Source organism: Lithobates pipiens, unplaced genomic scaffold (assembly GCF_037356315.1).
Source record: "Lithobates pipiens isolate NorthernLeopardFrog02 unplaced genomic scaffold, aLitPip1_a1.2 Scaffold_16, whole genome shotgun sequence".
In the NCBI taxonomy this organism is placed as follows: domain Eukaryota; kingdom Metazoa; phylum Chordata; class Amphibia; order Anura; family Ranidae; genus Lithobates; species Lithobates pipiens.
This window is the reverse complement of record NW_027507748.1, coordinates 153,120,015-153,192,103: the sequence shown is the minus strand read 5'-3', so window position 1 is coordinate 153,192,103 and position 72,089 is coordinate 153,120,015. Positions and strand designations below refer to the sequence as shown.

The 72,089-nt window shown below is 43.3% G+C and overlaps 1 protein-coding gene across 1 annotated transcript; it reads right to left on the bottom strand.

Annotated features, from left to right (window-relative positions):
* Positions 1-39,058: 39,058 nt before the first annotated feature.
* LOC143982169 (uncharacterized) lies at positions 39,059-45,696 on the bottom strand. Its single transcript, XM_077480651.1, has 2 exons — positions 45,191-45,696; positions 39,059-41,344 (listed from the first exon to the last, which is right to left on the bottom strand). Exon 2 carries the CDS (start codon positions 41,007-41,009, stop codon positions 39,483-39,485), a length of 1,527 nt encoding a protein of 508 aa, XP_077336777.1. The 5' UTR covers positions 41,010-41,344; positions 45,191-45,696; the 3' UTR covers positions 39,059-39,482.
* Positions 45,697-72,089: the final 26,393 nt, after the last annotated feature.

Below are 72,089 nucleotides of genomic sequence, written 5' to 3'. Positions count from 1 at the left end.
CACACCCAACACTATATAAGGCCGCCAGCGCGGCGGCCTAGTGTAGTGTGTTGGCGTCTGAAGCAGTTAGTGGGTGTTCTGTGTACCTTCAACACAGTACACACCGATCGTTATCGGCCCATTTTCGATCTTGCTCTTCTGTAGTGGTTGTTGTCTGTGTGCCCTGACCGCAGTATACACCGCTATATTCACCTCACCTATATAGCTAGTGATCTATCTTTTATAATAGAGCTTGCAGTCAGTAGTGTTAGGAGCTTGTGCGTGCTGTCTGCGTGCTCTGTACCCAGTACACACTGCTATATCCACCTACATAGCTCTTCTCTATTTGAGCCCACTTGCCATCTGCAGGAGTTATTGGAAGTTGTGTGTGCCTCCAGCACAGCACAGTATACATCTGTATATACCCCTTTATCTCTGGTGTTCTATAATAAAGGCATCTGCAGGAGTTAGTGGGTTTTTTGTGCCTCCAGCACAATATACACCTGTATCTACCCTTTATTGCTGTTCTCTAATAGAGGCATCTGCAGGGCTTAGTGGGTGTTGTGTGACTCAATTACAGTATACCCCTTTATCTCTGGTGTTCTATAATAAAGGCATCTGCAGGAGTTAGTGGGTGTTGTGTGACTCCAGCACAATATACACCTGTATCTACCGTTTATTGCTGTTCTCTAATAGAGCCATCTGCAGGGCTTAGTGGGTGTTGTGTGACTCCATTACACTGCTGTTTTACCCAACTCCCTTCAGGCCATTACCATGTCTGGAAGGCCAGCAAGGGGAGGCAGACAGGCGCGAGCCGATAAAAGAGGGCAAGCAGGCTCTGTGTCTAGAGACAACAGTGCTGGTCGTGGACGCGATTGGGACACGCTTGTCCTTCTTTTCGGCAGCTGGACATGTTGAACCGCAACATGCCAACGACTTGGTAGAGTGGATGACCAAGCCCTCTTCATCCTCCTCATCCTCTCTCACCCAGTCTCAGGGTACTAGCAAAGCAGCTGCCAGCGCATCGTCTTCCCTCCTCTCAATGTCATCATCAGTGACTCCTTCCCTAGACCCACCACGTCCTCCTGAGGAGTCTCCTGAACTCTTTGAGCACAGTGTTGGGTACATGCTCCAGGAGGATGCCCAGTGTTTTGTTGGCTCTGATGATGACACTCAGCTAGAGGAAGACAGTAGCGTGAGCGCAGAGAGAGGGGATGCTCAAGAAGGACAGCAATCTGGCAGTCATGTTCCACAAGCTGCAGCATACTGCCAGGTTTGCTACAGCGATGAAGAGGGAGGGGATGATGAGGGCACTGACTCCACATGGGTGCCTGGTAGGAGAGAGGAGGAGGAGGAGGCACATGTCCAACGAGGCAGGATGCCCTCCGGGGGCCAGCTTAGGGGCAGCACACCGACTGAATCATACCGCAGAGCTCCGCCTGTGCAGGGCACTGCTTCTGCGCGTTATTCTAAAAGTTCTTTGGTGTGGGCCTTTTTTGAGACGAGTGCATCAGATCGCACCGCTGCTATTTGCAACATATGTATCAAGCGTGTCTCACGTGGCCAAAACATCAGCTGCTTGGGCACCACATGCTTAGACAGACATATGTTGACCTGCCATGCAGCTCGTTGGCAAGCGTACCTCAAAGACCCACACCAAAGAACAAAGCGGACCTCTCCTTGCTCCTCATCAGCTGGCATCTCCAACCCCACTATACCTTCAGTCCTCTCTGAAACCTGCTCTGAGAGGAATGAAGGTGTAGAATTAGGTGTGTCACAGCCAAGTGCTTCCGGGAACTCTGCTAGCGGTACACCCACGTCCGATTATAGCAGGCAAATGTCCCTGCCCCAGCTGCTGGACCGGCGAAAGAAGTTCACTCCTAGCCATCCACATGCCCAGTGATTGAATGCTAGCTTGGCTAAATTGCTAGCACTTCAACTGCTGCCTTTTCAGTTGGTAGACTCGGCCCCCTTCTGTGAGTTTGTACAATGTGCGGTTCCTCAGTGGCAGGTCCCCAAACGCCACTTTTTCTCACGGAAGGCGATTCCGGCTCTCTACCGGCATGTGGAAGGCAATGTCCTTGCCTCGCTGGACAGGGCGGTCAGCGGTAAGGTGCATATTACCGCTGACTCATGGTCCAGCAGGCATGGACAGGGACGTTACCTGTCTTTCACGGCCCATTGGGTCACTCTTCTGGCAGCTGGGAAGGATGCAGGACAAGGTGCAGTAGTGTTGGAGGTTGTTTCGCCACCACGCCTCCAAAATGCTACTATTGGTTGTGACACACCTCTCTCCTCCACCCCCTCCTCTTCTTCTTCCTCCATGGCCTCTTCCAGTGCTCTGTCCTCAGAACCAGCGGTGCTCCGTAGGCGTTCCAGGGGCTACGCAAGTACGCAGGCAAAACGATGCCATGCCGTGCTTGCACTGGTTTGTTTGGGGGACAGGAGCCCCACTGGGGTGGATGTTTTGTCAGCTCTGCAGGGGCAGGCCGAGAGGTGGTTGACACCATGCCAGCTTAAGCCAGGAATGGTGGTTTGTGACAATGGCACCAACCTCCTCTCCGCCCTCCGACAGGGACAACTGACCCATGTGCCCTGTGTAGCTCACGTCCTTAACCTGGTGGTGCAGCGGTTCTTGGGCAGGTACCCCGGCTTACAGGATGTACTGAAGCAGGCCAGGAAAGTCTGTGTGCATTTCCGTCGATCATTTAATGCCTCTGCTCGGCTGGCTGAGCTCCAAAAGGAGTTGAACCTGCCCAAGAACCGCCTTATATGTGACATGCCCACCAGGTGGAACTCAACGTTGGCCATGCTGCAGCGGCTGCACACACAGCAGAGGGCCATCAATGAGTACCTGTGCCACTACGGCACCAGGACAGGGTCAGGGGAGCTCGGTTTTTTCTCACCACGCCAGTTGGGCATGATCAGGGATGCATGCACTGTCCTGTCACCGTTTGAGGAGGCCACAAGGATGGTGAGCAGTAACAGTGCATGCATCAGTGACACTGTACCTCTTGTCCACCTCTTGGAGCATACGCTGCGTGGAATAATGGACAGGGCACTTGAGGCAGAACAGAGGCAGGAAGAGGAGGACTTCCTTGCCTCTCAAGGCCCCCTTTATCCAGACAGTGTTCCTGCTGTGCCACCCATCACACAGGAAGAGGATGAGAAGGAGGAAGAGGAGGAGGAGGATGATTGTGTCAGCATGGAGGTGGAGGCTGGCACTCAGCATCAGCAGCAGCAGCAGCAGTCTTGTAGGGATGATTTACAGTCCCAAGAAACACGTAGACTTGTACGTAGCTGGGAGGCGGTAGCTGCGGATCATGTTGCCCTTAGTGACCCAGAGGACTCCGGACCGAATGCCTCAGCTAACCTACGCTGCATGGCCTCCCTGATCCTGCAAAGCCTGCAGAAGGATCCTCTTATTCTTCGGATCAAGGAGAGGGACCATTACTGGTTGGCCATTCTCCTTGATCCACGGTAAAAGGGTAAGGTTGCCGACCTTATCTTGCCATCGCAGAGGGAGCAGAGGATGAGACATCTCCGGGAGGCATTGCAGAAAGGTCTGTGCAACGCGTTCCCAGAGACTGGGAGGTTACGAACTCCTGGTCCTGGACAACGTGTTGCTGAGGCATCGGTCAAAAGGAGCGGTGGAGAAGGTGGCCGTCTGACTGATGCTTTCAGACAATTTTTTAGTCCGCAGCCCCAAGGTATGATCGGTTCCAGCAACTATCGCCAGCGTCTGATTTACATGGTGCAGGAATACCTAGGGGCAAGGTCAGACTTGGACACCTTTCCCATCGAAAATCCTCTGGCTTACTGGGTCTTGAGGATGGATCACTGGCCAGAGCTTGCACAGTATGCAATTGAGCTACTGGCCTGTCCTGCATCCAGCGTTCTTTCGGAACGCACCTTCAGTGCTGCTAGTGGCTTTGTTACTGATCACAGGGTGTGCCTGTCCACCGAATCAGTTGATCGACTGACCTTCATCAAGATGAAGCAGTCTTGGATCACCCACAGCTACCAAGCACCTGAAGCTGATGTAACCGAATAATTTTTTTTGAAATACCACATCCCTTCAAGACTGCCTATGCTGATGCTGAGTGACTGTCCTGTTATGTTGATTGTCTATCCTCTTCCTCCTCCGCTGATATGTTGGAAGAACATTTCTGGTTCTGGGTGATGCCATCAGCCCAATTTTTCTGCCCCTGTTTAACAGGGGCATTTAAGTACAATTTTTGATGCAATGCTTTGCAGCAGGGCTAATTCCTGCAATAAAACTAGAGTATATGGGAGAGGTTGCAGTGTCGTGGCACCAGCACCAGTGCCTAAGGCCCAATTTTTCTGCCCCTGTTTAACAGGGGCGTTTAAGTACAATTTGTGATGCAATGCTTTGCAGCAGGGCTAATTCCTGCAATAAAACTAGAGTATATGGGAGAGGTTGCAGTGTCGTGGCACCAGCACCAGTGCCTAAGGCCCAATTTTTCTGCCCCTGTTTAACAGGGGCGTTTAAGTACAATTTTTGATGCAATGCTTTGAAGCAGGGCTAATTCCTGCAATAAAACAAGAGTATATGGGAGAGGTTGCAGTGTCATGGCACCAGCACCAGTGCCTAAGGCCCAATTTTTCTGCACCTGTTTAACAGGGGCGTTTAAGTACAATTTTTGATGCAATGCTTTGCAGCAGGGCTAATTCCTGCAATAAAACTAGAGTATATGGGAGAGGTTGCAGTGTCGTGGCACCAGCACCAGTGCCTAAGGCCCAATTTTTCTGCCCCTGTTTAACAGGGGCGTTTAAGTACAATTTTTGATGCAATGCTTTGCAGCAGGGCTAATTCCTGCAATAAAACTAGAGTATATGGGAGAGGTTGCAGTGTCGTGGCACCAGCACCAGTGCCTAAGGCCCAATTTTTCTGCCCCTGTTTAACAGGGGCGTTTAAGTACAATTTTTGATGCAATGCTTTGCAGCAGGGCTAATTCCTGCAATAAAACTAGAGTATATGGGAGAGGTTGCAGTGTCGTGGCACCAGCACCAGTGCCTAAGGCCCAATTTTTCTGCCCCTGTTTAACAGGGGCGTTTAAGTACAATTTTTGATGCAATGCTTTGCAGCAGGGCTAATTCCTGCAATAAAACTAGAGTATATGGGAGAGGTTGCAGTGTCGTGGCACCAGTGCCTAAGGCCCAATTTTTCTGCCCCTGTTTAACAGGGACATGTAATTACAATTCTTGATATAATATTTCACAGGAGGGCCCGTTCCTGTGCCCACCCAGACTAACTGTGAGGACTTATAGTGTTGTGGCACCAGCACCACAACCACCAAAGGTCAATTTTTCTACCACTATTCAACAATGACATGTAATTACAATTCTTGATATAATCGTTCACAGCAGGGCGCTCCAGCGCCCACCAAGAGTCACTTTGAGGGCTTACAATGTTGTGGCAAAACCAACACCTTGTTCCGCCATTTCTGCAGAGCATATAGGGCAGGCCCCTACTTTCAAACATCCAACTTACAAACATCTCCTACTTGCAAACGGAAGGAGACAACAGCAAGTGAGATGAAAAAAGATGGATGGCAAAACAAATTATACAGGGGTGATAACCCTTCCCTATGTTTTCCAAAAATCTTAAAAATAGTTTTTTTGACTGGAGCTACACTTTAAAAACGTACCAGTTGAAAATTACAAACAGATTCAACTTAACACAACAAACCTACACAGTCCCTGTCTTGTTTGCACCGCCTGTATACTGCTGTTCTGAGTATATAAGGCCTGGGGGCCACACACATTTCCTTTTTTTTTAATATGGGTACAGGGTTCCCCTTGATATGCGTACAAGACCCAAAGGGGCTGGTAATGGGCAGGGAGGGCTACCCATGCCATTTTTCTCAATGGTTTTCAACCATATTGCAGGAACCAGATATAACATTAAAACCGCAAGCAGTTTTCAATGATGTTATTTCTGTTTAATGTCATTTTGTGCAGGGACTGTTCTAAACACGGGAAACACGTGGCACTTCACAGGCATACTACAGACACCCCCCAGGCACCATATTTAAAGGAATATTTCACTTTTTTTTTCACTTTAATCATCATTAAAATCAGTGCTCCCGCCAAAACGGCCATTTTTAAAAACATTTTAGGCATTGACCCATGTCCCCTGGAGCAGGAGCCAGGTCCCCAAAACCCTTTTGAGGACAGTATCTTGCATATTAGCCGTTAAAATTAGCACTTTTAATTTCGAACGTTCGAGTCCCATAGACGTCAATTGGGTTCTAAAGTTCGTTCGAATTTGGGGTCCGTTCGAAAGTTCTGGTGCGAACCGAACCGGGGGTGTTCGGCTCATCCCTATTCAGGATGGCAAAAAAAAGCACACACAGACCCCCCTCCCCCCACACACACACACACACACACACACACACACTGCAGAATAATGAAATCTGCACAAACGTGGACTCTCCACAACAATGTCTCCGGGTAACATGTAGCTGTATAGAAAAGTCTCTATAAGACTCTATAACATCAAGACTAAAGCTGAAAATAAAAATTTCACTAAAGCAGTACTGGACAGAACTAGTTGCAATTATCTCCGTAGACAGTATCCCTTACAGTGATGTCCAGTGTAGGTCAGGTGAACAGCTGGAGGGATCCAAGACCCAAGGATAAAGCGTCACCCCACTAAAATTGGAGTACTCTGGTAGCAATCAGAGAGGGACTTCCTCTTGTAAAAATATGACTTATGCCCTGTATACACGGTCGGACATTCCGACGACAAAATCCGTCTGATTTTTTCTAACGGATTTTGGCCCAAACTTGTCTTGCATACACAGGGTCGCACAAAATTATTGGAAAATCTGCTCGCTCAGAACGAGGTGACGTACAACACATATGTTGAGGCTATAAAGAGACCAGTAGCCAATAGCTTTCGTCTCATAATTTATTCTGAGCATGTGTGTCACTTTGTCTACATACGATCTGAATTTAAACGATCGGATTTTGTTGTCGGAAAATTTTAGATCCAGCTCTCAAACTTTGTGTGTCGGAAATTCCGATGAAAAAAGTCAGATGGAGCCCACACACGATCGGATTTTCCGCCAACACGATCTGATCGCACATTTTCCTTCGGAAAGTCCGACTGTGTGTACAGGGCATAAGTGGGGATTGATCTGCATGTGAGTGACTGAGAAAGACCTGGAGCTCCTGCTTGATACTCCTGCACTGCTATCCTGATTAACCGGCAGCACCATTAGCTTACCTGCAGCTGCAGCTCTAATAATCAGTATTTTATGAAGTCTCCTTCTCCGGTGTCACTGTTTTCTGGGCTCCGTATTAGGGCACTGCCAGGGGCTACCTTTTGCCATCCTTTGGGACACCTTTTGGATATGACCAGGTGCAACAAGGATGACCCAGGCCAGCCTAGACCATAAAGTCCAGGCTCAAGATGGTAAGGATTTCTCTTTCCCCGTAGTGAAGCAGCAGTGGGACAAACAAAAGGAGCAAAAGAAAGTGTCTGTGAGGTTTGAGCACCTTACTCAATCCCCTGCAAAGGACACTGAAAGTGCTGAGAATGCTTAAAAGACTGAGAACAAATAGAAAGGGGATCCTATCACAGAGATATATGCACTCACAGAGATATAGGTCTCCCCCAGTACCTGATTGAGACCATCGTTATCAAAGCTCTGCACTCTTGGATAAAATAGAGGAGATAGTGAGGACTTACAACACTTGCATATTCCTGGGGGCTCCCCTGAACCCACACTGTCTGATGTGTTGTCTGCAGTTATCTCTCCCTTTTATGTCATGATATAAAAAAAATAAGATACTAATACAAATACAAATAACTACTGTACTGGAAGGCAAGGTTGGAAATTTAAAAGAAGCCATAGCACCTCTCCAATTGGATGTAGCTTGCTTAAAGAGGAAGTAAACCCTGATGGGTTTACTTCCTCTTTGATTCCCTGCAAAGGTAAAGCATAATGGACTACTATGCATCGCATAGTAGCCCATTATGTGTCGCTTACTTGACACAGGAGCCAGCGAAGTCACCGCTGTCCCCTTGTGTACGGAGCCTCCATCTTCTCGGTGGGTCTCGCTGCTCCAGCACTGTCATTCAACGAAGCTGCGATGACGTCACTCCTGCGCATGCGCACGGGAGCCGCCACTCACTTAGTGCCCCTGTGCGCATGTGCGTGCGCCACAGACAGTGGTGCCTGTGTTCTGGCAAATATCTCCTAAACCATGTAGGTTTAGACACTGCGCCTGCGTAAAACTCCGCCCGCGTCACCCTCCCCTGACGTTCTTTCTAGAATATTTCCCGCCCCTTCTCCTTCGGCGCAGTGGTAGATAACATGACGGAGACACAGCAGATGCTTAATATCAGTAAACAGGAGGAAAGCCTGTGCAAGAAACGTCTCACAACCGGAGGAGATTTAAGGTGTCAAATTTGTCCTTTGGTGAGATGGTGGAGATGGTGGACATCTTGAAGAGAGCCGACTATAATGGGGAGTATGGACCGTACCTAAACCCAAATGTGAGAAAGACCAAGATCATGACTAAAGTTGTGAAGAGTCGGCAGCGGAATTTTGGGGTGCGATGATCAAAAGAGCAATTGAGAAAACGCTGGTCAGACCTCAAATTAAGGGAGCAGGATCAGTACAGAAGGATCAAGAAAGGGCTTCTAAAAAGTAAGTAGTTTTCGAGTGTTCTGATTATTATTAATACTTGCATGCTGCTCCATGTGCTTTTCTTTACTTTTGTACAGTTTAAAATGGCTACTTAGTTTGTGGGCAGAGTAATTGGTCGTAAGAAACATTGTTCGTTTGACAACTAAATACGATGTTTTGGGCAGATAAAGGGTTAACTACATTTGGTCTAGCAAGGGAGGGGGGGGGGGGTGCATAGGGAAGGAAAGAATCTGAGCTAGCTGCACACCCCTTTATCGAATTTGAAAGATCAAGTAAATTCCCTGTTTTTTTAGCAGCAATGAGAAACAAAATAGCTTATAAAAATTCCTTAATTTTATTATCCAAGACACAGGTTAAACATCTTTGAGTGCAAAATATGTTTAAAATAAGAGCTCTGGTGTACAAAAGGTGGAACAGTTTCAGGTAGAACAGTTTCAGGTAGAAGAAAGTACATACATGATTTGAAATTACTTTTAGGAAAAGATTACATTATATTGAAATACATTTCCATAACATTTAATTCATATGACCATGTGATATACACAATACCTTAATGCATTTAAACCTTGGAAAAAATGTATTGCGGTCTTCTTCAGGGATTTTTTTTATCACATTTCTGCAAGTATATCAAAAAGGACAAGTTTAACATTACATTGTATTAAGTTGTATTGGTTGCTTTCCCTTTATCACAACCTGTAATATTTACCCTTTCCACCGACAAATCTTTTTCCGCTCAAGCCAGAGACTTTCCTTAAAAGCCAAAAAACTCTTTCCTGCAGATAATTCCCAGGGCTCACCACCAACAATGCCCACACCCCATTGGGAGGGGGGATAAAACAACCCGTCCACGGACTTGCAAGAGGTGACGGTATAGTTGGGCCCCCCCACACACGGTAGAGGGGACACCCTTTGTGGAAAAACAGCCGCACCTAAAAGTAATTATTAAAGAGCTATTAATTTATTTAAAATTATACATCCATTACATACGGGGATTAGGGAGAGGGCAGACTAGAGAGATTATTTTATGTATATATAAATATTATGAGTATTAATATAATTTTTTATTTTGTATTTAATTTATATCCACTTTCATTTATAATTGGAGATGATATATATAATCCATTATATTATTTATGTATATACTTAGATACAACTGATTATGTATCAAATTAATACTTTTATTGGGATTAAAGAAACACTTTCTTATCAAATTGTAATTAATAATTAATATTGATGAATAAATGAAAAAATAAATGTGAGAATATTGAATTAAAATGAGATGAAATAAAATAAAATAACAATAAAAATGATGATCAAGATAGTGAAAATGAAATTCATAAAATAGTAATAAAAAAGTATGCATGTGCTGTAAATGACGAACACTTAATGAGTGAATAATAAAAGCTGTAGTAAACCCGCTAATGTTTTTTTGCCACCTGCAAAGGAAAAGGCATAATGAGTTAGTATGCACCGCATACTAGCTCATTATGAAATACTTACCTTAGAACGAGGCCCCGACATCTGTCCCGATCCACGCCGAGGGAGCTGACATGCTCCCTCAGCGTTTCTTCCGGGTATCGCGGCTCCAGCGCTGTGAGTGGCCGGAGCATGCGTGTGGGAGATTTAATTCCGGCCGGTCGGCCACTGCCGGATTTTCAGCCGAGAATCCCCTTGTGCGCATGTGCCACTGCAGTCAGCGGCACATACCGAGGGGAATATCTCCTAAACCGTACAGGTTTAGGAGATTTTTTTTACCTACAGGTAAGCCTTATTATAGGCTTTCCTGTAGGTAAAAGTAAAAAAAAAAGAGTATACAACCACTTTAATATGTGCTCTTGGGGAACACTACACTGAGTGAGTAAATAATAAATATGTGCTCATAGGAAACAATAACAATGAATGATTTGATGTTTATGTCACAAATGTAGCAATAGTGCTATTTTTCAAAAGTATCTACCTTAAACTAAAAATCTAAATATGGACTTTTATATCTACCATTTAAATGACCTCTTATTGTGGCCTGCTGTGCAATAGACATGGGCGCCGTCAATAAATTTGTTTCCTTCTGTTCCGGTTCGTATTAATATTAATTCGTACATCGTATTTCGTGTCCGAAATTCCGTTTAGTTTCGTACGAAATACGAATTGTCGTTAGGTTCCTTAACTTGTATGAACGTTCGTTACGATGAATTTAAAGGCAAAAATATACCTCAATATAATGACAGTCGATGCTGATGGAAGTTTGTTTTTTATCCAAAATACGAAATTCCGTTGAAGATTTTGCTATCCGAAATACAACTTTTTTTCGTTAGATGAGAAAGAGAGAAGCGGATTGTCTGCCATGCACCACTGGTCCAGTTTTCGCCTGCTCCTCCTGGGGCTGCTTATTATGAGGCGCTCCCACCATCCCTGTGCTATGCTGACTTCCTCCTGGGGCTGCTTATTATGAGGGGCTCCCACCATCCCTGTGCTATGCTGACTTCCTCCTAGGGCTGCTTATTATGAGGGGCTCCCACCATCCCTGTGCTATGCTGACTTCCTCCTGGGGCTTCTTATTATGAGGGGCTCCCACCATCCCTGTGCTATGCTGACTTCCTCCTGGGGCTTCTTCTTATGAGGGGCTCCCACCATCCCTGTGCTATGCTGACTTCCTCCTGGGGCTGTACCCCTGCTGTGCATATTATGAGGGGCTCCCACCATCCCTGTGCTGTGCTGACTTCCTCCTGGGGCTTCTTATTATGAGGGGCTCCCACCATCCCTGTGCTGAGTCGTCATTGTCAATGCAACGGCAACTGATCCGAAATTTGTAAACAAAAGTTCGTATTGCGTACTTGCAAATGGCGAATGAAAATTCGTATTGCGGATCCTCCCGAACGTACGAATTGTGGAAAATTCGTACGAATTTCAGATTCGTACGAAATGAGGCGCACATGTCTACTGTGCAAGCAAATGCAGCCCAGAGAGAAAATACACGGCCTCTGTGGTAGTATCAGAGTGTCAGTCAATCTAGATTGCAACAAGACTGTTTAATAATAAGTAGTAAATCAGAAAAGAAGAATAAAGAAAGCCTCTGCTTTAGTGTCCTGTCTTACCCTTCCTTCCTGCATGTGTGCAACAATCAGCACACGCCGAGGATCAGCTGATCCATCCCGGTGAGTGCTCAAATTTATATACTTACTTTCAATTGTATGCAGGTACCAAACTAGACGTTACTCCGCCCACTGGTAATCCCATGGGGGGGCCATCTGAGCCACCGGACGCGGCTCTCCTGTCACTCCCTTGGCGTTCTGGAAGACACTAGGTGCCGTCGCCTCAGCCGCAAGATGCATGATGTGTTAGAGGGGATTTCCCCGCACATGCGCATCACGAGCCCCACATAAAAACGGAGTAGAGACACTACAATTTGTGCAATGTGTCTAAGGCCGCGTACACACGGGCGGACTGTTCGCCCAACTTTGTCCGCTGAACAGTGTTTCAGCGGACAGTCCGCTCGTGTGTGGGCTTTCAGCGGACAGTTTCAGCGGACAGTCTGACGAACAAAGTTTTTCGGAATTTCCGTAAAACTGTCCGCTGAAACTTGGTTTGAGCGGACAGTCCGCTCGTGTGTAGGCTTGTTCGTCAAACTAAGTTCCGCGCATACTCAGAAAGAATTTACAGGGCGGAAGCGCTCGGTCTTGTAAAACTAGTGTTCGTCTTGAAGCTAGCATATTCGTCATGCTGCTAATTTTGTGTTTTTTTTTAATATAGCCCGTCCTTTTCTTCTTCGTAATGCAAGAAAAGTGAAGTAGCTTTGCTGCTTATATTCACACAGAGTTATACTACCTGTTTTTATTCATCCTCATCCTATGATTAATCTTCCAATTATAGCAAAAATATATTCCCAATTTATATAAAAAAAATAAAAAAATAAAAAAAAAACACAACCCAAAAAAAAAAAAATATATATATAAAAAATATATATATATATATATATATATATATATATATATATATATATATATATATATTTATTTATTTATTTAATTTATTTAATTTATTTCAGAAAAAAAAAAATCTATTCCTATATATTTTTGCAACTACTATTGTTTTTTTTTTTGTTTTTTTTTGGGTGGGGGGTTTGAAACAAGATGGACTTGCATTTTTTTGGGCCAAGCAGGACTATGCAAGTAGAGATAGATAGATAGATAGATAGATAGATAGATAGATAGATAGATAGATAGATAGATAGATAGATAGATAGATAGATAGATAGATACCCAAACCATCATTTTAGCCTACACATGATTGCATGTTCAAAATCAGCAGAGCTTCCCCTCATTTCAAATGTTAAGCCTCAAATTTACAGCGAATGCACTTCCAAGTGCACTTGCAGTGCTTTAAAAATTGCACTTGAAGTTAGCATATTTACATGAACATGTGTTTTGTAAATAACCCCCAGAGTCTTTTGACATGTATCTGCCTACTCACAAATAAACTTTGTTTTTTTTAACCCAAAATTATACAAAAATATTGATAAAAAAAAAAAAAAAGAAAAGAAAACATACAAGATTTTTTTGAAATCAAAAATTTTTATTTTTCTTCAGAACCAAAATAAATCATGAGGGAGGCAACACTGGAGACAATTTTGACGTTTGTGAAGCCTTTTGTCCCCCAGGCACACATCAAGTGAGTGGACACCAAAATTAAGAATCTGCGTAGCATGTACATAGGGAGCACAACCAGGTCCTAGAATCCCAAAGACCAGGAACAGCAGCAGATGAGATCTATGTCCCCAGACTGTGGTACTACAACAGCCTGCGTCTTCTTTCAGAGCAGACTGAAGCCAGGCAGTCACTTGTGACTCTTCCGTCTAGCCTTCCCTCCACGCTTCGCTGGAGGCTGTGCCTCTGGTGGTGGAGTTGTGGTAGGAGGAGGAGGAGGAGGAGGAGGAGCAGTAGGGTCTGTTTTGTAGAGCTTCGTGGTGGGTGTGAGCTCACCCTTCAGACCCAGTTGTATGGCATCAAAGAAGATTGCCTCACACATGTTTCTTTGGGGTTTGTCCATTTCTTGGAGCTTGCTAGCCAGATAAGTGGCATAGGCCTCCTGCGGATTGGGGGGTTTGGACAAAATCTGGGTGGCTCGCTGTATCAGCACCAAGGACTCCTCCTCTGTACGGCCCATCCTCCTGGGCCTTTTGCTGGCTAGGCGGAGGGGAGGGACCTGGCTCTCAGTCCTACTCCTGCTGGGCCCAGCTAGCTCCTGCGTGTGGCTGGTCCCGGCCTCCTCCTCCATACCACTGGTCCCGGCCTCCTCCTGGGTGAGCTCATCCTGTGTAAAAAAACAAAGCAATCAATAACTAAAATATGTCTATATTTAGAAATCATCAATCACTAACAATTTTACAGTTCTCACTTGCAAATACATTTGTCTTGAAATACAAAAGGCTATCATTTTGACACCATCATTTTTCCATCAGTTCATTAAGATTTGAGCCACATTTGTGTAAACTACTGTATCCTTCTATCTAATTTAATTTGTGATGAAATCCTAGATTTGGAAGCAATTCAAACATTGAACTTGACATCATTAATATTTGAGCAATCCAAACGTTAGAAACTAAAATATACCTGGCTCCAGCTGGGCGCATCAACTTCGTCCAGCAAGGAAGGGTCTGGATCTTCCAGGGATGGCTCACCTGAGGCGGAGGGAAGGGTGGAGGGACGGGTAGACGGAAGAGTCGAAAGTGACGGCCTGGCTTCTGACGTGTCATCCAGAAAACGCAGCCTGTCATAATACCACAGCTTAGGTACATAGACCTGACCTGCTGCTGATCCTGATGTTTGGGACTCTAGGATCTTTCTTTGCTCCCGCCTATACGCGCTACGCAGGTTCTGAATTTTGGCGTTCACAAAGACAGTGTCGGCCTGGGGGACTCAGGTTTTCACAAACGCCAAAACTGTCTCCAGTGTCTTCTTCCGGGCAGCACGGATTGGGTATTGGGGGTGTTTTGTATCCCACAGATTGCTGTGGGACTCCACTAGATCTATAAAGGTGGAGAGGAAGGCCTCCTCTTTAAAGGGGTCTGCAGTATACTTTTTCATTTTCTGAAAAGAAAAAACAAAAAAACAACAAAAAAAAAAGTCAGACCAAATGCACACTATATTGTGACAATGTAGGCGAGACACACACTACTACACACGCTACCCCCCCCCCCCCCCACACACACACACACACACACTACCCCTCCCACACACACAAACACTCCCCCCCCCCACACACACACACACACACACACACTACCCCTCCCACACACACAAACACTCCCCCCCCACACACACACACACACTACCCCTCCCACACACACAAACACCCCCCCCCCCCACACACACACACACACACACACACACACTACCCCTCCCACACACACAAACACCCCCCCCCCCCACACACACACACACACTACCCCTCCCACACACACAAACACTCCCCCCCCCCACACACACACACACACACTACCCCTCCCACACACACAAACACTCCCCCCCCCACACACACGCACACACACACACACACACACTACCCCTCCCACACACACAAACACTCCCCCCCCACACACACACACACACACACACTACCCCTCCCACACACACAAACACTCCCCCCCACACACACACACACACACACACACACACACTAGCCCCACCCCCTATACACCCACCCCCACACTACCACACAAAACACCAAGCCCACTCAACCACCAACCCACATAGAAATCAATTAAACATCAATAAGAATAAAATTCAATATGGACATCCCTAACGCAGGCTTTAAATTAACCGAAAATAAAATGATAACTATCTTACCGTCGCGTGTAGCACTCGCTGCTCCCGTTCGGACAAGCGTACGGCCTCGTGGTACCGCTTTATATACGGCGCATGCGCTCAGGCTCCGTCTGCGTCGCCCGCCCCTGACGTTCCTTGCGACCGTGTTTCCCCGCCCCTTTTACCCTCCTTCCGCTGTGGGTGTATGAGAGTGGAAAATGGCGGATGCAAGTTCAATTAGCAGCGTGAGCAGCGCGGAGGAAAGCCATGGGCCCCAAGCAAGGAGGAGATATAAGGCCACCAATATGGCGTTCGAAGAGATGGTGGAGATGGTAGCTATCCTTAAAAGGGAGGACTATGATGGGGAACATGGCCCTTACCCAAAACCAAATATAAGGAAAAGCGCCATCTTGGACGAGGTGGTCACAGCCTTGAAGTCAAAATTCGGGGGAAGGAGAGGAAAGGACCAGCTGCGGAAAAGATGGTCGGACATCAAGTCCAGGGAGCCGGACCAATATGACCGCATCAAAAAGGTCCTGAAAAAAAGTGAGTAAACTCCGCGTTTCTCGTGACTGTCGGACATAATCGTTTGATTTGATCGTAATCGTTCGTGTAGATAGTGTATGTAAAACTGGCGGATTTGATCGTAATCGTACGTGTAGATAGTGTATGTAAAACTGGCGGATTTGATCGTAATCGTACGTGTAGATAGTGTATGTAAAACTGGCGGATTTGATCGTAATCGTTCATGTAGATAGTGTATGTAAAACTGGCGGATTTGATCGTAATCGTTCATGTAGATAGTGACTGGAAATCTGGCGGATTTATATTAATCGTTCGTGTAGGCGGTGTAAATCTGGCGGATTAGATCGTAATCGTTCGTGTAGGTAGTTTATGAAAATATGGCGCATATGGTTGTTCGTATATGTGGGCGTAAATAGCATGAATTTGTGTATGGTGTAAATTTATCTGGTGTTGGATTTGATTTTAATTAGTTATTTTTTTTTTTTTTTTGTTCATGATAAACTGAATTGTCACGCTCAGTTTATAGGATATAAATTTTTAATAAAGTTTTATAAATTTATTCATTGTAATGTAGACTCAATTAAAAAAATTAGGTAGATAGATAGATAAAATGCTGGTTCAACATCTGGACTAGGAAACTTTTATAAGTGTAGTTTGGGCCTTCATAGAACATTTTTGACATAATCACACACAGGTACTCCAGGCGTTGATTCGAGTGTGTCCGTCTGTGAAACTTGGACAAAAGATATACAGTATCACAGTTTGGTTAAAGGCTAGGTTCACATTGCTGCAATGTACGAGATCAAATGTGATTTGCACCGCACTGCAGTGCAAATCACATGTGATCTCTGTGTGATGCGATTTCAGCTATGCATGTAGTATGGCTGAATTTACATCGCATCCGGACCAAACTTGTACATGGCCCTTTTTTTAGTCCACAGCCAAATCGGATCACATGGGTGTTCACACCATGTGGTCCGATTCCTGTCCGAGTTTAAAGATTGCACTGTGAAATGAGAACTAATTTGGAGGTGTCAATAAAACTTTACACTGATACTCCCAGCAGGTCACATAGGGCAGTGCGAACTGCGCATGCGATGCGTAAAACCACAGTAGATTTGCAGCGTTCACACATCGCAGCAGTCTGAACACAGCCTAACAAAAAAAAAAGTCATTTTAAGGATGTATTAAACTAGGAGCTTGTAATAACCAGCTAATAATTGTACACCACTTCAAACCAATGTTTCATATTCAAATTTCTGAACTCAAATATCACTATGCTTAAAAGTATTTTTTTTTTTTTTCATTCTCATAGGAAAACAAAGACTCAGACAAGAGGCGGAGCAGCCCAGGACCCCCCGACCTCGCCAGCCTGATTGGGCAATTAGCCCCAGCCCCAGCCCCGTGTCGGTGATGGAGCCATCCAGCCCCGCATCAGTATTGGAGCTGCCCAGCCCAGTGTCCTCGAGGGAGCAGCCAAGCTCGGTATCCTCCGCTGGACCAAGCTCCGTAGCTCCACTGGATGAGCCCAGCCCAGGGCTAGATGTGGAGGAGGAAGAGCAGGTGGAGTTACACACCCCACAAAGTGAAAGTGAGTGTCTGACAACCCAGCTTAAGGTAAACAATTAATGGCTGTATATTTTAACCAATTTTTTATCTACACATGTTTTTAGGTGATGATCTGGTTGTGGTTGGAGAAGCCGCGGAGCCATTTTCAGCGGACAGTGCCCAGAGGCTAATTGGTGACATCATGGCCTGGAATGGGCAGATTGACCGGATGGAGAACCAGATTCTCAATATTCAAAGAGAACTGGTCACTATGAGGCAGGGAATGAAGAACATGATCGATGTTTTAGGGAGAATCTAAGCCCCTTTTCCCTAAAACCCAATCGATCATGTTCTTCATTCCCTTGTAAAAACGTTTTTAATGTTTTAAAAACAGAGTTTTTAGAGGCCAAATTTTGAAGATGCACACGGTGTGTCAACATGTGCTATGTGCCATCAGAGGATCGCAATGGACACATTTGGTGTTTGCAAACCCTTCTAGTATGTGAGAGGAAGGGATTGCACACACCAAACACGTCCATTGATCACTCATGATGGTACATAGCACATGTTGACATTACCAATTTTTGGTGTGCATCTTCAAAATTTGGCTTTACCCCTTGTTTTATGTAAATAGTTAAAAATCTGATTTTATTATTTTAAATGTTTGTGATAATTGTATTTTTGATATATTTATATATTGCTATGTTTACCAAAAAAAAAAAAATTTTTAAAAACAAAAAAAATATATAAAAAAAAATTATTTTTTAAAAACCAATTTCACAAAAAAAAAAAAAAGAATTTAAAAAAAAACACAAAAAAAAGATCTAAATAAGAGGCACTGGTTGGAATGTGCACTATTAAAAAATCAAAAAAAAAAAAAAAAATGTGTGTGTCTACTTCTTTCAATACTCAATACCAGTTTGTAAAGTCATTTTGTGTTTTCTGTCACAAAGGGCCTTATTTCCTATTGTCAAAAACCACTTTGCTATACAAATGCACTAGGACAGGAATATGCAATTAGTGGAAATCCAGCTGTTGCAGAACTACAAGTCCCATGAAGCATAGCAAGACTGACAGCCACAAGCATGAGACCCAGAGGCATGATTGACTTGTAGTTTTGCACCAGCCGGAGGTTGGCCAATTGCATATCCCTGAATTAGGTCAATGTAGGATACAAGCAACGTGAAAAGCAAACAAGAACCAAACTTAAAAATTTGAACAGACAAGACATATTTCAAGAAAAAGATTTTTTTTATTGGTCAGCTGGCATTGGAATAGCCCCCCTACCATTAAAATAGCTGACATAGCGGTCACGCACCTCACGTGCTGTTTGGGGGGCTAAGCCAGGAAGGGCATGATCCAGCCCTGTCAGTTCTGGAAGCCTGAGTCCGGCCTCAGGCCCAATAGGCTGCAGGTACTGGTTACCAGAAAATTTCCTTAAAAAATTGTGAAGAATGCAGCAGCACATAATAACATAGTTGAGTTTATATTCTGCCAGGTTGATGGCTGTCAGCAACAGACGGAACCGGCTGGCCATAATGCCAAAGGCACTCTCCACAACCCTTCTTGCTCTGGCCAGCCGGTAATTAAAAATCCTCCTCTCCGGGGTGAGGGTCCTTTGGGGGAAGGGTCTCATGAGATGTTCACTCAGACCAAACGCTTCATCAGCCAGAAAAACAAACGGGAGCCCCTCCACATTTTCGGCATCTGGTGGCAAGTCCAGGCCACCAGTGGTAAGACGGTGGCAGAACTCGGTCTGCCTAAAGACTCCTCCGTCAGACATCCGGCCGTTCTTCCCCACATCCACATAAAGGAAGTCACATTGTGCCGACACCACCGCCATTAGCACCACACTATGGAACCCCTTATAATTCCAATAGTAGGACCCCGAATGGGGTGGGGGCACAATCCTCACATGTTTCCCGTCGATGGCCCCTCGACATTTTGGAACAACAGTTAAACAGAAATCTTGCTAATTTGTTTTCTGCCAAGAAAAAAAAAAAGTAGGCGGACCAATTCACAGATTAATCAGCCCTCTGATGGACCAGGGGACATAAATTAGGTGGGTAAGTGGGGTGGGGGGGACTAATTACTAAGTATACAACACATGAACCTAATTTGAGTGGGGTGGGGACTAATTACTAAGTATACAACACATGAACCTAATTTGAGTGGGGTGGGGACTAATTACTAAGTATACAACACATGAACCTAATTTGAGTGGGGGTGGGGACTAATTACTAAGTATACAACACATGAACCTAATTTGAGTGGGGTGGGGACTAATTACTAAGTATACAACACATGAACCTAATTTGAGTGGGGTGGGGACTAATTACTAAGTATACAACACATGAACCTAATTTGAGTGGGGGGAATAATTAATGAGTTGACAATCCATATCTCTCTCTATATATCTCTCTCTATATATTTCTCTCTATATATCTCTCTCTATATATCTCTCTCTATATATCTCTCTCTATATATCTCTCTCTCTCTCCACACAGGGTGTATACACAAAAAGGTAAAAAGCTAAAAAAAAAAAAAAAAAAAAAACACATTTAAAGAAAAAAAAAGGGACACAAAACAAAAAAACATTTAAAGAAAAAATAAAGACACCAAAAAAAAAAAAAAATAGGCGGACCAATTCACAGATTAATCAGCCCTCTGATGGACCAGGGGACATAAATTAGGTGGGTAAGTGGGGTGGGGGGGGGGACTAATTACCAAGTATACAACACATGAACCAAATTTGAGTGGGGGGAATAATTAAATTAATGAGTTGACAATCCATATCTCTATCTATATATCTATATCTATCTATCTCTCTCTATATATCTATCTATCTCTCTCTATCTATCTCTATCTATATATCTATCTATCTCTCTCTATATATCTATATCTATATATCTATCTATCTCTCTCTATATATCTATATCTATATATCTATATATCTCTCTCTATATATCTATATCTATATATCTATATATCTCTCTCTATATATCTATATATCTCTCTCTATATAGCTATATATCTCTCTCTCTATATCTCTCTCTCTATATCTCTCTCTCTCTATATCTCTCTCTCTCTATATCTCTCTCTCTCTATATATCTCTCTCTCTCTCTCCCCACACACAGGATGTATACACAAAAAAAGGTAAAATGCTAAAAAAATGACACAAAAAAAAAAAAAAATACATTTAAAGAAAAAAAAATGACACCAAAAAAAAAAAATATAAAAAAAAAAGTGCATGCATTCATATAAAGGGGACATTCACATCATATTCCTGTCATGGATATTAAAAGTCATGATGAAATTAATACAAACATACAATGCAATATTAAAATAACAAACTTACCTTAATATAGTCCTTCTGCAGGACCCGAATAATGGCAGAACAGGTCTCTGGAATAATGATCCCCAGAGCCTGGGGGGAGATGCCTGTCGAGAACTTGAGGTCCTGAAGGCTTCTCCCTGTCGCCAAGTAGCGCAACGTGGCGACGAGCCTCTGCTCCGGAGTGATGGCTTGCCGCATGCAGGTATCCTGCCTGCTGATATAAGGGGTCAGCAAAGCCAGCAGACGGTGAAAAACGGGGTCCGTCATCCTGAGATAATTCCTGAAATCATCAGGATTATTCTCACGGATCTCACGGAGTAAAGACATATGAGAGAATTGGTCACGCTGGCGCAACCAATTCTTTGTCCATGAACTCCTCCTCACCCTGTTCACAGACTGGGCTCGGGTCAAAGTATTAACCCCAACACCAAGCCCCCATATAGCACGAACTCGTTCCCGAGTACGTCCACACTCCATGGCTTTGAAACGGTCGGCTGGACAGACAAGCTCAACTGAACGCACTGAAGAACAGCCAGACCTATGAAGAACGACCTGAAACCCAGAAACGAGCGGACCAGAAGCGCCTAATAACAGGTACAACTGATCCACGCGTACCGAAAGACAGATACAAACCTCACAGGTAGACTGCGCCGCAGTAAACGGACAAATTAAGCTGAAGTCTGAAAAGCGCGAATCGTCTCTAACCAAACTTCTACTAACGCAAAGTCAGCAGAAGGAGCCCAAAGGGTGCTTTGCTGTGTCTTGGACCTCCTATTTCTAGTCCCGTCGTACGTGACATACGTCATCGCGCACGGTTTCAGCAAACTGTTCGTTCGTCGTGTGTGACCATGTCCGTCCATGCTAATTTTGAGCGGACTGTTTGCCGAAACTGTTGGACGGACAAAGTTGGGCGAACAGTCCCCGCGTGTGTACGCGGCCTTAGGGGAACCTCCGCACATGCGCATCAAGAGCAACTGTCAATGTAGAGGCTCCACCACGCCTGTTCCCATCTCCCATCCGACGGCGATCACGGAACGCCACCGGCACGGGTACTGCTCCCTGCTCCCTCCAATGGAGGATGTTGTAGTTGTGGGTACTGGGAAAGGGGAGACAATCACAATGTGTCCCCCCTCCCATGCCGGGAAGTCCAAGATAGGGCGGTACCCCCAGAAAAACAGGGATGGACAGGCCGTGAGCTTCATGGGATCTTCAAGGAAAAATTAAAAACCACCCAAAAGAAAGCAATGTAATAATTATGATTACAAGATTTGAGCAACATTATTAATGTCCATTTGAATTATGTTAGGTTGTTTACTTAAAGAAAAGGATTACAGCACTTTTTTAACATGCTTCATCCTCCTAATCCACCATAATTGTTTTATGATGTTGTTTACTCATTATGGCTAAGGAAAAAATTGGAAAAACAAGGGACAAATTATTTCCAAGTACTGTGAGAATATACATACATTATATATCCATTTCCTAGTATGTATCTATTCAAGGGGCTCAGCGTGGGTATAAGAGTGTGTTATATAATGCAGGCCCAGGCTATATTTTATTTTGCTTGCTTCGTTATGTAGTTAAAAACTGGACCTTTTAGCCTATTCAGGGAAAGGCAACCCTGGCCAAATTGGTCCACACTGTATCATTTTTATTGAAATAATATAAATTTTTCACAAGGAAAGGGTACTTAAGTCTAAGCCTTCCTCGGCCCAGTTTGCCAACCTACACTTTTACAACCTAGCTGGTTTTGCCCAAACTGTAACCCCTTAAAAAAGGTACAAAAGACACCAATTAATTTAGGCCAGGATACATATAAATCCATTTTTGTTCGATTTGTAACAATTTTTTGTTCCAATCGCTGCCGCGATTGGGTATGTGTACCCGATCTAATGCGGTGAAGGACATTTTTGTAATGATGTTGTATGACAACGTGTCTTCCAAGGGGGAGATAGATATTCCCTATCTCCATGCTATAGGCATGCTTAGAGGTCCTTCACCAGAATCTCTGCCTTGTCTTTCCTATGTAGTAGGCGCCACACTCGCAGGTCATTAGATAGACGACCCCACAGGTCTGGCTGTTCACAAAATGTTTTGGTCTAAAGACCTGTCCGTCTGGTAATGTGAATACTTTCTCTTTTCTGATTAATCCACAGTGTGTGCAATGTCCACATGGGATTGTGACAAACACTGTACAATGTTTTCTATTCAATCTGGAATATTCACTATTAACCAGTTTGTCTTTTAAGGATGCAGCACGTTTAAAGGTAATGGAGGGGGCTGGAGATATGAAATGCTTTACTACATTGTCATCCGTGAGGATGAACCAGTGCTTTTTGATGATGTTATGTATTTACTTATGTTGTGTAGAAAAGCGCATAATGCGAGTTACTTCCGCCTTTTGGTTTTCGATCGGATTGATTTTGAAAAGTATTGTTTCTTTATTCCGCTGGATCATTCAGTTATAGGCCTACCGTAAACAGCAACGGCTATATCCTTGATCTAGTAGACGAGTTTGAAGCCTATCTGCTTCTATTTAAACAGAGGTATTGTCTGTAAGAAATTGAATTCTTCAAGGGGATGGGATGGAGACTGTCCGGGTGTAACGGAGTGTTGCCAGCTGTGCTTTTCTTATAAATAGTATTTGTAAGGTTTCCTAGAGGATTAAATTAAATTTTTACATCCAAGAAAGTCATGGATTTAGCATCATAATTCATTGTAAATTTCAAATGATAACTATTGATATTCAGGTGATCAAAGAATTGAACAAGATCTGCCTCTCCATATGAACCTCTCCAGATGACGAAGATGTCGTCGATGTACCTGAGCCACGTGATTACGTGGCCCAGGTACTCAACAAGATCCTCGTCGCTGGAGAGAGACCTCTCTCCCTCCCCCAGGTACATATTGGGATAGGATGGGGCACAACATGTCACCATCGCTACACCCTGCACCTGGAGGAAGTGGGAACCATCAAAGGAGAAGTGGTTATTATTCAGGATATGGTCCAATCCACCCAGAGTAAATGTGTTCAAAGACTCGTTATAACAAAGATTACGAGTCAACACATTCTGAATGGAAAGGAGGCCTTTCCCGTGTGGGATTGAACAATATAAAGATTCAACATCTATTGTGACCAACAGAACTTGTTCAGATAATTTTAGCTTTTCAATAATTTGTTAAAAGTGAATCGTATCTTTTGTGAACAAAGTTAAAGTGATTACAAATGGTTGCAAATATGCGTAGATGACCCTGCTTAAATTTTCCCCTCTGTTACCAGACACAATTGGTCGTCCGGTGGAGTGGTGGGGATCCTTATGAATTTTAGGAATACTATAGAATGTGAGCATTCTCAGATGCTTAGTTCTAACGTATTCATAAAGATATTTGTCAATAGTTCCCTCTTTATAGGCCTTATCAATAAGGCCATAGAAGGATAGATTGGATTTCTCTATGTGTCTTATATTAGTAATTTTATACCATTTTTTGTTGTCTAAGATTTGCCGACACATTTGTTTATACCCAATGTTATCCATTAGGACAACATTACCTCCTTTGTCCGAAGGGTTTATTATGAGAGCTCACTGCCTATCCATCCCTGTTTGTTTGGGGGTACCGCCCTAGGTATAGCGGATTTCCCGGCACGGGGGGGAGACACACATTGTGATTGTCTCCACTTTCCCAGTTCCCACAACTACAACATCCTCCATTGGAAGGAGCAGGGAGCCAGCCGGACGGTGTGTGGGGCTCGTGGCGCGCTTGTATGGGGGTATCCCCTTTGACACGTCACGCATCTTGTGGCTGAGGCGATGGCACCTAGTGTCTCCCGGAACGCCGAGGAAGTGACAGGAGAGCCACGTCCGGCGCAGCTCAGGTGGCCCCTCCATGGGATTACCAGTGGGCGGAGTAACGTCTAGATTGGCACCTGCATACAATTTAAATTCAAGTAAGTATATAAATTTGAGCACTCACCGGGATGGATCAGCTGATCCTCGGTGTGCGCTGATTGTTGCATACATGCAGGAAGGAAGGGTAAGACAGGACACTACAACACCAACTACACCAACAACTTTCTTTATTCTTCTTTTCTGATTTACTACTTTATTTTTAAAGTGAATCTCCATCCTGAAGTGGAAGTTCCGCTCATCTGATCCCTCCCCCCCTCGGGTGCCACAATTGGCACCTTTCAGGGGGGTGCAAATACCTGGATTATCCAGGTATCTGCACTCACTTCCGGGACAAGCTAGCCGCAGCTAGCCACAGATGCCCCGCCCCCGTTGTGTTCTGGGAAACACACAGTTCCCAGGACACAGCGGGGACCAGTGGAGACGCGCAGCGCGACTTGCGCATGCGCAGTAGGGAACCGGGCAGTGAAGCCGCAATGCTTCACTTCCCGATTCCCTGACAGAGGATGGGGCGGGGGCAGTGGAGAGACGAGCGATTGCTCGTCATCTGCGGCTGACATCGCTGGACCCTGGAACAGATAAGTGTCAATTTATTAAAAGTCAGCAGCTGCAATATTTGTAGCTGCTGGCTTTTAATATTTTTTTAAAGGTGCAGCTCCTCTTTAAACAGTTTTTTTGCAATCTAGATTGACTGACACTCTGATACTACCACAGAGGCTGTGTATCTTCTCTCTGGGCTGCATTTGCTTGCACAGCAGGCCACAATAAGAGGTAATTTAAATGGTAGATATAAAAGTCCATATTTTGATTTTTAGTTTACGGTAGATACTTTTGAATAATAGCACTATTGCTACATTTGTGATATAAACATCAAATCATTTATTGTTATTGTTTCCTATGAGCACATATTTATTATTTACTCACTCAGTGTAGTGTTCCCCAAGAGCACATATTAATTATTCACTCATTAATTGTTTGTAATTTACGGCACATTCATACTTTTTGATTACTATTTTATGACTTTAATTTTAACTATCTTTGTCATCATTTTTATTTTTATTTTATTTTAGTTCACTTCATTTTAATTCAATATTCTCACATGTATTTATTCATCAATATTGATTTGTATATTTTTTTCATCACACATTCATTATTTACCACTTTGATTGCACCAACTGCCCTATCAGGTAGCATATGCCCAAACACACACATCGCTATTTGCACACGCAATTTTAGTATTAATATTATTAATTACAATTTGATAAGAAAGGGTTTCTTTAATCCCAATAACAATTTGATACATAATTAGTTTTATCTAAGTATATACATAAATAATACAGTATAATGGATTATATATATCACCTCCAATTATAAATGAAAGTGGATATAAATTAAATGCAAAATAAAAAATGATATTAATACCCATAACATTTATATATACATAAAAGAATCTCTCTAGTCTACCTTCTCCCTAATCCCAGTATGTAATGCATGTATAATTTTAAATAAATGAATAGCTCTTTAATTATTACTTTTAGGTGCATTTTCCCACAAAGGGTGTCCCCTCTACTGTGTGTGGGGGGGGGGGGCCCAACTATACCGTCACCTCTTGCAAGTATGTGGACTCAGGGGATGGGTCGTTTTATCCCCCCTCCCAATGGGGTGTGGGCATTGTTGGTGGTGAGCCCTGGGAATTATCTGCAGGAAAGAGTTTTTTGGCTTTTAAGGAAAGTCTCTGGCTTGAGTGGAAAAAGATTTGTCGGTGGAAAGGATAAATATTACAGGTTGTGATAAAGGGAAAACAACCAATACAAATTAATACAATTTAATGTTAAAACTTGTCCTTTTTGATATACCGTACTTGCAGAAATGTGAAAAGAAAAACCCTGAGGAAGACCGCAATACATTTTTCCAAGGTTGAAATGCATTGGGGTATTGTGTACATCACATGGTCATATGAATTAAATGTTATGGAAATTTATTTGAATATAATTTAATCTTTTCCTAAAAGGAATTATAAATCATGGATGTACTTTCTTCTACCTGAAACTGTTCTACCTGAAACTGTTCCACCTTTTTTACACTAGTACTCTTATTTTAAACATATTTTGCACTCAAAGATGTTTAACCTTTGTCTTGGATAATAAAATCAAGGAATTTTTATAAGCTATTTTGTTTCTCATTCTGCTAAAAAAAAACACGGGGAATTCACTTGACTACATTTGGTCATGCTAATTTGTATTAAAAGAAGTTTAGGACGTTGTTGTCTAGATGTGTTTGTAACTAGAATGAATTGCAAACTTGAATCAGTGTAATGTAAGGAGAGGACACTCAGCAGCTGTTTACACATCTGGACTCAGGAGCACTAGTGTGGGACACAAGAACAAACTTTTGAAGGTGTCCCACACAGGTACTCCAGTGGATACTTGGGGTGTCTACATGTGTGAAACTGGTCCAAAAATGGTAAGTATTCCAGCTTGGTTAAGGGAAATAATCATGTTTTCAACTTGGAACTCTGCCCAGACAACTGTACCCCACTTCCAAACAATGTTTCACATTCATATTTCTGGCCACAAATATCTGTATAGCTTTTGTTTCATTCTCATAGGGGAGAAAAGACTCGGGACGTCGGAAGACAACAGGAACCCCACACCTCCAAAAGAAGGGGAGCAGAGGTCACAACCACCTGAGGATGTGGAGGAAGGAGGGGTGGAAGAAGTGGCTGATATTGTCACTACAACAGGTGAGTGTCTGACACCACAGATTCAGGTAATATATGTATGCTTGCATGTTTATAATACATGGTGTGTATTTTTACTAGGGAGAATCTAATATTTTTCTAAAGTTTTAATACAGTTTAAAAGCCAAATTTGGAAGATGCACACAGTAGGGTTGATTTACGAAAGGCAAATCCATTTTGCACTACAAGTGCACTTGGAAGTGTAGTTGCTGTAGATCTGAGGGGGACATGCAAGGAAAATAAAAAACAGCATTTTTGCTTGTACATGATTGGATGATGAAATCGACAGAGCTTCCCCTCATTTCAGCGTTTCCCCTCAGATCTAAAGTGACTGCACTTCCAAGTGCACTTGTAGTGCAAAGTAGATTTGCCTTTAGTAAATTAACCCCAGTGTGTCAGGGTGCTATCTGACACACGCGTTTTGTGGGTGCAACCCCTTCCTCCCAGCTCTAGTAGGTGAGAGAAAGGGGTTGTACCCCCAAAACATGTCCATTGATCCCCATGATGGGAGATAGCACACGTTGACATGAGGTATGGGAGCAGAAAGGAAATCCCCATTTTGACTTACAATTTGTGTGCATCTTCTAAATTTGGCTTTTACAGGGGTGACTTCAACAAAAACAGAAACAAATAAATTAGTAATTTTGCTCATAATATTGCAAGCAGATTAGAAACAAACATTCTTGGCCAACATAAGTATAACATTTATTTGAAGGAGTCTTTAACCACTTAAGGACCGCCGTATTGCCATTGTACGTCATTACAATGGCACAGGCAGGCACAAGCACGTACATGTACGAGCCTGCCTTCCAGCGGGTGGGGGGTCCGATCGGACCCCCTCCTGCTGGATACGGCAGTCCGGTTCGCTGCAGGAGCGATCCGTGATGAGGGGATGGCCGTTGGTTTCTGGCCATCCCCTCTCGATCGCTCCTGGCCAATGACAAGCTTCCTCCCACTGTGTATTGTATACACAGGAAGGAGGAAGTGATGTCATTCTCCTCGGGGTGGTCTTTTTGACCGGACTACGAGGAGAAGACAAAAAGTAAGTGCACCAAAACACTACACTAACACATAGGTACACATAGGTACACAAACCCCCCCGATCCCCCCCCGATCGCCCCCCGATCCCCCCCCCCCAGTCACAGTGTCACTGATTGCATTGATCATTTATTTACTGATCATTGCATTCAGTGTCAGTTGTAAAAGTAAAAACTGTCAGGGCAGTTAGTGTTAGGTCCAGGGTAGCCCCCTATCACCCCACAATAAAGGTTTAACCCCCTGATTGCCCCTAGAGTTAACCCTTTCACCCCCTTTTGCCAGTGTCACTAAGCGATCATTTTTCTGATCGCTGCATTAGTGTCGCTAGTGTCGCTAGGTAGCTAGTTATTTTTTTAGGTTCACCACCAGGTTTTTATAGCGCTAGGTACCCCGATATACTACCCAATAAGGCTCCATGCACACTGAAGCTCAAAAAAGCTATTTCTGGATGCCAGATTGCTGGCAGAAAACGCTGGTTGAAAAACCTGCTTTTAACAGCGTTTTATACTAGCGTTTATGAGCGTTTATGAGCGTTTTACAGCGTTAGCGTTAATGGGCGTTTTTTTATAAAAATACACAGAGGACACTCCAAAAATCCCACAATGCATTGAAAAATAGAATGCCGAACACTAATGAACGAGCGTTTATGAGCGTTTACAAGCGTTTATGAGCGTTTATCAGCGTTTGGCGTTTTTTGGCGCTGAAAAATGGCACTTTGAACGCGAATTTCTGGCGTTCAGAAAAAAGCCCATAAACTCCACTGCTCATTAAAGCTGAAAAACGTCCATGTGTGCATGGACACATAGGCTAACATAGAGTGGAGTTTATGGGCTTTTACAAAAAACGCCCAAACTCCAATAAACTGCAGTTTATCAGCTTCAGTGTGCATGGAGCCTAATGGTTTTAACCCCCTGATTGCCCCTAGAGTTAACCCTTTCACCCCCTTTTGCCAGTGTCACTAAGCGATCATTTTTCTGATCGCTGCATTAATGTCGCTATTGTCGCTAGGTAGCTAGTTATTTTTTTAGGTTCACCGCCAGGTTTTTATAGCGCTAGGTACCCCGATATACTACCCAATAATGGTTTTAACCCCCTGATTGCCCCTAGTTAACCCTTTCACCCCCTTTTGCCAGTGTCACTAAGCGATCATTTTTCTGATCGCTGCATTAGTGTCGCTAGTGTCGCTAGGTAGCTAGTTATTTTTTTAGGTTCACCGCCAGGTTTTTATATCGCTAGGTACCCCGATATACTACCCAATAATGGTTTTAACCCCCTGATTGCCCCTAGTTAACCCTTTCACCCCCTTTTGCCAGTGTCACTAAGCGATCATTTTTCTGATCGCTGCATTAGTGTCGCTAGTGACGCTAGGTAGCTAGTTATTTTTTTAGGTTCACCGCCAGGTTTTTTATAGCACTAGGTACCCCGATATACTACCCAATAATGGTTTTAACCCCCTGATTGCCCCTAGTTAACCCTTTCACCAGCGATCACAGTATAAGTGTCACTGGTGACGCTGGTTAGCCAGTTAGTTATTTAGGTTCCCCGTCAGGTTTTTATATAGCGCCAGGGACCCCCATATACTACCTAATAAAAATCTGAACCCCCTGATTGCCCCTAGTTAACCCTTTCACCAGTGATCACCGTATAAGTGTTACGGGTGACTCTGGTTAGTTTGCTTGTTATAGCATCAGGGCACCCACCATTTATTACCCAATAAAGGTTTAACCCCCTGATCACCCAGCGGGTGATATCAATTAGGTTTTAGGGTCAGGGTCTGCATCGCCCCAGGCAGCGCTAGGTTAGTGCCAGTACCACTAACACCCACGCGCAAAGCATACACCTCCCGTAGTGGTATAGAATCTGAACAGATCAATATCTGATCTGATCAGATCTATTCTAGCGTCCCCAGCAGTTTAGGGTTCCAAAAAAACGCATTGTTAGCGGGATCAGCCCAGATACCTGCTGGCACCTGCGTTTTGCCCCTCTGCCCAGCCCACCCAAGTGCAGTATCGATCGATCACTGTCACTTACAAAACACTAAACACATAACTGCAGCAATCGCAAAGTCAGGCCTGATCCCTGCGATCGCTAATTTTTTTTTGGTAGCATTTTATATTTAAATCCGGAAGGCAGTGCTTGGTTTTCGGGTCCCGTGCGTGGCTAGGCTCCCAAAAAGTCCCCCACATGTGGTATCCCCGTACTCGGGAGAAGCAGCAGAATTTATTTTGGGGTGTAATTTGACATAGCATGTGTGAGCAATATATCATTTAGTGACAACTTTGTGCAAAAAAAAAAAAATTAAAATTCCTGCAACTTGTGGCAAAATATAAAATATTTCATGGACTCAACATGCCTCTCAGTAAATAGCTTGGGGTGTCTACTTTCCAAAATGGGGTCATTTGGGGGGGTTTTGTGCTATTTTGGCATTTTATGGCCTTCGAAACTGTGATAGGTAGTGAGGAGTGAAATCAAAAATTTGCACCCTTAGAAACCCTGAAGGCAGTGATTGGTTTTCGGGGTGCGGTACGCAGCTAGACTCCCAAAAAGTCCCACATATGTGGTATCCTCGTACTCAGGAGAAGCAGCAGAATATATTTTGGGGTGCAATTCCACATATAACTATGGCATGTGTGAGAAATATATCATTTAGTGACAACTTTTTATAAACTTTTTTTTTTTTTGTGTCATTATTCAATCACTTGGGACAAAAAAAAAATATTCAATGGGCTCAACATGCCTCTCCACAACTTCCTTGGGGTGTCTTCTTTCCAAAATGGGGTCATTTGGGGGGGGGGGTTTGTACTGCCCTGCCATTTTAGCACCTCAAGAAATTAGATAGGCAGTCGTAAATTAAAAGCTGTGTAAATTCCAGAAAATGTACTCTAGTTTGTAGACGCTATAACTTTTGCGCAAACCAATAAATATACGCTTATTGACATTTTTTTTTTACTAAAGACATGTGGCTGAATAAATTGTGCCCTAAATGTATGACTAAATTTGAGTTTATTCGATTTTTCTTAAAACAAAAGGTAGAAAATATCATTTTTTCTCTAAACACCTTCGGTCTTTTTCCATTTATATCGCAAAAAATAAAAATCGCAGAGGCAATCAAATACCATCAAAAGAAAGCTCTATTTGTGGGAAGAAAAGGACGCAAATTTCATTTGGGTGCAATATTGCATGACCGCGCAATTACCAGTTAAAGCAGCGCAGTGCGAAATTGTAAAAAGACCTCTGGTCCTTAGGGTGTTTATTGATCCGGGGCTGAAGTGGTTAACCACTTTCAGACCGGACCATTTTGCTGGTAAATGACCAGAGGTCTTTTTACACTTTGGCACTGCGCTGCTTTAACTGGTAATTGCGCGGTCATGCAATGTTGTACCCAAACAAAATTTGCGTCCTTTTCTTCCCACAAATAGAGCTTTCTTTTGATGGTATTTGATTGCCTCTGCGATTTTTATTTTTTGCGATATAAACGTAAAAAGACCGCAAATTTTGAAAAAAAATGATATTTTCTACTTTTTGTTATTAGAAAAATCCAATAAACTCAATTTTAGTCATACATTTAGGCCAAAATGTATTCAGCCACATGTCTTTGGTAAAAAAAAAGTCAATAATTGTATATTTATTGGTTTGCGCAAAAGTTGTCACATCTACAAACTAAGGTACGTTTTCTGGAATTTACGCAGCTTTTAGTTTACGACTGCCTATCTCATTTCTTGAGGTGCTAAAATGGCAGGGCAGTACAAAACCCCCCCAAATGACCCCATTTTGGAAAGTAGACCCCCTAAGGAAATTGATAAGAGGCATGTTGAGCCCATTGAATATTTTATTTTTTTGCCTCAAGCGATTGAATAATGACAAAAAAAAAAATTTTTTTTTTTTTTTACACAAAGTTGTCACTAAATGATATATTGCTCACACATGCTATGGGCGTATGTGAAATGACACCCCAAAATAAATTCTGCTGCTTCTCCTGAGTATGGGGATACCACATATGTGGGACTTTTTGGGAGCCTAGCCGCGTACGGGGCCCCGAAAACCAAGCACCGCCTTCAGGCTTTCTAAGGGCGTAAATTTTTGAGTTCACTTCTCACTACCTATTACAGTTTTGAAGGCCATAAAATGCCAAGATGGCACAAAACCCCCACAAATGACCCCATTTTAGAAAGTAGACACCCCAAGCTATTTGCTGAGAGGCATGTTGAGTTCATGGAATATTTTATATTTTGCCACAAGTTGCGGGAAAATTACAAACTTTTTTTTTTTTTTTTTTTTTTAACAAAGTTGTCACTAAATGATATATTGCTCATGCATGCCATGGGCATATGTGAAATGACACCCCAAAATAAATTCTGCTGCTTCTCCTGAGTACGGGGATACCACATATGTGGGACTTTTTGGGAGCCTAGCCGCGTACGGGGCCCCGAAAACCAAGCACCGCCTTCAGGCTTTCTAAGGGCGTAATTTTTTGATTTCACTCCTCACTACCTATTACAGTTTTGAAGGCCATAAAATGCCAAGATGGCACAAAACCCCCACAAATGACCCCATTTTAGAAAGTAGACACCCCAAGCTATTTGCTGAGAGGCATGTTGAGTCCATGGAATATTTTATATTTTGCCACAAGTTGCGGGAAAATTACAAACTTTTTTTTTTTTTTTTTTTTTTTTCACAAAGTTGTCACTAAATGATATATTGCTCACGCATGCCATGGGCATATGTGAAATGACACCCCAAAATAAATTCTGCTGCTTCTCCTGAGTATGGGGATACCACATATGTGGGACTTTTTGGGAGCCTAGCCGCGTACGGGGCCCCGAAAACCAAGCACCGCCTTCAGGCTTTCTAAGGGCGTTACAGTTTTGAAGGCCATAAAATGCCAAGATGGCACAAACCCCCCCCAAATGACCCCATTTTGGAAAGTAGACACCCCTAAATTTAGGGGTACACTAGTGAGACTAGGTAATAAATGGCGGGTGCCCTGAAACTATAAAAAAATAACTAACCAACCAGCGTCACCTGTAACAGTTATATGGTGATCACTGGTGAAAGGGTTAACTAGGGGGCAATCAGGGGGCTTTATGCGGTAGTATATGGGGGTCCCTGGCGCTATAAAAAGCTGCAGCGAACCTAAATACCTACCTGCCTAACTAGCGTCACCTGTGACACTAATACAGCGATCAGAAAAACGATCGCTTATTAGGCTGGGTTCACACTGGAGCGATGCGGGAACGCCACGAATGCGCGGCGGGTTCCCGCATCGCATGCCTCCCGGCGGCAGTTCACACTGCCCTATGCGAACTGCTGGGAGTGTCAGTGAAATGTTACTGACACCCCCAGATCAGTTCGCATATCGCAGTGCGATCTGCAAACTCGGATCGCATGGTGTGAACACCCATGCGATCCGATTCTGCTGCGGGCCAAAAAAAGGGTCCCGTGCGAATTTGCGGCGGGTGCGGCGAATGGCTGAACTCGAATCGCACAGAGATCGGATGTGATTTGCACTGCAGTGCGGTGCGAATCACATCCGTTCTCATAAACCGCTGCAATGTGAACCCAGCCTTAGTGACACTGGCGACGGGGGGTGATCACGGGGTTAAACCTTTATTGGGGGGGTTAGGGGGGTACCTTATAACTAAAGGGGGCTAACCCTAACTGCCCTAACAGTTATTAGTCACAAATGACACCCGCCGGGTGATCAGGGGGTTAAACCTTTATTAGGTAATAAATGGCGGGTGCCCTGAAACTATAAAAAAATAACTAACCAACCAGCGTCACCTGTAACAGTTATATGGTGATCACTGGTGAAAGGGTTAACTAGGGGGCAATCAGGGGGCTTTATGCGGTAGTATATGGGGGTCCCTGGCGCTATAAAAAGCTGCGGCGAACCTAAATACCTACCTGCCTAACTAGCGTCACCTGTGACACTAATACGGCGATCAGAAAAATGATCGCTTATTAGGCTGGGTTCACACTGGAGCGATGCGGAAACGCCGCGAATCCGCGGCGGGTTCCCGCATCGCATGCCTCCCGGCGGCAGTTCACACTGCCCTATGCGAACTGCTGGGAGTGTCAGTGAAATGTTACTGACACCCCCAGATCAGTTCGCATATCGCAGTGCGATCTGCAAACTCGGATCGCATGGTGTGAACACCCATGCGATCCGATTCTGCTGCGGGCCAAAAAAAGGGTCCCGTGCGAATTTGCGGCGGGTGCGGCGGGTGTGGCGGGTGCGGCGGGTGCGGCGAATGGCTGAACTCGAATCGCACAGAGATCGGATGTGATTTGCACTGCAGTGCGGTGCGAATCACATTCGTTCTCATAAACCGCTGCAATGTGAACCCAGCCTTAGTGACACTGGCGACGGGGGGTGATCACGGGGTTAAACCTTTATTGGGGGGGTTAGGGGGGTACATTAGAACTAAAGGGGGCTAACTCTAACTGCCCTAACAGTTATTACAGTCACAAATGACACCAATGCAAAAAAAAAAAAAAAAAAAAAAAAAATGACATTGGTGTCACTGTGACTGGGGGGCAGGGGTAATTGGGGGGGTGATCGGGGGGTAAAGGGGGGGTGTGAGTGTGCCTGGCATGTTCTACTGTGTGTGTGAGTGTTGGTGCAACTTACTGATCCGTTCTCCTCCGTGTCGGAACGAAAAATACCGACACGGAGGAGAGAATACATCACTTCCTCTCCTGTGTTTACATTACAGGAGAGGAAGTGATGTCACCGGGGATTTCTATTCGTCGGGAGCGATCGCGAGGGGGTGGCCATGAATGAATGGCCGTCCCCTCGTCCGGGATCGCTCCCGTACGAATTCCGACCGCCGCAGGCACCGGGCGGGGGCCCGATCGGGCCCCCGACCCGCGGGAGGCAAGGGACGTACATGTATGTCCTTATGCCTGCCCGTGCCATTGTACCGACGTACATCGGCGTGCGGCGGTCGGCAACTGGTTAAAGACAAAAATATAAGGTCCACGTATCAGATTCCTCAACCCCTCTGATGGCCCATTTACAATTTTTAGGGGGGGGGGGAGATGTTTTGGACAGGTAACCCTCTCCACTTCATTGAGAGCTGAATGCATACATAATGTGTTACTTTGGCCAGCCCCTCCTTCTCACACTATTGGCAGCCCACTGGACAGGTAAGAAGTGTCATAATACAAAATAAAAAATACACACTGTACAAATGGAAGCACATTTTTACATTCTGCAATTACCTATCAAGATAATAGGAGAACAAAATTTTAAACAGTAGCATGTGAGTCAGGTGATCAGTGTTCGGTGTCACCTAGATGGCTGTCTGGGTGGACATATGTTGTATTGCCTGGGCTGCTAGGCCAGAGTTTGGGTCTATCCTGGGCACATCTAGCTGCTAGGCTGTCAAAGGGTCTATCCAGAAGTAAGAGAGCAGTGCAGGGTTGGGATTGCAGCTTGAAGTCCAACCAGCCGAAGAACCTGTCGCGGTTGGAGGTAGAGGGGAAGCTGTCACCAACCACCTTATTACCAGGGACTACAGTGAGTAGCTGGAGCAAATTCTCACCAATCAGTCTTGTCAGGATGGCTGAGTGGTCTAAGGCACCACACTCAAGAGCTGTTTCTTCAAATTCTCATCAATCAATGACAGTGAAGAATCGAGAAGCTTCAGTGGGTATCAAGCCAGGGACCCGGCCAGAGGTGATGCTTTTAGAGCAGCCTTGTGTGTAAAACCAGGGACCGAGCAAGTCAGTGGAGTGAAGCTTGAGAAGTGTCTGGAGTGCCAAGCTAGGGACCCAGCAGAGAAGTGGGTTTGATGCTTAAAGAAGTGACTACGGTGAAGATTGGAGGAGCTCAAGGGATTCAGCGGCAGTGAATCATCTAGTCTAGTGAGAGAGACTGGGAGCTCAGCGGGTTGAAGAACTACAAGAAGTGATTGTAGTGGAAGTAAAGGGACTGTTACACCTTGTGCTAGAAACTGTTAAAGAGGAAGTAAACCCCTTCAAACCACTTTGACCTACAGGTAAGCCTAGATTAAGGCTTACCTGTAGGTCCAAGCAATATCTCCTAAACCTATATGGTTTAGGAGATATTTGCCCGAAAATGGGCACCGCTGTCTACGGCGCATGCGCCGTAGACAGCGGCGCGCAGGCGCACTAAATGCGGCAAGTCCAAGAATGGATTTGCCTAATTTGTCGACTCCCGTGCGCATGCGCGGGAGTGACGTCAGTGGCGGAGCTGCGAGACGCGACTCCCGTGCGCATGCGCGGGAGTGACGTCATCGCGGCTTCGCCGCTGTCATTGGTCGGAGCTGCGAGACGCCACCAGCAAGATGGTGCGGCGGACTACAGGGATCAGCGGCGACTTCGCTGGCTCCTGTGTCAGGTAAGTGACACATAATGAGCTACTATGCGATGCATAGTAGTCCATTATGCTTTACCTTTGCAGGGAAAAAAAGAGGAAGTAAACCCATCAGGGTTTACTTCCTCTTTAACGACTTTTACCATAGGAGACAGCATTCCTACACATGCAGATGTGGTGTCTTGCTGGATGCCTTTCCCTGAATGGCTGTCTACCTGTAGAAGTCTTTGAGTCTGCTAAATTAACATTGCAATTCCTAAGGGTGTCCTGGCTCTAACCCTCTCTCCCAAAGTTCTGTTTAAAAATAAAATCTCTTTTCATTCAAGAAGTGTCTGGCGTCTACTTTACACTACACCACTATGCCTTAGATAGTTAGTAAGGTTAAAAAAAGACACCAGTCCATCCTGAGTGAGTTTGCATGTCTACAATTATCCCTGTACATTATTATTTATTCAAGGTACCCATATAGCGACATCAATTTACACATACATCACATCAGTCCCTACCCTCAAGGAGCCCACATTCATACTCTAGGGACATTTTTTTTTCTTTTGGACAGAAGCCAATTAACCTACCAGCATATCTTTGGAGTATGGCAGCAAACCCACACAGGCACAGGGAGAACATGCAAATTCCAGGCTGGGATTCGACCCAGTGACCCTTTTTACTGCTAGGTGAGAGTGCTAACTTCTACACCACTGTGCCACCCTTACAACCTACTCTGCATGGAATGATGTCTGCAGCTCATGGCTCTGGAGGTTCTCATTAGACTGAAGGAGGCTTGGGACCCTGCTACACTCATTTTTGTGGCACCTATTACTGTCTTCTCTCTGGTACAGTCTTACTTTTGTTTATGCAGTTCCTTTTACCACAGAGCCCCACTTCCTTTGGATAGCTAGTGGATGAGTTTTCAGTAGTACCTGTGTACTCCATATTGTGGTTTCCAGCCAGTACCTTTATATACCTTTATGTATCTTTCCAGATAAAAACAATACCCTATCAGATGCAGCCTCTCTAAGCTGCTGAGGAAGGGAAACAGAGAAACATATCTACCCTGGGCATGTCCAGGAACCCAGAAGGCTGTGAGAAAAGGTGTTAAAGGCACCTGTGCCCACATTTGGGTATACTGAATGGTACATACTTATCCTTTTTCTAGAACCCCCCACCCCCCCAACTAGGTTAGCCCACTAGTCCATCCTCTTCCTCCCCACATGCATACTGACTATAAAAATTGGGTCTGCGACCTCTGCATTTTGTTTGCATCCTGCTAGCAATCTTTTGTGCACTGGATGCATGTCTAAACTTTTTAATCTGAAGACCCTTGATGGGACCCAAAAAGAGAATTGTCACCAAAAAATCAGCAAAGTTATTAATAATTCAAACACGCAAACAGTAAATATATTTGTTTTTATTATTTATTATAAGTAAAGTTCTCAAAATGTTATAATTTGTAAAGCAGGAAAGTGAAACAATAATTTAACAACAACAACAACAATAATAATAATAATAATAATAATAATTCAAACATCAAATATTTTCAGATGTAAATAATTATACAGATACATACATTTTTTAAAGTTAAACTTCAAACAGGTATAAAGGACATATTTATTGACACGTCATCAGCTTTACTTATTTCAACTAAGGCAGTGTAAGTACTTGAACTTGACTTGGCATCAGCCTCTTGCAGTCCCTATGCAGCAGAGCTTAGACCTTGTCTGTATAATTCCTTCCACCTCTGGCTCATTGTTTGTGTGGTCAATCATATTCAGCTTGCTCTTACCTGTCACAGACCCCCATGATTTCTTGCTTGGACAAACTAGACTACACAGTCATATGGTGGTCCATCACAAATATTCTTGCAACCCAAACAAAACGCCCTAGACATTTAAGGGGAGAGCCTGGGAGGGGGTATCTAATTTAGTTTAGCAGGGTTTAGGAGGAGGAATGAAAGAAGGGTTCACTGCTTTTCTCCATATATTTCTAGTCAATTTTGATAACTTCAGCCCCTTCACACTCATTATAAAAAAGAGAAATACATTTTGAGTAAAGTTGTTGTTAGGTTGCTCGTCTTCTGTAAGTAACCCCTGGTAGCCTAGGCTAGGATTGAAGAGCGGAGGTCCCTTTCACCGGTGGACAAAACATTACACATACACACTATTGTACGTGAATAATGAATGTGCCTATTGAAGCACACACAACAGTTTTATTTAGTTTGAGCTGAAGGACAGCCCTGTGGTTTAACCAATCAGGTAATTCATACATACATCGACATTTTTCTTAAACTCATGACATTATCTAAGTCAAAGGTGAAATACAGTCTTCTGATAGTTATTTCGTCATTTCAACATCTGCTGACTGACCATATTCTTGCGTAACCAGTCCTATCTTAGCTTTGTACCTCTTACCGCAGACAGATGCATCCTAATATGTCAACATCTTGCATCTTAATTCTGAACTTAGTGAAATGCACGCCTAAGCATATTATCTTAGACCTTTAACCTAGTACCGTATATCTTTTGGCAACCTTAATAAGTATTCCCTTATAATCCTTCCTTTGATCATTCTGTGATTTACATAATGATCATTCCTTTTCTAATTTAATAGCACAGGCTTCATACTCCGAACCCTTGTGCTCTTGGTTTCTATACCATACCGTTGGATCCTTAACAATGGAAGTGAGTTTCAGATCCTTCGGAGCGACTGTGTTTCCCTTTTTACATAAACATTTGATTATCTTATAACAGGCATATAAAAATAGAATGAAGAGAATCACAGTGACAATTGTCATGGCAGCATTTCGGAGCCAAGATATTAATCCCCCAAAACTAAAACTGCTCGAGAAGGGATCCCAGTTTTTTCCTATGTTCCTTGCCTCTTTCTGTAGTTTATTTACCTCTTCCCTGTGTTGGGCAATAACGTCATAGTAGTCTGGGACTTCGATGCTGGTATTATGAATCCAGGTACAGCACTCATAATCCTCAGTAGTCTCACAGAGGCCAGTAAGGGCTGCACTCATACTTTCTATAGCCAACTCATGTAGTTCTAGTTGCTTCCTAATTGCCCTAGTTTCTAGATTTAGTTTGGTTATGTCATCAGAATTTTCCTCCAGAATCTCATCAATTATGCCAGTGTAATTATTTAATCTTTTCATTAGGTCAATTCCCCACCCTGTCCAGGAAGGGAACCATGCCCAGGCCATATCTTTTTCTAAAAACAATTCTCGTTTATTACGGTGTCTAAGGGGATATCTAGGATGCATGCTGGCTTCAAGGAGGTGACTTCCCTTGTTATCCCCTAATACCCCCATAATAGGAACCAGGGCTGCAAGGTAACACCACCCCTGGGGTTTGGTTGGGATCCAGGGGTGACAGAGTTTGCCGCAGCATATATATATGGTATTTCCTAGAGCTAGGGGTCGTTTATGGAACACGTTCCTAAGAGTATCAGAAAGGCCAGAGAGCACCAGAATTGACATTAATTGGTGTATTGTAGTCTTGGTACTGGAGCTAAGAAAGTCTAAAAAGGTGGCATTTAGGGTGGGATCTGAAGTATGGAAGAAAGAAGGACTGTTAAATGATGTCATTGAAATGTTAAGTTTTGCTTGTTTGCAAACCTCGGCTCCATCTGTGGTGTTTCCCAGTCGGAAACACCAGTCTGGGAAGTGGCTTCTACCTATAATTTGGAAAGTGAGGGTTTTATTTGGACGGGTCCTAGTAACATTCGTTAGGACGATAGGGGGTGTTCCATTAAGGAGGGGGGTAAAATTCAAGGGGACTGCCATGAGAGGGATTCTAGCTGTACTGGGATGTAGCTTGCTGCAAATCCAGCATTTCTCAAAACCAGATTTTTGAGCATAGCTATATTTGAATTTTAGTAGTAACATCTTGTTAGTCAGTCCCTTAGGTGACTCATTAACGGGTACAATACTTCTACTATGTCTTTGGCCGGGGGTATTATTCATCTTAGGTGGTCCACATATCCCTTTTAATAAACCTAAATCTTCTGGATGATATATACAGTTGGCTATAAACCATGTGGGCAGGAATACAAATAGTACCAGACTACCCCAAAGGCATACAGCCTTCCCTGACACTGAAGGTAAAAACATTTCTACAAGTTCTTATGCTTGTCCTTCTTCTTCGCTATCATGTAGGGTTTCAAGGGTTAATTGTCCAATGCCTTCCTGAATCTCCTGCAGTTCCGGTCGCTGTTCGGGTGGGTCGGGTTCTCCTTCAATAGGTGGGGGGTCGGGGGTTGTGGGAAGTGGTGGGCACTTTTTCAGCCTGCTGGCGTGGATCCAGGTGTTTCCTAGGTCTGTTAACACTGCGGTCCTGGATACCTTTTCCACCTTCCATGGTCCTGAGAAAGCCGGTCCGATACTCTTTCTTTGTGCTAATTGTTTGATCAGCACTTTATCCCCAGGGATGAAGGGATGCGTTGGTTCTGTGGGAAGAGGGAAAAAGGTGACAGAAACTTGTTCGTTTATTTCGTGGAGCATACTTACCAGGTTTTTCACGTACATTTCCTGTTGGGAATAAATGTCAATATCAGTGTCTTGGTCTAATGGGGGTAATTCTATGTTTGCGGGGATTCCCATGAGGACCTCAAAGGGTGATAGTTTTGTTCTTGCATGTGGATCTTCCCCTCTTTTGACCAAAGACCTTCAGGGTCTTTGGTCAATCCTTCCTTTGTCCAAAAATGGACATCATCTTCTGTGGCCATTGATTGCATCTGTGCTATGACAGTTTTAAAGTTAGGTGCTGCGAAGTGTTCCTTGAAAAACATTGTTGTGGGGGCAGGTGGGTTAGGGGAAAAGGCAGCAGCTCTTTTAGCTTCTCTGTCAGCAAGAGCATTCCCTTTTGAAACACGACTGCTGTCAGAGGAGTGTGCCTTTACTTTAATTATGGCTACCTTTTTTGGAAGAAGAATGGCTTGGAGGAGAGCACTAATCTGTGTGGAGTTGGCAATTATTTTGTTGTCTGCTGTTTTAAAACCTCTATTGGCCCATATCACACCAAAATCATGCACCACTCCAAAAGCATATCTACTGTCTGTGTAGACGTTCACCTCTTTACCGGTGAATAGAATGCAGGCCCTAGTGAGGGCTTCTAACTCTGCTACCTGGGCTGAAGAAGGAGGTAATGATTTTGCCTCCAGTACGATGTCTGGTAGTTGAACAACTGCATAACCGGTTAAAAAGGTGGAGTCAGAGGGACGTGAGCAGCTACCGTCAACGAAAACATCCTCTGCACCTGAGATAGGGGTGTCAGTGAGATCCGGTCTGGGACTGGTAATAGCAGCAACCTTTTCCGAACAGTCATGTATAATGTCTGGGTCATGTGGTAAACGCAACATGGAATGCAAAAGGCGCACAGCGGGGTTGCTGGCAGGCACATATTTGAGTGTGAGGTTATCAGTGTTCATCAGTGTTATCTCATAACCACTAAGTCTTTGCGAGGTCATATGTTGGGTATTCATGTTCTGAATAAGATGCGTGACTGAATGAGTGGTATAGAGAGTCAATGGGTGACCTAGCACTAATTTGTTTGCATCTTGTACAGCCATTGCACAGGCAGCAAGATTTTGGAGACAGGATGGCATTCCCTGTACTTGGATGGGGAGTTTTTTTTTGATAGATATGAGACAGGGCGATACCCTGATCCATGTTGTTGTGTTAGCACGGCGGCAAAAGAGCTTCCTGAAACTACACAGTACAGCTGAAAAGCTTTACCATAGTCTACCAATCCCAGGGCGGGAGCATTTGACAGACTGTTTAATAGAGCTTGAAAAGCTTGTAGTCTGTCTTCAGTCCAATCTATTAATTTAGGGGCTGTCGAGCCAGTAGCCTCTCGTAGGATACCATCATAGTGAGAACAGTCAGGGATCCATTGGCGGCAATATACAATTGCACCCAAAAATGAGAGTAGGGCGGCCTTGTCTTTTGGCGGACTGAGAGCTTGTAGGGCTGCGGCACGTTTAGGTGACACCAGCCTTGTTCCTTCCTTTAGAATGCACCCTAGGTATTCTACCTGTGGCTGGCACCATTGTATTTTCTTCCTTGAGGCTAGATGCCCGGCGTGAGCTAGGTGTTGTAACAGTGATGTTGAATCGACCGCACATTCTTCAGCAGTTCGACTGCACAGGAGCAAGTCGTCCACATACTGTATCAGTACCGACCCTCGCTCAGATGTCCAAGACTTGACAGTCTCGTTGAGTACCATAGAGAAGGCGGCTGGACTGTCTACATACCCTTGCCAGGTTAGTTGGCCCCCGGCCCCGGAGAAAGCAAACATAGGTTGGGCTTCCTCTGCAATGGGAATGCTAAAGAAAGCATTCGCTAAATCAATTACTGTGTAGCATAGAGAGTCTGCCGGTATGCATGAGAAAATAAAAGTGATGTCTGAGACTAGGGGTGGGAGGGGAATCACTTGTTTGTTTACTGCTCTGAGGTCTTGGACGAGTCTCCACTCGCCACTGGCCTTCTTTACAGGGTAAATGGGTGTGTTCCAGGGACTGATGATTGGTCTCAGGATACCTTTTGATATGTAATCATTAATTTGAGGGGAGATGCCTTTGACTTTCTCTGGGGGTAGGGGATACTGTTTTTGATATTGTATCCCTGCATCTGACCGCATTTGGGGTGCATATGGTGTGCAATTAATAAAGCCCACACTACCTTTGTTTTCTGCCCAAATTGTGTGATGGTCAAGGGAGGAAGGTATCATTAGAAAGAAACTCCTGTGTGCATGTCTTTTTGGGAACCCTCTGTGTGCATGTCGCTTAGGGCCATGTAAGTCACATAATGGTGAACTAGCGGTAAGGGAACCTTCTTTATTAAACTTAATGGTAATACACAGTTGTGCCAAGAGGTCCCGTCCCATAAGGGGCACAGGGCATGAGGACAAGACGGCAAAAGTTTGGGTACATAATTTCTGTCCTTCTGGAGTGGCTACAGTCAGTGGTGGAGTGATGGGATGGGTGACAGGTGTCCCATTAATACCAACAGAGTTTCCCTCGGTGCATTATTTGTGGCTGTGTAGGATATTGGGGTAGTGGTTGACGAGGGTTCTGGTATGGCAGATAACGGGGATACTGTGGGCGGGTCTGGGGGTTAAATCCCCTGCCTCTGCCTCTTGCTCTAATCTGTCCAGTCCTATAAGGGCACTGGGATTTCCAATGTCCTTGCTGTCCACAATTGCCTATATTTTCCAAGGCATTTGTTCCATGCACAGAAACAATCCTTCATGTATTGTGGGTCAGCCCCTTTGCAGGGAGGATAAGAATGCTTATGTACCTGACAAATTTTACTGACTTCTTGCCAGTCTTCCTCAGTACAAGGACCATATGGCCCTGGGTCATGTATCCCCAATTGCTGACACCTTTCTCGGACTTGTGTCCAAAATGGTTCTACCTGGGGGCCAGGGATCATATTACTAACAAATTCATAGGGTGATGGGGTGGCCATGGCTTGGGTTGCTGCAGAATTCCCCATCTAGTAGTCTGGGTAGTGTGTGTCTAGTGGCAGGACACAGGTGATAACACCCGGTTTGTCCAACAATCCGGTCTCTGGTCTGGGAGTAGGATCCCTGATCTTTTTTGGGGCAGATGGACTTATATAAAACTATGAAGATTTACCCTTAATATACGATGAAGGGTAAATTTTTCCTGGTGGCGGGATATACCCCTCTTACACCAAGTCTGCAAGAGAACCCCCCTGGTCTGGTGGTCAGTAAAATCCACTTGTCATCTATTCTTAGGAAGAGTAGACCTAACGTGCAATGGGGGCAGGCGGATGCTATGTCACTACAAGAGGGCTCCTCATATTCTGCACTCATTTAAACAACAACAATTATTTTCCTTATACTCTATATTAAAACTTATACTCTATATACTTACACGTGTACCTAGAGAGAAACAGACATATTCTTAATATACTTTAAGACATGAAATAACCGTATTGCAATACATTTATCAATTTATAGTGCACTTTTTTTTTTTTTTAAATCAAATGGGCGTCCACTCCACCAATCCCTTTGTCACGGGCGTAATCTACTACTTCCCGTGTTAAAAATACTATCACCAATAGTTTTAAGTCAGACCAACCTAGTCGGACTCCCCTAAACCTATAAATTCCTTGCGAGCCCTTTTAACCTCCCGAGGGACCAGCCTAGTCCACCGCGAAGGCACAGTTACTTCTTTTAATTTTAAACTAAGTTCGTAGCGGCCGCCCGGACAGAGTAAGTGTTTACACCATTCACCAATCAGGTAAAAAAGAGTAAAGTGACTTACCTGTCGCAAGACGAGACGAACCCCACTTTGCTGGTACCAAAACTGTTAGGTTGCTCGTCTTCTGTAAGTAACCCCTGGTAGCCTAGGCTAGGATTGAAGAGCGGAGGTCCCTTTCACCGGTGGACAAAACATTACACATACACACTATTGTACGTGAATAATGAATGTGCCTATTGAAGCACACACAACAGTTTTATTTAGTTTGAGCTGAAGGACAGCCCTGTGGTTTAACCAATCAGGTAATTCATACATACATCGACATTTTTCTTAAACTCATGACATTATCTAAGTCAAAGGTGAAATACAGTCTTCTGATAGTTATTTCGTCATTTCAACATCTGCTGACTGACCATATTCTTGCGTAACCAGTCCTATCTTAGCTTTGTACCTCTTACCGCAGACAGATGCATCCTAATATGTCAACATCTTGCATCTTAATTCTGAACTTAGTGAAATGCACGCCTAAGCATATTATCTTAGACCTTTAACCTAGTACCGTATATCTTTTGGCAACCTTAATAAGTATTCCCTTATAGTTGTTATTTGGGTACAACGGGTAATATTTTTTCAGATAAATATCTCAAGTTTACCAGAATTTTGCTGTAAAATAGCAAAATTATAAAGTCATATGCAAAACATTTGCATCTCATTCAAAACACGCTTTAGAGCAATCATGAAGTAGTATAAGAAAAGAAACATCAAGTTTCAAAATGACCTTCACAGTTCCTAGACTTAAAGTGGTTGTAAAGGCAGAAGGTTTTTTTATCTTAATATATGCATTAAGATAAAAAACCTTCTGCGTGCAGCAAACCACCTCAGCCCCCCTAACACTTACCTGAGCTCCATTACGATTTAGCAATGTGCATGAGTACCTCAGCCATCCGGAAATCTCCCTTCTGTTTGGCTGAGACACAGCAGTGGCGCCATTGGCTCCTGCTGGTGTCAATCAAAGTCAGTGAGGCCAGTGATGTCGGCTGTTGCTCACTAGAATATCTCCTAAACTTTGCACATTTAGGAGATATTCATTTTACCTACAGTTAAGCTTTAGTATAAGCCTGCCTGTAGGTAAAAATAAATAAAGAGAATTTACTACCACTATAACAGTATTGTTTCCCTTCACTGGAAACACCTAAATGCAATAGTTGTAGGGGTGTGCAAATACTTTTGACCATATAGTAGGTGTGATGATCAGGTTTTCACAAACTTTTGACCAAATTGTGTAATTAGCAGTAATAGCAGTAATTAGCATTTCCCTTGTATATGTTAACCAGTTTTACTTTCCAGTTTTTCCAGAACGCTGAACTTTTGTTGTAAAAACACTACTAAACTGTGTATGGAAGTTAACATTTCATATAGTGAACTGGTGAATATATGCAATGACTGAAAATAAATCTTCTCTGATTTTCTGTGAAACAGAGAATCTACTTTAGCATCAGCATTAGGGTTATAAAACTAAAATCAAAATGCCTTAAGGTTTATGTATGCTTATGTGTAATGAGATGATCATCAATGCACACCAGTTAAAACAATGCAATGTGCTGTTAGGTATTTTATTGAACCTGGTCATGCATAGTTTTAATGGTCATATTATGTGTTACTGGTAATATGTATTACATGAAGTAGAAAGTGCAAGTAGAACTGATCATCCAGAAAAAATAACTTGCTTCAAAACAGGCCATATAATGCATTTGCATCCATCATTGCTCACTCGTCACTGATCCGTCCAGCTAAAAGAATACAAGGGTCCACAGAAGGAACCCAATAGCCTATGTTGCTGAATATAACGCATCACCTTGTGGCATATCATAGTCACATTATTAATAGGTAACACTTGTATACTTTTTGTAGCACCACTTTTAGGGTTCTTTCAGGGGCAGAGTTTTGGATAGAATTACAATTAAAACCTTTGTTAACACTATGGTGTGAAGGTGAATACCACTCACAATTTAGTTCATTGTGACCCTGTGGAATAAAAAGAAAGCCTAATGCTACATAATGTTTTAATTTGCTGCTTAAAGTTATTTTGAAGTTATATAAACTCTAGAGGCCCACTATGTTTTTATTCACTACTGAGTGCTTTAAAGATGTGCAACTCCAATGGAAATTTGTCGCTAATGCCTTTAAAGATTTTTGAACAAAAAACCTTTCAGCATTATACCAAAGAAGAAATTAATAAACAAAGCTTATTAGACCAACTTCTGCTCTGACTTTATTAGTGGCAGTGGAACATGGAAGAAACAGATTATGCCTTGACAAATGAATAGGCTGTGCAGAAAGAAGACTATTGTAGAAAAATCCATGAGGCTAGTTTAGAAGATGGATTTCATTATAGGACTCAAAGTGTTAATAAAGCCAAAGCTTTTTTTAATTTTATACAGAGCAGAGAATGGTTAAGACCCCTCTCCGCTTTTTTTCTGTCCTGTTGAGGGAAATGTCCACCTACTACCATATCTCCCAACCATCCCAGATTCTCCGGGACCATTATTTGATGCAAGTCCCAGCGAATCGAGGTTGAGTCCCGGAGAGGGGCTCAGTGCCGGAAAAAGTTTGGACACTTGGTTTCAGGGACTTGTCTGGGGGAAGCACGCTTGCATGGACATTGGTTGCCTCTGCCTAGCAGCTTGTGCAGGGTGCACAGTGTACTACACACCGCAATCCAGTCTCTGTATTAAAGCCGACATCTCCCCTGCAATATAGAGACTGCATCGCGGCATATAGTATCACCAGGGCTGGGACTAGGCGGGGGCAAAAGTGTCAATGATCGATAGCATCCAACATTTGCCCACATCTCCTGTGGTGTGTCACCGGGTCTCCAGTGCAGTGATAGCCAGCACTGTAGCAACCGGTATCTACCCCAGCTGGCTGCATGTTTACAGCAGCTATAGTGTCAGAGTGCCAAGGTAGGTTTCCCATAGGCTCCTCCTCAGCTCTAAGAGAAAAAAAAGGGGCCATAAAGCTCTACAGAAAGGAGTAACTCTGGAAAATAGCCCTTAATATTCCCTATGCTCTCAGGATTTTTTCCAGAGTTACTCCTTTCTGTAGAGCTGTATGGCCCCTTTTTTTCTCTTTATGCTTGATCTGGGATGATGGTATCTTGTTTATTCAATAAAAAATTGGTGAGGCGCTCCTTTATTCCTCCTCAGCTCTGATGTGTGTTCTGACAGAAAGGGAGGAGGAGTCTGGGAAGGAGATCTACTGGCGCTGAGGTCCTGGGAACTGGCTGAGGAGTCTGTGCAACTGAAGTCTGTGCTTGGGGCAGGAAAAGGAGGCCCCAAAAAAAGTGGAAGTGAGTGTATTTGTAATGGGGGGATTGTGCTTTTAGGGAGGATATGGTGGGGAGGGGTTAGATAAGAGATTTGTGCTGAAGGAGGGAGGGGAATAAGAGAATTTGTGTAAGGAGAGATATTTGGAGAGGATGTATCTGGGAATGGGTATATGGGGGGTGAGAATTTGTGTAGAGATGGGGGGAGTAAGTAATTTGTGTAAGAAGGGATTTGGAGAGAATTTATGCTGAAAGGAGAGATATGAGGGGATCTGTGTTGGGAAGGGGATCTGTGCTTAGAGGGGGGAGATGTGGGGGGTGATTGGGAGGTGGTAGTAAGAGAATTAATATAAGAAGGAGGGGTTTGGGGGATTTATGCTGGAAGGAGGGATATGGGGGTATTTGTGTTGGAAAGGGGTATATGGGGCTGAGGATTTTGCTGAGAGGGGGAATATAGGCAGGGGTTTGTGCTGTGAGAGGGATAAGAGAATTTGTTCTAAAAGGTTTTTGAGGGGTAAGGAGATATCGTAAAGGAATACTGGATATTGGAGGGAGGGTTTTGTGCTGGCAGGGGGAATTTAGATGCAGGGTAAAATAAATTGGGCTAGAAGGAGAAATTGGGGGGGGGATATTTGTGCTGTAGGGATAATGTTAGGGGGAGAAAGGAATTTATACCAGAAGCTATACTTGTGGGGGGTAATTGTGCTGGGTGGGGTAAGAGGATTTACCCTGGGAGGGATTGGGATGGAGAAGATCCCATGCTGGAAGGTGGGAGAGGATTTGTGCTGGGAGGGGGGATTGGTAGAAGAGGATTTGTTCTGGGAAGGATGAGTGTTCAGGTTATTGCTGGGTTTTGAGGAGGGGGTGCATATTTTTGCAAGGGTAAACTGGGGGAAAGCTAACACAAGTCCTTTCCCCTCCCAAAGCACCCCTACCCCAGTATAGATCTGTCCCCAACTCTACCCTACATACCTTTACCAGAGGCACCAATGCAATAATTAAGGGAAGCTTATTATTTTCCTGTCTGCATGATCAGAGGTTTATTCATTAGCTCCTTCATGGACACAATATATTATTGAGAGCATTCAAAAATTCCGGAAAACTGCTACAGAGTGCGGGACATTTTACAGTAGCACCACACACCACTCCTTCTCTGAAGATGGGATTTTCATTCATGGAGTAGCGGGGTTGGATATCTAGCGTCTTTTTAAATTGACAACGTTGTCTATTACTACAGTGTATTTTGTATTTTTTATTCTAGAAGTTGATACATTGGAGGAACGTGTTCCACCTGGGAGGTCTTTGTGCTGTTCCAGCTGGAACAATTTAGATTTTGTAATTCAGCAATTAAGGTAATAGAATGTTCAAATTATACCGTGTTTGCCGCCCCACCCGATTGCTTTTTAGGAGATATCTCTTTGTCTCAACACCCCTCCATTTACATGTTGAGAATGTAACATAACTGTAGCATGTAAGGGTATCTTAACCAGTTTCTGGCAAATACAACCATGATATGATTTTGTGTTTTTAACTGTGATTTTAATGGATTTTTTTAATAAAAATGGTTGGTAATTTTTACTTATATGTGTATTCCATTGTGTTATTCTAGCACCTCAAAAGTTCTGTATTACTCTAAGGTCTAAAGGGAATTCCAACCAATCATATTGGTTTATTTAAAAAAATAGATACTTGTGGGGTTGACAGATCGGGCAACAATTTACCAGTTTAGTGTGGCACTGCTAGACAGGCAGGTATGGCACATAAACATTCAGCAACACCTACCCTGTGTATTCCTGTACATGTCACAGGGGTGACGTCTATAAGCCCTTGTACACACATAATCCGACCGTGTGTGGGCTCCATTGGACTGTTTCCGTCAGAATATCCGACCGACAACATTTTAGAGCTGGGCTATAAAATTTTCCGACAACATGATCCGATCGGACTTTGTCCGATCGTTTGTAGAGAATTCCGATCGGATAAAGTGCCACGCATGCTCAGATCTAATTCCTAGACCAAAGCTATTGGCTACTAGCCTGAACGTAGTCTAGTCGTAACGAAATAACGTCATCACCTTATGAACGAGCTGATTTTCCGCCAACTTTGTTCGATCGTGTGTATGCAACACCAGTTTTGGACAAAATCCGTCGGACAAAATCCGTCGGATTTTGTCCGACGGATTTTGTCCAAAACTGGTGTTGCATACACACGATCGAACAAAGTTGGCGGAAAATCAGCTCGTTCATAAGGTGATGACGTTATTTCGTTACGACTAGACTACGTTCAGGCTAGTAGCCAATAGCTTTGGTCTAGGAATTAGATCTGAGCATGCGTGGCACTTTATCCGATCGGAATTCTCTACAAACGATCGGACAAAGTCCGATCGGATCATGTTGTCGGAAAATTTTATAGCCCAGCTCTAAAATGTTGTCGGTCGGATATTCTGACGGAAACAGTCCAATGGAGCCCACACACGGTCGGATTATCCGACAACATGGTCCGATCGGACATTTTCCGTCGGAATGTCTGACCGTGTGTACAAGGGCTTAGAGTTTGGAGATGGAAATAGCAGTACTTCACATATCATTACAGTTGGCATATTGGGACACACATGATACTGTTAGCTGGTTCCTAGGTACAGTATCTACTGCTCATGAAGATATCTGTTACTGTCAGTTTTAAAACTGTTATAATAAATTCTCATGTACCTCAAGGTTGAAACCAAAGAACAAAATACACTGTACAAAGGTGAAATTCTGTTCTATAATTTTTAAATCAGAAATAATATTATTTGCAGGCAAGGATACAATTAAAGTAACACAGAAGCTTTATCAAAATGTATAATCTCTGGAAACTGAGTAAACAGGAATTGGTAGAACAAAAGGACAGAGACATTTTAGCCAAGGAAACCCCTTTGGACAGCCATTTTTTCTAATATAAGCATACTTTTTGGCAGATACAATGGTTATCCTTGGAAGTAACTTTTAATCCAAAAGAGTTGATCCCAAAATATGTTGTATTAATGTGAAATTTACTAGATTTATACACAGGAAACTGAATGGCTTTAATAAAGAGGAATACGATAAAGATTATATTCATTTCATTATATTTCCTTTGTTCATGCATGTTTTGACAGTGATGTTAGTACTGTGTTTAGCTATTTACCTCATTACCTTGATTTACCTAATAAAAAGAATGTACCTGTTAATTTGGGATATTTTTTAGGTTATGATTACTCATTACTTTGAGCAGATTGCCCTAAACATTGGACATAATGAGGGAGATTTTATAAAACTGGAGCACACAGAATGTAATGCACCTGTGCATAGTAACCAGTCAAAGCCAATGGTTCAAGAAAAGTTGACCACACTCCCAGGTATGAAGCAGTGATACTGTAATTACTTTAGTAAAGATAAAAATTCATCAAGATACATACTAAAACATCATGAGACCTCTATGCAGGCATGGCAATATTAACGCGTTTCACAAATCCAGGTTCGCTTGTCATAATCATGTCATAATCTGTTCATGAAGTCTGACTTTGAAGTGACTTTGATGTGACTTTACACTCTCTGGCACTCAAGTAGCATCAAAGTTGCATCAGAGTTAGGGTTGGGGTTACATGTTAGGGTTAAGGGTTAGGGTTAGGGTTATGGGCTGGAGTTAGGGTGAAGGGCTAGGTTTAGGGTTAAGGGCTAGGGTTAGGGTTAAATGTTAGGGTTAAGGATTACGGTTAAAGGCTAGAGTTAGGGTTAACCGCTAGGTTTAGGGTTAGGGTTAAGGGCTAGTGTTAGGATTAAGGGCTATGGCTAAGGGCTAGGGTTAGGTTTAAGAGCTGGGGTTAGGGTTAAGGGCTAGGGTTAGGATTAAGGGCTAGAGTTAAGGTTAAATGTTAGGGTTAAGGGCTGGGGTTAGGGTTAAGCATTAGGGTTAAAGGCTAGAGTTAGGGTTAGGGCTAGGTTTAGAGTTAGGGTTAGGTTTAGGGTAATTGTTAGGGTAAGAACATGAACCCTAATAATTACTGCTAGCTTCAACCCTAATGATTATTACTAACTAGGGGTGAGCCAAACACCCCCCCGGTTCGGTTCGCACCAGAACTTGCCAACAGACATAAAATGTGTGCGAACATACAAACACTGTTAAAGTCTATGGGACAAAAATGTGAAAAAATCAAAAGTCCTAATTTTAAAGGCTTATATGCAAGTTATTGCCATAAAAAGTGTTTGGGGACCCGGGTCCCGCCCCAGTATCAATGCAAAAAAAAGTTTTTAAAATGGCTGTTTTTTCAGGAGCAGTGATTTTAAGAATGCTTAAAGTTAAGCATTAAAAATGAAATATTCCTTTAAATATCATGCCTGGGGGACCCCCTTAGTCTGCCTGTAAAGTAGCGCATTTCCCCCATGTTTAGAACAGTATTGCAGCAAAATTACATTCCTAAAGGAAAAATGTAATTGAAAATTGCTCACGGCTGTAATGTATGGTCAGATCCCGGCAATATACATAAAAAAGTCATTGAAAAAAACAGCGTCTGGTATGGATATAAATCTTTTTTTTTAAATGGCTTAGGGGTCCCCTCAAAATCCAAAATTGGAAAAAGCACTGCAGCTAGTGCGAAACGTCAGCAATTTTTCCTGGTTCGCTGTGTTTGTTAAACTGTGATGTGATTTTCCATTAAAAGAAAGTGGTCTTCTGAAGAGTGCAGCAGTCCAGAGCTTGTTTTTCGTCTGTCCCCTCAAAATCCATGCCAGACCCAAAGAGCCTGGTATGGCCGGGGGAAAATCATGCAGTTTTTTCTTTATTCTGTCATAGGGCATCCCTTAACCACTTCAGTACACTATATTATATTTTGTACACTGCGATTATACATGGAACATCATAACCATGATTCACCTACAAGTCACCCAACAGAATGATGGACTGTCTTGATACCAGTTTTATATAAAATACAAATATTTATTATTGATTATAAAAAGTTTTTTTACCAAAGTACAAAGGGGGGGGGGAAGAAAAGAAAAAAGAAGTTTTTTATACATGCATAAATAAATACATATATATTATAGCTATAACATAGACAAGGTTTGTTACAACAGTATTTTGTGTTCAATACGGTCGTTGGTTTCTCGACTAGTTTCGCGACTAATCTGTCGCTTCTTCAGGAGACCTTGTTTGTCTAAAATAGAATTTATCACGAATTATTCAACGATAACATAAATACAACACATATTTTTCAGAGTATTTGATGTATTTTTTACAGAAGGGTAGAAGTTTTTAACAAACACTAAATGTGCAGCTCACCACCGTGTGGATAACTCAGGACATCTGGAATTCGGGCAGTCCATGCCAAGCCAGGCAGTGACCACCCTTTGGGGCGGACACGGGAGGTTTTAAAGTCAGCTACAAAACAACAATCAAGAGTGTCTAAGCGTTAGGGGTATACACATATATATATAAATATATAAGTAGGTTATATTGCTGAGGCGTGATTATTTATGTCACATTATAGATGTAGAAAACTACATACCCGTGTAGCCAAATGCCTTAAAGATGATGCAGTATAGGTAAATATTGCGGTTCTTTCATTAAGTGCTAAGGCTCAGGTAGTACGCCAGGAAACACATTTAGGAAAATATACATGTGCTGGATCCAATATATATGGATATTACACCTCTTTCAGGAGGGGGTCCAAAGATTTTGCCCAGTCAATCCAGAGTGTATATTGTTAGCCTAATAAAGAAATTATTATCATCAGCCGACCATCTATATATATGTATTACACCTAAAATGCCCAGAATATATAGGAGCTCATACCTATTAGTAGCCTTCATCTTGTATTCCTCAGACCAGGCGATAAATCCGGTCAGAGGCTCTGTGTCCTCCGTTCTGTACCGCTGTAAAAGAGCGCCATGATGGCGCTCTTTTAACCTCCAACCCGGCGGCGTCAGAAATCCGGCGCGGGCGCCGGGCTATGACGTCGCCGGGTCCGCCGCTCCTACTGCGCGTGCGCCAACAACGTGGCGACGCACAGCAGCGATGGTCACCAAGGAAACCTCAGTGACTCATCGCTAAAGCGGACCCGATCCCGCCCATTGCTATGGGGGCCTATCGGGGCCGCCGGAGAGGCGCGTGCCCGCCCCAGGGAGTCTCCTCCCATCCTCCATATTGTACCTGGATATCACACGGTTTAGATATTGCACACCTTGTTTTTAAATGTGGAACAATACATATAAGCAGATAGATGAACAGAAAAAGATAAATTTACAACTATAAACATTGGCTACATTTTTACACACATGTCATAATATATGTAAACTCTCACCATTACTTCAACTTATCTGTGGAAAGATACAAACAAGTTTAATAATAATTCAATATATAAATAGATCGCATGAGGTGCTTAAGGCAACAGGGACAGTTAGTCCATATAGTATACCGTTAGCCTGCACCAAAAGAATTTTTTATTATTTATTTTGGGATGTCAAGGACGGAAAGCACCGGGATAGGCTCAAAGGGTACCTGGCAGATTAGAGGACTAGGATGAGCAGTGGAACCTATATAATAACTAAAAATACAGAGGGCAAATGAAAAAACAGTTTCCATATATTTCTTGTTTTTATTGTTATTTAAGAAAGTATTTATATGTTTTTGTTTCATTCAATCCTGGCGGGACCAGAGCGTCTAAGCGTTCTATCCATAGGGTTTCTCGTTTTAAAATTTCTCTATCCCAGTCCCCACCCCGGGTGTCCTCATGGATCACTTCAAGTATAAAGAATTTTACCACTTGGGGCTGATACCTATGGTGAATGCCTATATGGCGACCAACTGCGGTAAGCTTACCGCCCGATGAGTAGTAAAGATGGTCGCCTATACGTTGGCGAAGCTCTCTGATAGTTTTGCCTACGTAAAATGCCCCACAAGCGCATATCATTATGTAGACAACACCCTTTGTGTCACAGCTGGCATGGAACATTGGAGTAAAAGCCTCTCCATTTGGGAGACTATATGTAGTAGCCTCTAAAATCCAGGGACATCTAGAACAGTCACCACAGGGATGAGTACCTCGTGGACCCTGCCGGTTTGATACGGAAGTTTGGTAGTGGCTTTTAGTAAGTTTGTCCCCAAGAGTGGCTGCTCTTTTAAAAACCAGTTCTGGGGTTTGTCTAATATATTTGTTCAAAGTATGGTGATCTGTTAAGAAGTGCCAGTGTTGTGATAGGATGTTTCTAAGGGTATTGTGATGTGCAGAATATTTTGTGATAATCTTAACTGTAGGGGGGTGAGTTGATCTGGGAGGGCCATAAAGTAGAGACTCCCGTGTGCGCCCATAGGCTTTGTTGAATGCTTTTCTCAAAATAGATCGTGAGTAGCCTCTATTAAGGAGGCGCTCCTGTAGATTCTTTGCTTGAACAAGAAAATTTTGGTCAGTTGTACAATTTCTTCTTGCTCGTAGATATTGAGCGTATGGAATGCTACGTATTAGGGGGCGGGGATGCGAACTTTTAGCGTGTAATAAAGTGTTTCCAGATGATGGCTTGCGATAGAGGTCAGTGATTAATCTTCCAGAGTTGTCTTTAGTGATGTTAAGGTCCAAAAAGGCAATTCTGGTTAAGTGGTATACATAAGTAAATTTTAAATTGAATGTGTTAACATTCAGTTTTTCCACAAATGTTTCCAAGGTCTGGACAGTACCTGTCCAGACGATTAGAAGGTCATCTATAAACCTATACCAGAGAAGAACACAGTCTAAATAAGTTTGTAGAGATTCATTAGTAAACACTGATTGCTCCCACCCGCCCAAATATAAGTTTGCGTAAGATGGTGCACAAGCTGTCCCCATGGCCACGCCCTGAGTTTGCAAATAAATTTGATCATTAAATGTAAAGAAATTTTTGCTTAGGATGAAGTCTAGAAGTTGCAGTATGAAATCATTTAAAGGCCAGGTTGTATGATCTTGTTTTTTGAGGAAAGTGCTGGCCATCCGGACGCCCTGCTCGTGGGGGATGCTGGAGTATAGGGCCTCCACATCTAATGCCACGAGGAGGGCGTCCGGAGGGACCAGCACATCCTCAAGGTGCCGTAGAAGGTCAGTAGTGTCCTTGATATATGAGGGTAGACTCATAACATGAGGGATCAAATATGAGTCGATTAGTCTGCTTGCGTTTTCTGTTAAGGAGCCCATTCCTGAGACTATTGGACGTCCCGGGGGATTCTTTTCATCCTTATGTATTTTTGGGAGTGCGTAAAATGTCGGCATACGGGGTTTGGCTGTATTTATATATTTTAACGTTTCACTATCTATTAGTCCTTTTTCATATGCCCCTATAACTAGGGATCTGAACTCAGTTGTAAACATTTCGACTTTTGAAGATTCTAGTGGGGTGTACCATGCCCGATTGCTTAAGATTTTATGGCACATTAATTTATATTGTTGATGGGTCATTATCACTAGATTGCCCCCTTTATCTGATTTTTTGATGATAATTTCAGAATTTTTTTGTAGCTTTTTTAATACCCGTTTTTGTCTATGATTTAAATTAGTATAGGTATCCGGCCAATCCTGTTTTTTCAGCGATTTGATTACTGCAGTCAAAAAGGCCCAAATCGTGGGGCATGTCATAAGATCAGGAAATGCTCGCGAATTTAATTTAAAAATATTTTTTTGTAGCTGGATACTTCCCGTGGGGAGATGGGACACAGGTACAGGAGTTGATGAGGCCTCCAAAGTTGTCTCAACTTCAACTTGTCCCTCATCGTATAGCAACATAAGGTCACGTAGGGCTCTAAATTCTTGCATAGAGTAGTCCTTGGTTTTTTCTGCTAGTTCTTTTTCTAAATTTAGATTCCGTCTGTCTTTATCGTATATAAATTTGTAAGTTAAATTCCGAGCAAAGAGATATATGTCTTTGATTGTTTCATAGACATTAATGGGTTCAGATGGACTGAACCCAAGTCCCAATTGAAGGACTGACTTTTCATCATGGGTCAAAGGGTAAGGAGTAAGGTTTATGATATTTAAGTTATTCGTCTGAGAGTTGATTTTAGAATGGTTTGCATCTAATGAGGTAGAGGAGTTCTTAGCATAAATGCGTCTAGACTCCCTCGTCGGTGTGGGTCGGGTGTGGCCGGAGGAAAAAAACCACTAGGGTTTGAAGGTGCGGCCTGTGTGTTAGCATGCAATATTTTTGGAATAATATTGTGCAGGGTCGATATTTGTGTGCTAGTGCTTTGACCATGTGAGTCTACATGTGCTGGTGAAATTGTTTTAGCGGTTTTACCCGTTTTCTTGCCTTTTTTGGAGTCCTTCGCTGGATGGCCTCCGCCAGTGAGTGATCTCTTACGGGGGGGACCCGGTGCGCGTAAATTCACATTAGTGACCTGTGAGGAGAGAGATGAGACTGAAGAATCAGATTCAGTGTAATCCATAGTAACAAGTGTTTCTTTAGGTGCTCGTGTCCGTGAAAATTTTCTTCTTATTAATTTATTGCCCCATTTGTAGGCATAGCCTTCAGAAAAGGCAAGCTTGTCCTGGACAAATTTGCCTTGCTTTTTGACAATAATCTCTCTGTTTAGTATTTCTATACGTTCCCTGACCTCTTTCCATTTTTCCCTAAAGGTGGGTGATTCCATAGTTTTAGAGAATTGTTCATTGAGACGTTCAATTTCCCCATCTAGAGAAGCCATATCTGCATGGTATTGTACCGTTAATTTAGTCATTAGTTCTAAACTACATCTGGTTAATATGTTCTCCCAGTCTTTTTTAAAATCAGGAGATGGGTCTTTAATAGTCGGAAAAATTTGAATCCGAAGACCAAGTGGGCAAATTTCTTCTCTAATGTATTGTTCGAAGTACTGTGTATGCCAATGCAGATGTGACTTCTTCTTAAGCAAACCAAACATCCTTTCCAAAAATATTTTTGTTTCATCCTCAATTTTGTAGTTTGTTAAACAACCTGTTTTAATAGATAACATAAATTCCGACCAATCAGAACCTACCATGTCCATCATGCTGCTGGTCCTCTGAGCCTAAATACAGGCCGCCAATTATGACACCTTGAAAAAAGCTGTTTGGTGAGATTGATAGTTGTGAGGTTTTATAACTCACTAGTGGCCAAATAATTTATAAAAAATGGTTATAAGGCACCAAAAAATTGCCGGAAAAAATCCGAACAGAGAATCGGACACAAATATGTCCTGGGTGTATTATCCACCCTATAAAGATAGTTATACTATTGTGCCTATTTTACAAAAAAATATATAAATATATAAGTAGGTTATATTGCTGAGGCGTGATTATTTATGTCACATTATAGATGTAGAAAACTACATACCCGTGTAGCCAAATGCCTTAAAGATGATGCAGCATAGGTAAATATTGCGGTTCTTTCATTAAGTGCTAAGGCTCAGGTAGTACGCCAGGAAACACATTTAGGAAAATATACATGTGCTGGATCCAATATATATGGATATTACACCTCTTTCAGGAGGGGGTCCAAAGATTTTGCCCAGTCAATCCAGAGTGTATATTGTTAGCCTAATAAAGAAATTATTATCATCAGCCGACCATCTATATATATGTATTACACCTAAAATGCCCAGAATATATAGGAGCTCATACCTATTAGTAGCCTTCATCTTGTATTCCTCAGACCAGGCGATAAATCCGGTCAGAGGCTCTGTGTCCTCCGTTCTGTACCGCTGTAAAAGAGCGCCATGATGGCGCTCTTTTAACCTCCAACCCGGCGGCGTCAGAAATCCGGCGCGGGCGCCGGGCTATGACGTCGCCGGGTCCGCCGCTCCTACTGCGCGTGCGACAACAACGTGGCGACGCACAGCAGCGATGGTCACCAAGGAAACCTCAGTGACTCATCGCTAAAGCGGACCCGATCCCGCCCATTGCTATGGGGGCCTATCGGGGCCGCCGGAGAGGCGCGTGCCCGCCCCAGGGAGTCTCCTCCCATCCTCCATATTGTACCTGGATATCACACGGTTTAGATATTGCACACCTTGTTTTTAAATGTGGAACAATACATATAAGCAGATAGATGAACAGAAAAAGATAAATTTACAACTATAAACATTGGCTACATTTTTACACACATGTCATAATATATGTAAACTCTCACCATTACTTCAACTTATCTGTGGAAAGATACAAACAAGTTTAATAATAATTCAATATATAAATAGATCGCATGTTATGAGTCTACCCTCATATATCAAGGACACTACTGACCTTCTACGGCACCTTGAGGATGTGCTGGTCCCTCCGGACGCCCTCCTCGTGGCATTAGATGTGGAGGCCCTATACTCCAGCATCCCCCACGAGCAGGGCGTCCGGATGGCCAGCACTTTCCTCAAAAAACAAGATCATACAACCTGGCCTTTAAATGATTTCATACTGCAACTTCTAGACTTCATCCTAAGCAAAAATTTCTTTACATTTAATGATCAAATTTATTTGCAAACTCAGGGCGTGGCCATGGGGACAGCTTGTGCACCATCTTACGCAAACTTATATTTGGGCGGGTGGGAGCAATCAGTGTTTACTAATGAATCTCTACAAACTTATTTAGACTGTGTTCTTCTCTGGTATAGGTTTATAGATGACCTTCTAATCGTCTGGACAGGTACTGTCCAGACCTTGGAAACATTTGTGGAAAAACTGAATGTTAACACATTCAATTTAAAATTTACTTATGTATACCACTTAACCAGAATTGCCTTTTTGGACCTTAACATCACTAAAGACAACTCTGGAAGATTAATCACTGACCTCTATCGCAAGCCATCATCTGGAAACACTTTATTACACGCTAAAAGTTCGCATCCCCGCCCCCTAATACGTAGCATTCCATACGCTCAATATCTACGAGCAAGAAGAAATTGTACAACTGACCAAAATTTTCTTGTTCAAGCAAAGAATCTACAGGAGCGCCTCCTTAATAGAGGCTACTCACGATCTATTTTGAGAAAAGCATTCAACAAAGCCTATGGGCGCACACGGGAGTCTCTACTTTATGGCCCTCCCAGATCAACTCACCCCCCTACAGTTAAGATTATCACAAAATATTCTGCACATCACAATACCCTTAGAAACATCCTATCACAACACTGGCACTTCTTAACAGATCACCATACTTTGAACAAATATATTAGACAAACCCCAGAACTGGTTTTTAAAAGAGCAGCCACTCTTGGGGACAAACTTACTAAAAGCCACTACCAAACTTCCGTATCAAACCGGCAGGGTCCACGAGGTACTCATCCCTGTGGTGACTGTTCTAGATGTCCCTGGATTTTAGAGGCTACTACATATAGTCTCCCAAATGGAGAGGCTTTTACTCCAATGTTCCATGCCAGCTGTGACACAAAGGGTGTTGTCTACATAATGATATGCGCTTGTGGGGCATTTTACGTAGGCAAAACTATCAGAGAGCTTCGCCAACGTATAGGCGACCATCTTTACTACTCATCGGGCGGTAAGCTTACCGCAGTTGGTCGCCATATAGGCATTCACCATAGGTATCAGCCCCAAGTGGTAAAATTCTTTATACTTGAAGTGATCCATGAGGACACCCGGGGTGGGGACTGGGATAGAGAAATTTTAAAACGAGAAACCCTATGGATAGAACGCTTAGACGCTCTGGTCCCGCCAGGATTGAATGAAACAAAAACATATAAATACTTTCTTAAATAACAATAAAAACAAGAAATATATGGAAACTGTTTTTTCATTTGCCCTCTGTATTTTTAGTTATTATATAGGTTCCACTGCTCATCCTAGTCCTCTAATCTGCCAGGTACCCTTTGAGCCTATCCCGGTGCTTTCCGTCCTTGACATCCCAAAATAAATAATAAAAAATTCTTTTGGTGCAGGCTAACGGTATACTATATGGACTAACTGTCCCTGTTGCCTTAAGCACCTCATGCGATCTATTTATATATTGAATTATTATTAAACTTGTTTGTATCTTTCCACAGATAAGTTGAAGTAATGGTGAGAGTTTACATATATTATGACATGTGTGTAAAAATGTAGCCAATGTTTATAGTTGTAAATTTATCTTTTTCTGTTCATCTATCTGCTTATATGTATTGTTCCACATTTAAAAACAAGGTGTGCAATATCTAAACCGTGTGATATCCAGGTACAATATGGAGGATGGGAGGAGACTCCCTGGGGCGGGCACGCGCCTCTCCGGCGGCCCCGATAGGCCCCCATAGCAATGGGCGGGATCGGGTCCGCTTTAGCGATGAGTCACTGAGGTTTCCTTGGTGACCATCGCTGCTGTGCGTCGCCACGTTGTTGGCGCACGCGCAGTAGGAGCGGCGGACCCGGCGACGTCATAGCCCGGCGCCCGCGCCGGATTTCTGACGCCGCCGGGTTGGAGGTTAAAAGAGCGCCATCATGGCGCTCTTTTACAGCGGTACAGAACGGAGGACACAGAGCCTCTGACCGGATTTATCGCCTGGTCTGAGGAATACAAGATGAAGGCTACTAATAGGTATGAGCTCCTATATATTCTGGGCATTTTAGGTGTAATACATATATATAGATGGTCGGCTGATGATAATAATTTCTTTATTAGGCTAACAATATACACTCTGGATTGACTGGGCAAAATCTTTGGACCCCCTCCTGAAAGAGGTGTAATATCCATATATATTGGATCCAGCACATGTATATTTTCCTAAATGTGTTTCCTGGCGTACTACCTGAGCCTTAGCACTTAATGAAAGAACCGCAATATTTACCTATGCTGCATCATCTTTAAGGCATTTGGCTACACGGGTATGTAGTTTTCTACATCTATAATGTGACATAAATAATCACGCCTCAGCAATATAACCTACTTATATATTTATATATATATGTGTATACCCCTAACGCTTAGACACTCTTGATTGTTGTTTTGTAGCTGACTTTAAAACCTCCCGTGTCCGCCCCAAAGGGTGGTCACTGCCTGGCTTGGCATGGACTGCCCGAATTCCAGATGTCCTGAGTTATCCACACGGTGGTGAGCTGCACATTTAGTGTTTGTTAAAAACTTCTACCCTTCTGTAAAAAATACATCAAATACTCTGAAAAATATGTGTTGTATTTATGTTATCGTTGAATAATTCGTGATAAATTCTATTTTAGACAAACAAGGTCTCCTGAAGAAGCGACAGATTAGTCGCGAAACTAGTCGAGAAACCAACGACCGTATTGAACACAAAATACTGTTGTAACAAACCTTGTCTATGTTATAGCTATAATATATATGTATTTATTTATGCATGTATAAAAAACTTCTTTTTTCTTTTCTTCCCCCCCCCCCTTTGTACTTTGGTAAAAAAACTTTTTATAATCAATAATAAATATTTGTATTTTATATAAAACTGGTATCAAGACAGTCCATCATTCTGTTGGGTGACTTGTAGGTGAATCATGGTTATGATGTTCCATGTATAATCTCTTGTCGTTTCCCCAAAAAATCTTTCTATAGTCAATATATTAAGGATGAGGATACCACATACCCTTTTTCTTTTTTTGTAAAATAGGCACAATAGTATAACTATTTTGTACACTGCGCTATATTATATATACTACACTGACTGCACTATATACTCTGAACTGCAGTATTTATACTATACGGACTGCACTATATAATCTGAACTGCAGTGTATATACTATACGGACTGCACTATATACTCTGCTGAAAAATTGGGCCTTAGATGGAATTACATGCCCCTGTTAAACAGAGGCAGAAACATTGGGCCCTAGGTGATGGTGGTGCCAGAACATGGTAACTCCTCACAGTTACTCTTGTTGGGTGCAGGAACAGGCCCTACTGTCAAATATTATTTAAAAAATTGTAATTACATGTCTCTGTTAAACAGGGGAAGAAACATTGGGCCTTAGGTGTTGGTGGTGCCAGAACACTGGAACCCCTCACAGTTACTCTTGTTGGGCACAGGAACGGGCCCTGCTGTGAAATATTAGATCAAAACTTGTAATTACATGCCCCTGTTAAACAGGGACAGAAAAATTGGGCCTTGGGTGGTGGTGTCCTAAACCAAAAATATTGTTGGAAGCTTGCATCGTCATGATTAAGGAGGAATAGGATTGGCAGCATAGGCAGTCTTCAAAGGATCCCAGATCCATAGCAGATTCAATCAGTTACGGTATCTCACAAAAGTGAGTATACCCCTCGCATATTTGTAAATATTTTATTATACCTTTCCATGTGACAACACTGAAGAAATTACACTTTGCTGCAATGTAAAGTAGTGAGTGTACAGCTTGTATAACAGTGTAAATTTGCTGTCCCCTCAAAATAACACAACACACAGCCATTAATGTCTTAACCGCTGGCAACAAAAGTGAGTACACCCCTAAGTGAAAATGTCTAAATTGGGCCCAAGGGTTTAGGTCTGAAGATATGCTTGGCCAGTCCACCACCTTTACCCTCAGCTTCTTTAGCAAGGCAGTGGTCGTCTTGGAGGTGTGTTTGAGGTAGTTATAATGTTTGAATACTGCCCTGTGGTCCAGTCGCCAAAGGGAGGGGATCATGCTCTGCTTCAGTATGTCCCAGTACATGTTGGCATTCATGGTTCCCTCAATGAACTGTAGCTCCCCAGTCCCGGCAGCACTTGTGCAGCCACAGACCATGACACTCCCATCATCATGCTTGACTGTAGGCAAGATACACTTGTCTTTGTACTCCTCATCTGGTTGCACACGCTTGACACCATCAGAACCAAACCAATTTAATACAGTGTGCAGTGTATGGTCGGAGCACTGACAGGCTGACCCCCCACCCCTTCAACCGCTGCTGGCAGCACTGATATGTCTATTTCCCAAAGACAGCCTCTGGATATGACGCTGAGCATGTGCACTCAACTTCTTTGGTCGGCCATGGCGAGGCCTGTTCTGAGTGGAATCTGTCCTGTTAAAAAGCTGTATGGTCTTAGCCACTGTGCTGCAGCTCAGTTTCAGAGTCTTGGCAATCTTCTTATAGCCTAGGCCATCTTTATGTAGAGCAAACATTCTTTTTTTTTCTGATCCTCTGAGAGTTTTTTGCCATGAGGTGCCATGTTGAACTTCCAGTAACCAGTATGAAAGAGTGGGAGCAATAACACCACACTTAACACACCTGCTCCCCATTCCCACCTGAGACCTTGTAACACTAATGAGTCACATGACACCTGGAAGGGAAAATGGTTAACTGGGCCCAATTTGGACATTTTCACTTAAGGGTGTGCTGACTTTTGTTGCCAGCAGTTTAGACATTAATGGTTGGGTGTTGAGTTATTTTGAGGGGGGCAGCACATTTACACTGTTATACAAGCTGTACACTCACTACTTTACATTGTAGCAAAGTGTCATTTCTTCAGTGTTGTCACATGAAAAGATATAATAAAATACTTACAAAAATGTGAGGGGTGTACCACTTTTGTGAGATAATGTACATCAGCATAAGGTGCTTGATAGCTGCTGATCCAGGACTGATTCATTTTTTATAAATGTGAACCTATTAACAGGGTCTGTGGACAGGCGCATTCCTTGATCTGTTACAAACCCTCCAGCAGCACTGAATGTATGTTCAGAAAGCACGCTGGATGCAGGACAGGCCAGTAGCTCAATTGTATATTGAGCAAGTTCTGGCCAGTGGTCCAACCTCAAGACCCAGTAACTCAGTATATGCTTTGTTGGAAAAGTCTCCAAGTCTGCTCTTGCCCCTAGATATTCCTGCACTATATCATGCAGACTGAAAAATTGTTTAAAGGCATTAGTCAGCCGGCCACTTTCTCCACCGCTCTTCCTCTGACTGAAAAAAGTCTCTGAAACACATTGTCCAGCACCAGGAAATGGTAACCTCCCAGGGTCTGGAAATGCATTACACAAATTTTCTTCAAGTCCTCCTGAAGACATTTCATCCTCTGCTCCCTCTATGAAGGCAGGATGAGTTCTGCAACCTTACCCTTGTAACGTGGATCAAGAAGGGTCGTCAGCCAGTAATGATCCCTCACCTTACTACCACTAATCATAGGGTCCTTTCGCAGGCTTTGCAGAATCAAGGAGGTCATGCAGCGTAAGTTTGCGGAGGCATTCGATTCTGAGTCCTCTGGGTCACTAAAGCTCACATTATCCATAACTGTAAATGGGGGGAGATTACTGTGTTTACCAAAAACCTATGATGTAAGCAGTTAACACAAAATTTGACAAATTTCAAACTGATTATAACACATAGTGTATTGCTTTAAATTATAGTGACATGTATATCATGTGCAAGATATATATCATAAAGTGCATGAATTGAATCACAGTGCTAAATAAAAGTGCTGGGTGAAAAAGTGCAAAGTTCACTGGACAACCAGATAGAGAAGTGAAACCACTGAATAGTGAATAAAGTTCTAATAAAGATGTATTGATGTCACAATATGCTGGAATATTCCACACTAGGAGGAGGGCTCTGAGATATGGTCCAATACAAAGGAAATGGTATATGAGATAACCAAAAGACTACGATTGGGTCACCAGGGATAGTGCGTCCTTCACCCAGTGGCAGTGGGTCAATCAAGCAGGATGAACTGAGTAGAGGAACACCACAGTTGGACACTGGACCTCTCACACAAGGGATTGGAGCTGGGACTCAGGCAGAAGTAATCCAAAGTATAGATAGTGTAGACTGGCATGTACATCAAATGAAAAGTATGAGGATCCTGTTCAGATCACATTATGGGCTATGCCCTCTTGTGGCAAGCAGCATTCAGTACAATCACCCTTGGATGATTTCCTGGATACTGCAAACAAAGGGAGAGTTATGCAGCATACACACGTAGCAGACTATCCGGCGGACTTAATCTGGCGGACTTTCCGCCGGACTGTCCGCTGGACTTTCTGAATGAGCTACTTGCCCACACACGGCACTTTTTCAGCGGACTAATACGGCGTACTAAGTCCACCGGACTATCCGCCGTACTTTTGATATGAATGGACTCGCCCACACATGCGGAGGAAAGTCCGCTCATTTTGAGCGCGTCTCCAGGTAGCCGGGGCCAGTGAAGGAGGCGTCGCTGGCCCTGTCACCTGGTATGGACTTAAAGGGAAATCCCTACGACGAAAAATCGGCGTGGGGGTCCCCCTCAGGTCCATATCAGACCCTTATTCGAGTACGCTACCCGGCCGGCCAGGAAAGGGGGTGGGGATGAGCAAGCGGGCCCCCTCCTGAGCCGTACCAGGTCACATGCCCTCAACATGGGGGGTACCTTGGGGAAGCACCTTGTCCCCATGTTGATGAGGACAAGGGCCTCTTTCCGACAACCCTGGCCGTTGGTTTGTCATGGTCTGCGGGCAGGAGATCTTGTAAGCCTGGGTCCTTGGTCAAGAAACACGGCACCACCAAATTGCCCCTGTCCCTGCACAGCTGACAGAATCTCTGCCACAGTATGGCTCCTGTCCCCTAGGCAGACCAACTCAAGCACTGCATGACATCTTTTTGCCTGACTGATTGTGTAGCCCCTTGAGCGTTTAGGGAGTACTGCTGGTTCAGAGGACAATTCTGCAGAAGAGGCCATAGAGGAAGAAGGAGAGGATGGAGGGGAGCATACAGATGTTGTGGCAGAATCCCCACTAGCTTTTTGGAGGTGTGGTGGCAGAACAAGCTCCAACACTGAACCCTGTCCTGCATCCTTCACAGCTGCCTGCAGAGTTGCCAAGTGCGCTGTGAAAGTGGTTGTAAACCCTTACAAACCACTTTGACCTACAGGTAAGCCTAGATTAAGTCTTACCTGTAGGTCCAAGAAATATCTCCTAAACCTACACCGCTGTCTATAGCGCAAGAGCCGTAGACAGCGGCGAGCAGGCGCACTGAGTGTGTCGCAGTTAACGGCGATATGTCGTGAGTGGCGGCTCCCATGCGCATGCACGGGAGTGGCGTCATCGCGGCTCTGACTAATGACAGCACCGGAGCAGCGAGACCCACCAAGAAGATGGAGGCTCCGGACTACAGGGGACAGCGGTGACTTTGCTGGCTCCTGTGTCAGGTAAGTGATGCATAGTAGTCCATTATGGTTTACCTTTGCAGGGAATCAAAGAGGAAGTAAACCCATCAGGGTTTACTTCCTCTTGAAGCAAAGGTAACATCCCTGCCCATGCCTGCTGGACCATGAGTCAGCAGTAATATGAACCTTTCTGCTGACCGCCCTGTCTAACGAGGCCAAAACATTGCCTTCCACATGACAGTAGAGAGCCGGAATGGCCTTTTGTGAAAAGAAATTTAATTTTGGTTTCATTTTCATTTAAGGTACAGCACATTCCACAAATTCATGAAAGGGGGCTGAGTCTACCAGCTGAAAAGTCAGCAGTTGCAGTGCTAGCAATTTGGCCCATTTAGCATTTAGACACTGAGCATGTGGATGGCTGGGACCTAATTTCTTTTTAGGGTTCAATGTCTTGGGTATGGAAATTTGCAAGCTGAAATTAACTGGAGGTGTACTGCTAGCAGATTGTCTGCAAGTACTTGTGACACCTATTGCTATACTTTCATTCCTCTCAGTGCAAGTTGTTCAAAGGACTGGAAGTATAGTAGGGTTGGAGATCCCAGATGAGGAGAAAGGAGAAGTCTGCCTTTTTCTATGATGTGGGTCTTTCAGGTGCTGCTGCCATCGGACTGTATGGTAGGACGTTATATGTATGGTCAAGCATGTGGTGCCCAAGCAGCTGCTGTTCTGGCCACGCTTGATTTACTTCAGACATAGGTTGCCAAGAGCAACGGTGCAATCTGCTGCACACGTGTCGAAAAAGGCCCACACTTTAAATGTCAGTGGGGAGTCATCAGCGCCCAGCACCTGCGGAGATCTGGGTTGTGATGCAATAGGGTGGCTGCCCTTAAGCTGACTCCAGGAGGATATCCTGCCTCATTGGAGTTGTGCCTCCTCCTCCTCACTTTCCTCCTCTCTTCTCTCAGGCACCCAAGTATGATCAGTGACCTCATCATCCCCTCCCTCATCATCATTGGAGCAAACTTGGCAGTATGCTGCAGCTTGGGGAACATGGCTGCCAGTTTCTTGTCCTTCTGTGGCACCCCCCCCCCTCTAGGCTCATGTTACACTCTTCCTCCACCTGGGAACCAACATTGGAGCCTTCAAATTGCTGCGCATCCTCCAGCAGCATGTAACTGACACTGTGGTTGAATAATTCTGGGGACTCCTCTGAGCATGATGTTGGGCTACGGAAGGAGTAACTGAGGACAAGGAGCCGGTGGAATAGGTCGCTTTGGGAGCTATGTTGGAAGGCAAACTACTATGAGCCTGGGTGACAGAGGATGAGGAGGATATGGATGGCTTTGTTATCCACTCCACCAACTCTTCTGCATGTTGTGGCTCAATAACACGGCCAGCAGCAGAAAAAAAGGACAATCGTGCCCCATGGCCATCTGTAGAGGATGCACCATGTCCACGACCACCACTGTTGACTGTAGACACAGAGGCTGCTTTCCCTTTTTTAGTGGCCTGTGAGCGTCTGCCTCTCCTTGGTGGCCTTCCGGTCATGATGGGGATTTTTTTCTTTTCACAGCACACTACATTGTATTATATACTGTGTACACCACCTTCACTGTATTAGAAATGGTACACCAGCTGCACTGTATTATATACTGTGTACACCACCAAATAAACTGCACATATATATATATATATATATATATATATATATATATATATATATATATATATATATATACGCTACACTGAATGCAGAGTATATATATATATATATATATATATATATATATACTGCCTGATGAAGTGTATTATATAATGTACACCACCGAATTAACTATATACACACACACTGCAACTAACCAACCTGCCTTCCTAATCTAGCTCAATCTATCTTGTAAGCAGCCTTATATAGTGTGGAGCGTGGACTTTGGCCTGCCTTTGGCCAATCATGGCTCTCTCTCTGCAGAGCGCGTTTTCATTGGCCAAAGCATGCAGGTCAGGTGCATGCTTTGGCCAACCATCAGACACTAATGCACTGCGATCTTTTAATGGGGATGGGATATGTTTTGCCATGAGCTATAAAATCTTTTTGATCATGGGTGATGTGTTTACATGTTAGGGATAATGCCTGAAACTTACCTATTAGTGGAATGAGACACAAGTTTTTAGTTTGGAGATTATTGCCAGATTTTAACTTACTGGGAGCCACTAGACTTTTAATGTTTCTGGCCCTCCTATAGGCAAACTTGGGTTTAGGTGACATGTTCTTAAATTTGGAATGAGATTCGGTTATGAACCAGGGTTGTTGACTCACAGAATTCTGTGTTTCTCTCGATACTTGGTCTGTACTGGTCAGATACATATGGAATGCTAGTTAAATTAGTGGCTGGGGAAAATCCTTTTGAACAAATTTTTGTTTGAGTAAAGCCCCTTGTTCAACATAATCTTTGTCAATGGTACAGTTCCTACATAACCTACAAAATTGACTTTGGAGATGTTGTTAATACATCTGGGGTAATGGCAGCTGTTGTAATTTGAGAAGGAGTAGCCAGCCATGGGTTTTGTATAGTTCCTGGCCTGTATTTTACCTTCAGGATAATAAAGCATGAGATCCAAGAATGCTAGTTTTATGGAAGTGAAGGATAAGCCACATGAATTGGTTGTGCAAGGATTAACAAACTCTAAGCCCCTGTACACACGGTCGGAGATTTCCACAACCAAATCCGTCGGATTTTGTCCAACGGATCTTGTCCGAAACTGTTGCATACACAAGGTCGGACAAAGTTGGCGAAAAATTCGATCTTTCATTCTTTGATGATGTAATTTCGTTACGATGGGACTACATTCAGGCTAGTAGCCAATAGCTTTGATGTAGGAATTTGATCTGAGCATGCGTGGCACTTGGTCCGATCAAAATTCTCTACACATGATCAGAGTATGTCCGATCGGCCAAGTTGGTCGGGAAATATTTCCAACATGTTGGAAAATTGGGTCCGACGGATATTCAGACGGAATCAGTCCGATGCATACCACACACAGTCGGATTATCCAACGACACGGTCCGATAGGACACATTCCGACGGATTCTCCGACCATGTGTACAAGGGCTTAGAAAGTGGGCTTTGGGCCATCGCAGATGACAATTATGTCATTGATATAGCACCCATAAAAAATAATATGGGAGATATAGGGAAACCACTTCAAAATATTCCAAGTAAGCAATTTGTTTTTCTTTTGAGGTTTTTTTTTATTTTTATAAAATTGGCCGCATATGTCCATCCAGTATGTACACTTGTTATATAACACATTGTTTCCAGCTTTTACATTATACTGCCATTTATTATTTGAACTGATTTCAATTCATTGTTTTTAATTTTTACTTGTTTCCAAGTGTCCTTCATTTTAATTATTTTATGCCATTTTTGGATAATTAATAATAGTGAAGTACATACATATGTTTCTTTTAGTATCTGTCCCTATATATGACTGTGAAATGTATCTGTGTAATTCTGGGCCACCGCCGGACAATAGGACCAGGCAGCATATTGCATCTTCTGTAAAGATGGCATAGGCATAGGCTGCATCTTGGTTGGGGTTACCAACGCATCACCTTGGTAACCCTGTACATCCCAGTAGTGACATCAGAAACTGTCACCCTTGGGTTCCACAGCCCCAGGAATCCACCGGCCGCATCCCTCGGAGCCTACAGCTGCATAGGACTCTCTGCACATGCTGCTCCACAGATGGGGAATTCCTGCAGTGCTACATGCCAATTTATACTTCACTTTTGTGAGTAAATTTCTGTACGAATTCTATTAAATCATAAAAACGCTGCACTCAGATTGGCGCTTGTGTTTTTTGCCTAACATTACCAGAACTGTCATACTTTCTTATTAGCCAAAAGAAAATGCAAATCGCATCAAAGACGCGTATAAAAAACACAAAACGCTGTAGAAAAATGCATCAACCGCAACCTGCATAGATGAGAACCTAACCTAAATGGAAAAGTATTGGAAAATGGTGGAAGTCCAGGATTTTTAATATTTTTTATATGGATCAAGATGTATACAGGCCCCTGTGATCTAGAAAAAAATCCTGATGTTGAATCCTTATCTATTAACTAGTACCAGTGGCATCATAACTGTTTCAGCATATATGGCAGATCTAATGACCAAAAATCCTCTCTTGGCAGCTTTAAGATTAGATTCTTATTCCCAGGTAGCAGATGGATTGCAGTCAATAAAAAATTCACAACTGCCAGGGACAATGAATATCCCTCATCTATTAACAGTTTAGAGTAAAGCCCTGTGCCCACAGGCCAAAATACCGGCCGACATTTGGCCCATGTGTATGTCAGTTATGTCAGACAAGCATGGTGGTAATTCAGCAGCCAACCGACTTTTGATCAGTGCTCTCAGCCAATGACCAGTGGCTGAGAGCGCTAATCGGTGTGTTCTGGATGGGGGGGCATCCCCCTGTCAGCACACAACCGATCACTGTACAAACATTGGATCATTAGTAAAACAGCTCTGATCGGAGCCCACAGGTTTTTTTCATTCAACCCGCCGTGTTGAACAGAAAAAAACGAATAGAGTGTACAAGGCTTAAGTTTGAAAGACCAATCTTTGTGATTAGAAAAGAATAGTGAGG

Coding starts and splice junctions, on each gene's coding strand:
- LOC143982169 (XM_077480651.1), bottom strand. CDS start 41,009: ATGTTTTTACCTTCAGTGTCAGGGAAGGCTGTATGCCTTTGGGGTAGT.